At 33.5% G+C, this 72089-nt stretch overlaps 1 protein-coding gene and 1 long non-coding RNA gene across 2 annotated transcripts; one reads left to right on the top strand and one right to left on the bottom strand.

Annotated features, from left to right (window-relative positions):
• The first annotated feature begins 26093 nt into the window (after positions 1-26093).
• Positions 26094-29000, top strand: LOC132294981 (uncharacterized). The gene is made up of 3 exons (XR_009478253.1): positions 26094-26787; positions 28331-28384; positions 28802-29000. It is a non-coding gene; the product is annotated as an uncharacterized LOC132294981 (long non-coding RNA).
• Positions 29001-33443: 4443 nt separating this feature from the next.
• Positions 33444-35064, bottom strand: LOC132296240 (uncharacterized). The gene is made up of 3 exons (XM_059794453.1): positions 35029-35064; positions 34186-34515; positions 33444-33521 (listed from the first exon to the last, which is right to left on the bottom strand). Exons 1-3 carry the CDS (start codon positions 35062-35064, stop codon positions 33444-33446), a joined length of 444 nt encoding a protein of 147 aa, XP_059650436.1.
• Between the last annotated feature and the right edge of the window lie 37025 nt (positions 35065-72089).

The following is a 72089-nucleotide window of genomic DNA, read 5'->3' as shown; positions in this document are numbered from 1 at the left end:
AGGTGGGAAGTTTGATTGATCAAACTCATTTTGAGATCGATCGAACTTATGCAAAATGCTTAATTTCAATATAAAAGTGCATGCAATCCTAATCACAGTTCCTAGCAATACAAATGAACCAAAGCCAATATCTAGACTTCGCAAGAAATGAAATTAAAGATAGAAATGAGGGAGGAATAGGGTTTTGACACCTTACGAAATGTACTAGTCTTTAACGTCTCTAGCAAGACGTTAGGCTCTTTTAGCCCGGATCAAACATCTTGTAGTGCATCCCCTCCTTGATGGGGTGATAAGTGCTTTGAACTCCACCCAACAAATGGTTCTTTAAAGAACTTGTTGGATTAAGCTCAAAAGAAGTTTTCGGTCCTTGGTCAAAATAATCTTTGGGCTTCCATGCCCTTTCAAAGCAAGAATTTGAAACAATTTTCTTAGAATGTAGGGTTTAAAATGAACTCTTTGAAACTTCAGTCTCACACAAAAACTCAATTGCTTCACATTTAAGGTCATGACATTTCTCCACAACATTAATTTCTTCATGCTTGTCAAATGAATTGGGGGTCAAATTGAAGATATTCAACTTCACCTTCATATGGCCAAATGAAAACTTCATTATCCCCGTCCTACAATTAATGTTGGCATTCGCGGTTACCAAGAAAGGACGGCCAAGGATAACGGGAATTTGGCTCTTAGGATTCGGGACCGATTCCGTGTCAATGACAATGAAATCAATAGGGAAGAAGAATTTATCAATCTTAATCAATACATCCTCAATGATACCCTTAGACTTTTTGATGGATCGGTCGGCAAGTTGCAAAACCACCGACGTCGGTTTCAAGTCTCCTAAGCCTAATTTGACATATACCGAGTATGGAAGAAGATTAACACTTGCTCCTAAGTCAAGAAGAGCCCGATTAATGATATGATCTCCAATGATGCATGAAGTGGTAGGTGAACTGGGGTCCTTAAACTTCGGAAGAGTGTTATGCTGCAAAATTAAGCTTACTTGCTTGGTTAAGACCACTTTCCTAGGTGCTTGGCTTTTGTTCTTCCTCTTTTGGGTGCATAAGTCTTTCAGAAACTTGGCATAAGCCGAAATTTGCTTGATTGCATCCAAAAGTGGAAGATTGACTTTCACTTGCCTAAACGCATCCATAATTTTAGTTGTTTTGGCCTTTTGCTTGTCAATTAAAATGGATCCTTTTAAGGCATCCGGGAATGGAGCTCTTGGCTCAAAAACCTTTTCAGACATTTTGTTTGAAGTCTCTTCAACACAAGAAGTTTTGAAATCATGTTACAAATTTTCTTTTCAAAATCACTTTTCAAATCACTTTTCAAGATATTCTCATTTGAAAGATCATGCATATGCAATGAAGGAGGAATAGGATGTGAAACGGGACGGGTGTCAACTTGTGGTTGCACCGGTTCACTCTCTTCATTGGACATACCCACTTGGTTGTCCACAATCTTCCCACTTCTCAAGGTAGTCACCGTGTTGACATGCTCTATTGTATGACCTTCCGATGAGGAATGAGTGTCCACAACATAACAGCTTTTGTGGGGCATTCAAAGGCATTTTCCCTTTCACTCTAGCATTTAAAGTACTAGCTATTTGCCCTAATTGGGTTTCTAGCTTAGCAATGGATTGAGAATGAGAATGAAGCAATTGAGTGTTCGCCTCTAGAGTGCCTACAGCGGTCAAAACTTTCTCTTCAAAAATGGGACTCCTAGCATTTCCTTGAGAATATGATGGTTGATTAGGAAAATGAGAATTAGAAAATTGGTTTCCTTGTGATTGAAATGGTCTATATCCTTGAGAACCTTGGCTTTGCATTGGAGGTGGAATATATTTCCCTTATAAACCACCTTGGGAGGGTTTGATCCTTCCCCTTGGTTTCTCCAAGCGAAATACGGGTGATTCTTCCAACTAGGATTATAATGATTGCCATAAAGATTGTTCCATTGATTAACAAAAATTGCATTGACTTGTTCATGATACTCACTTTGCACATGTCTATGGGGACAATTGGAAGTAGAATGTAAAATACTTGAACAAGTCATACATGTCTCATTGGATGCATGATGGGAATGGTTAGGGATGGAAGATACTTGATTTGCCGAGTTTTGGTTGATCAAGAATTGATCAAACCTTTGATATAAGGATTTCATCTTGGCGGCTATTTCATTAGAATGGTCGACTTGATGTAAGACAACACTCTTCGTTCCACTTGAATTCTTACCATTCTTGGAAGATAAATTCGATGCAAAGAATTTTTACTCATGCTCTCATAAAGACGCCACACGTCATCCTCATGCCTATCAATGTAAGAGCCACCCATGGAAGCATCAACCATGCCCTTATAATTGTCCGATAAGCTCTCAAAGAAATATTGAACTAATTGCCATTTGGGTATGTCATGATGTGGACTCTTCCTAAGCAATTCATTGAATCTTTCCCATACCTCATGGAACGTTTCCCCATCCCCGTGTGAAAACTCTCGAATTGAAGTTCTCATGGCATTGGTCTTAGAAACCAGATAGTACTTTTTCAAGAACTCTTATTGCATTTCTGCCCAAGAAGTTATTGAAAAAGGCCTAAGATTGTTAAACCAATATTTTGCCTTGTCTTTAAGGGTGAATGGAAAAAGTTTAAGCCTTAAGACCTCTTCCGGCATGTCCGTGTATCTCACGGTGGAACATACTTCAAGAAACTCATCCAAATGCTTGTAAGGTTCTTCACTTGGAAATCCATGATAGTTAAGAAGCATTTGAATGGTTTGTGGTTTGATCTCATAGTGGTGTGCTCTAAATGGTGGCAATTAAATGCATGTGGGTGCATTATATTCATTAGGCACATAATGATTTCTTAAAGCAAGGGGAGGATTAGCAATTGGAGGTACAACATGGGCACCTTGATTGCCTTGAATGATGGGAGGTGGTGGAGCATAGATTGGCCTTGTCATTCCCAATGGAATTTGGCCTTCTTGTTGTGGTGGGTGAACGAATGGCCTCGGCATGCCTAATGGTACTTGCATGTTATCATGATGCACATTGGGGTGGAGGATACCTTGTTGGTCTATGTAACCAAAGTCCTCCACATGGTCCTCATTATGTCCTTCCATTGATGAAATGGATTGACTAAAACTTCCTCTTCCCCTAGGGTTTCGAACAACGGATTCAAGATGAAAATTTAGAGGGACAAGAGTAGGTTTCAATGATCTACGACCATGCATGCACAACAAAACACAACAAGCAACAAGTAATGAACAAACACTTCACCTTCGTAACAAATCAACAATCAACAAACTTCCGCCACATACAACGATCCCATACTCCCATGCTATCAACAATATGCAAAGAAAAGTAAATTGCCTCCACGTGGGCTCACAATTTATCTAAAATTGAAAAATAAGCCTCTACGCGGGTCGACGATTTAACTAGAGATTAAGTTAAGAAAAAGCTCACAAAGGGTCCTTTACCAGTTCAATTTATTTTTCAGCTTTTAGCCTTGCAAATTTTTAGAATTTTGCCTTTTTTCCTTTGCTTTGCTTAGCTCCTTGCTTGAAATACTCCTTTGCTCACCTTCTTTTCAATGCACCTAGTCAAATAAGAACCAACATAATAAGTAATCAAAAGAAAAAAATAAAAACAAAGTAAAGACATGATCAAAGAAGTACTAATTCCTAATTGATTCAACAAATATGACGTTGCCTTCAATCAATCTCCGACAATAGCGCCAAAAACTTGGTGTGGCTCGGGGCGTCAACCCAAACCCACAGTTTGTGCACTAAAAGATAGTGGTGTAGGGCTATGATGAATATGGCTAAGTTTTACATTTAGAAATTGCCATTACTACTGTGACAAACCTGGTTTTTAGGCCAGCGTGTCCTGTGATGAACCGTAAGGATGATCCGATAACGGATTCGAATGCGGAAGCGAAAATAGAAAACAAGACTTTAATAAGTCAAAGTAACCTTCCATGAGGTCGTGGAACTCAACAAGAACTGATGCGGAAGCAAAAGATCAAAAATATGACAAATAAGCCCCCAGGGGCAAAATAGTCATTTCTGAAAACTGTAGATTCGGGTGCTACCAAGCACACCGCTGGAAGGACAATGAAAAACTAATCAAGATGGACTCAAGAATCGCATGATTCAGAGTCCGGATGAAGGAGAAATGGCATGACGAAGAAAAACGAGCACTTAAGGCAAAAGGGTAAACTGGTAATTATCCAGGAAGAACCGGGAGCAACCGAGCACACCGTTGGAAAGACAGCAAAAAATTAGTCAAGTTTAAAAAAAACTTCACTTGAATTGGAGTCCGGACGAAGGAGAAAACCCCAAAAGAAGAGTTGACGTCGCGGCGGCCCAACGAAGGCCATGGCACACACGGAGCCCATACGTGAGCCCACCGGCGCGCATGCCGGCGCCCAAAGACATGGCTGGTGGCAGCCCTTGGCTGCTGCTACATTTTTTTTGATCTCCCCAGAACTGAGGCTTGAAACGGAGGTCAAGATGAGTTTTTATGGAAAAACACGAAGAAGAAACACCCTCTAAAATCGAGTTTTCTACCCGACTATGGGGACAGAATTGAAAAAACTCACTATGAAATCCCCAAAATGCCGTAAGATCAGAACTAAACAAGAGGGTCATAAAGCTGCTAAATGAAAGCTGGAAGCTGAAACTTCACGAGGGATTTCCTATACCAAGACAACATTTTCTGAAAAAACACGAAGAAGAAACCCCCCGTAAAATCATGTTTTCTATTCAACCATATCAAAAGAAGAAAATAAAACTGATGAGAAAGGTCCATCATGCCCCTAGATAAGAATATGCAAAAAAAATGCGAAATGAATTCACAAGAGGCTCAAAACACAAACGATAAGGTTTTGCCCGGAAACGACCATGCATGCAAACGTAACTTACCTATTTGGACGTACTACAATGGTCCACGACTTAAAAATACCACCGATACAAAATCCGACCCCCCAACGGGCAAAAAGGTAAAAATAGAACTTGGAATGAAAACTCGGAATCCAACAATACAAAACGGGATCAAATAACCATTTGGCCCTTGGCCACACTTCAAACATGATTTATAAGACCCTATAAAAGAATGAGAATGGAATTCCCACACCCGATGCAACCATGGTGAAGCAATGACTTGCGATTTTTCAAGATTTTCACAATATTTCATGAAGTTAAAAAGTTGCATAGAATACAATATACATGTCATTGGTCTCCGGCCTCATCTCATACATATCAAATACATTGAAAGGAGTGTACTTAAGTACACATTACATACATGGAATCAAATATACATATTTTGACATATAAGTCTACAAAATGACATTTCATGCTAACATTTGCATGAAATGGAAACTTGAAAGCTACACGACATCCAAGGAATGCTAGGCGTCACGAACCAAGTCTTCGTACCTGAAATATGCCCCAATATCGTAGGGCTGAGTAACATAAAGCTACTCGTAGGCGATGAGCATGCATCGACCTAGCATTTTACAAATTTATCACCTTAAGGTGAAACATGTTAAAGGGGTTTATGCCTCCTAACGTCTATATCGAAATGAAACTCAAGGAGCATCCTAAGCTACCTTAGAGTGTTTCTAGCATAGATCACATCATCTATGCCATTTAAACAATATGGAAGCACGTTATACAAAGCAACAAGATATAGGTTCTTAAAGGTATTAACTTACAATCTCGAATACAGAAACAACTAAAGTGATCACGTCACCTAACGTCTATGTTCTGAATAAGTCTAAGGAATCATCGTAGGCCATGCTGAACAATCAAACCGCAATTTACAACTTCAATGCAATCTAACCACATAAAAGCATATCATACAAGGCAACAAAATACAATTTCTTAAAGTTATCAGCTTGAAATCTAAAGCATGAAAACAACAGAAGTGGGTCATGCCACCTAACGTCTAAGTTATAAATGAATCAACAGGATCAATCCTAAGCTTTGTTAGAACGTCAAAACATAATTTTCAATATCGATGCAATTTAACCAACATTGGAACTTCCAATACAACGCATAAAGCACAATTACGCAAAGTTAACATCATGTAACTTAAAATGGAATGACAAATAAGAAATAACAAGTTACAACATTATCTAGTTATCAACTTGAAAATGAAATGCGAAATCAAACAAAGTGGATACTCGAACGTCACGCCGGATCAGACCAACAACATAGTTACTTTAGGGTTACTAGCCAATGGGTAACCTCTCTATGTGCGCACTAGACTATATATAGAGGGACTATCCCCCGTACTAAAACCACGTCCTAGCCATAGTCAAACAACGACATCCCCAAGTTTCCAAAATCAACAAGTTGTGCAACAACGCATATATCAACAGGAATATGCAAGATAATCAACTATCTACTAAGCATAACCAAATTTGGAAACCTATACAATACATGCTCTAAATCCACAACTAATATGATATGATGAATGTCGAATCTTCAGTGTGCGATTAGTTACACGCTATGCATGAAAGATGTTAAACACGAAATGTGTAAATCATTACAAAAGGTAACAATATATTCAATAAGGAAAACATATTATCAGGAATGCAAACATAGCAACTATGTTACCAATGTTCAAAACATAACCAAATGAATATACAACAAGTCCATGTCCAGGATTTTGATATAAAAACGACTTTCAAACACAATTAAATCCATGGCTAAATTCGATAGAATTTTATTAAATAAAAATAATTAAATTCCCTAGATTCTAATTCAATTCCAAATAACCTCAAATTAATACATATTAAAGAACATGGCATGGTCATCACCTATATCCATTCTAAAACTCAATTAGGTTATTGGAACAACAAAGTAGAACTTTAATAAAATCATGCTAATTTAATTACCAAGGTTCTAAAGCAACATCAAATGGTCCGCAATTAATATATACTAGTAAACAAGTCATAACCAATACAAATATCAAGTTAAAATCTTAATTAAGCTAATGGGACCACAAAATAGATTTTAATTAATTCTTTTAATTAAAATCTCTAGATTTTCAAACTTAACCAAATGCTCTCAGTTTAACATATCTTAGAGAACATGCCAAGTACTAATGTAATATCACATTACAAACTTATTTCATGCAAGTTACACCTATGTAAATTAAACTTTCACTAAAATTAAATATAAAATAAAGGTTGCAATTCTCATGCAATTAATCCCAATTTAATATATGTGAACGATCACACCAAAGCTTAATTTTCTAGCATGCCACAATACAATTCCAAGTTGTATATCACCGTAAGGATTAAATCTTAAACATGGAATTTAATTAAATAAAAGGTTTCAAAACCTAACCGAATATTCTAAATCAAATATATGTGAAGCTATATGGCATGTAAATCAAGAATATGAATTCGGAATTTAAATAGAGAGAATAGTGCACTCGGGGCAAATTAATTAATCAAATTAGTTAATAATTACTAATTTTCAAAACATCTCCAATTACTTTCAAATTCAACTATGTTGAAGAGCATGCTAAGGCCTAATTTAATATGCTAACACATATTGATTTTAAGCTAGTTAAGGCCATGTGAATTAATCTTTCACCTAAGATAAATATTAAATAAAATCTTTAATACTTATTCAAATGTTCCAATTTTAATACACAACAATGAGCATATCAAGGAGTAATATAAAATCATGCTACATGTTTAAACCAAGTCATGAGCCACCGGAAAAATTAGATCGCGTACAAGAAAAATAAATAATAAAATCTCTAGATTTTATATTTAATCATGCAAACAAGTATTATAAGCATCACAAGCATGCTATATAACAAGAATTTAAACCTAGAACATCTCCTACCTCAATTTGAGACGGAAATCCCAAAGGCCCACCAAAATGGAACGGCTCCGAATCCGATGAAACTGCTAGGTTTTGTCGGGAACAACGCCGTAAACATAACCCCCCTGAAAGCCCCATCAAAATCATAACTTGACCTCAAAACCACACTCAAGAAATGGTCAAAACTGAATTCTAATAAGGGGGAAAGGTACAGCACGGCGAGGGGAACAATAAACGTTAAGGCCAAAGACTTTCCATCAAGGAAAAGTGAACTAAAAGATGAAAGAGAAGATGGCAGCACCCCTTAGGCTGCCATGGGAGGTCTAGGTCGTGCATGAAGGGGGGAGAAGATGAAAAATGTAATATCTCATCCCCCTTTTATAGAAATCTCAAAAAGTGCCCCGAACGGGCCCCTCCGGGTCCGAAAAAGTAAAATTTGAGCAGACATGCTCAAATGACAAAACTTTGTGAACAAAAAAGATTCAAAATGATAAAATATGAACAACAGAAGAAACGGCGTCGAAAACTGAGTCTCAAGCAGAAAGTTATTCCCAAAACAAGTTTGGCGCAAACTAGGGCCAGAAACCCTGAAACTGGAAAATATCGACCAGGAGGAAATTCTAAGAGTACACAACTCAATGAAATGTGAAAATGAATCCTGTACGAGGATCCAGGCTCAAAATAAGACATTTTCCAATAACTTTCATTAATTGCACAATGGCCCCTCTAAAAAGTGAAAATTGCACTTATGGCCCAGAATAAAAATATCTTCTAAAAATATTTTCTTAAAAACCCCTAAAATAAAATATCTTCAAAAGATATTTAAAGAAAAACACCCCAAGAAAAGAAAATAATTTCAAAAAACTTTGCAACCATGCCCTTATGGACACTGGGAGCAACCAGAGTACTTTCTTGCAAAAGTAAAGATATGTATTTTGTGGAAGGCACTCAAGATGAAGGCATGTGAAGTCAAAAACCAACTCCAAGCATGAGAAGTGAGGTTGTGCCAAAAATTGACAAACGGAGATAAGACAGAATAGGGAAAAGGACGAAATAACACATAATGTCGAAAAACGAAAAATGTGAAAATGACTCGATCCTCAAGGGAAGTTGTCAATCCACGGAAAAGAGTCTCAGGAACCAATTCCGTGCACTCGAGATGACACTAAGCGACACGAAACAGAGCTCAGAAAAGAAAATTAAAGGAAAAAAATTCATTCGTAAAATTTCAGGAAAAAAGAAAGATAGGAAAATGACTGGGTCGTTACAACCTACCCTCCTTAAAGGAATTTCGTCCCCGAAATTAAGAACATACCAGAGAGAATAGAATAATGACCGAACAAAAGGTTAAATCAAATGACAGCTCACAACGCGCTGAAGGACAAATCCTGAAGTCTCAAAATCCACTAAAGGAACGCGAAACCATGAACTGAGACAATACCTCATATGAATCGGCACGTTAACTCAACGTTAACTACCAAGAGAATCCCAAGACAACAAAACGTTGAAACATGATAGAAGAAGAGAGTAACAAGGCAGTACGAACAGTGACCAGAACTCGCCCACACTTACTCGTCAGTAAGGTAGCATGACAGTATAAGGCACTAGTTCGTAACATGCTCCGAAAGGGAACTTTTCGATACAAATGACCTCAATGTCAAAAATGATCATTACCAAAAGCACCGCGGGAACCATGCATCTGCGAGAGTTGGGGTAGCTAATCCCAAAAATCTGACAACAATGACACTGGCACCATTATGCTTAAGGCCTTAAATCTAAAAGCCATGATGGAAAAGGAAATGAAACGGTGCCGCCCTGGCCCACGTCTCACTCCACCAGACAAGGAAAAGGAAATGAATCGGAGTCGTCTACGCTCACATGAGCCTCACTCGCATCAACCAACAGAACAGACAAGAAGGTTCCCTACATGGGTCCTCACAAAATGAATTTCACCTATCCAAGGAAGAAACTCGTGAAATAAGAACGCATCCAAGGGATACGACAGATCCTAAGAGACACTGTCAAAACCAGACATAAAAGTAAGCAGCTAGCATGCATCATAGCAATGGACTATCTACTCAAGGTGCCACATTAGCAAATAGGCGTGTTATCAAATCAAACATGTTATCAAGAAGCACGTAAGTATATGATACGACAAAACATGTGAATGGAAAACATAAGGTATGCCAACATACGTCGCATACGGTCATGCTAACATAAGCACGCAGACATGATAGAAACCCAGATCATGTTATCAAATGCATATATACACATAAAGCATGCTTAACAAATAATAGATGCCTCAAAACACCTAAGCATGTGAACATGTTATCATACTAGACATAATCAAGATACAAATAACATATCAAAGCAAAACAACATGAGCATGATATGCACCCAAAACCCGTCGTCCAATGTATTCGAACCCAGACGCTCTGATATCACCTGTGACGACCCTGGTTTTTAGCCCAGCGTGTCCTGTGATGAACCGTAAGGATGATCCGATAACGGATCTGAATGCGGAAGCGAAAACATAAAACAAGACTCTAAGAAGTCAGAGTGACCTTCCATGAGGTCGTGAAAGTCAACAAGAACTGATGCGGAAGCAAAAGATCAAAAATATGACAAATAAGCCACCAGGGGCAAAATAATCATTTCTGAAAATTGTAGATTCGGGTGCTATTGTGCACACCACTGGAAGGACAATGAAAAGCTAATTAAGATAGACTCAAGAATTGCATGATTCGGAGTCCGGACGAAGGAGAAACGGCATGATGAAGAAAAATGAGCACTTAAGGCAAAAAGGGTAAACTGGTAATTATCCAGGAAGAACCGGGTGCAACCGAGTACCCCATCGGAAAGACAGCGAAAAATTAGTCAAGTTTAAAAAAAAATTCACTTGAATCAGAGTCCGGACGAATGAGTAAAGCCCAAAAGAAGAGTTGATGTCGCGACGGCCTGACGAGGGCCATGGCACACATGGCGCCCATGCGTGAGCCCACCAGTGCGCATGCCGGTGCCCAAAGACATGGCTGGTGGCAGCCTTTGGTTGCTGCTACATTTTTTTTGATCTGCCGAGAACTGAGGCTTGAAACGGAGGTCAAGATGAGTTTTTATGGAAAAACAAGAAAAAGAAACCCCCCATAAAATCGAGTTTTCTACCCGACTGCGGGGACGGAATTAAAAAAAACTCACTGTGAAATCCCCAAAATGCCCCTAGATCAGAACTGAACAAGAGGGTCATAAAGCTGCTAAATGAAAGCTGGAAGCTGAAACTTCACGAGGGATTTCTGGTACCAAGACGACATTTTCTGGAAAAACACGAAGAAGAAACCCCCCCTAAAATCATGTCTTCTATTCAACCATATCAAAAGAAGAAAATAAAACTGATGAGAAAGGTCCATAATGCCCCTAGATCAGAATATGCAAAAAAAAATGTGAAATGAATTCACAAGAGGCTCAAAACACAAACGATAAGGTTTTGCCTAGAAACGACCATGCACGCAAACGTAACTTACCAATTTGGACGTGCTACAATGGTCCACGACTTAAAAATACCACCGATACAAAATCCGACCCCCCACGGGCAAAAAGGCAAAAATAGAACTTGGAATGAAAACTCGGAATCCAAAAATACAAAACAGGATCAAATAATCGTTTGGCCCTTGGCCACACTTCAAACATGATATATGAGACCCAATGAAAGAATGACAATGGAATTCCCACACCCAATGCAACCATGGTAAAGCAATGACTTGCGATTATTCAAGATTTTCACAATATTTCATGAAGTTAAAAAGTTGCATAGAATACAATATACATGTCATTGGCCTCCGGCCTCATCTCATACATATCAAATACATTGAAAGGAGTGTACTTAAGTACACATTACATACATGGAATCAAATATACATATTTTGACATATAAGTCTACAAAATGACATTTCATGCTAACATTTGCATGAAATGGAGACTTGAAAGCTACACGACATCCAAGGAATGCTAGGCGTCACGAACTAAGTCTTCGTACCTGAAATATGCCCCAGTATTGTAGGGGTGAGTAATATAAAGCTACTCGTAGGAGATAAGCATGCATCGACCTAGTATTTTACAAATTTATCACCTTAAGGTGAAACATGTTAAAGGGGTTCATGCCTCCTAACGTCAATATCGAAATGAAACCCAAGGAGCATCCTAAGCTACCTTAGAGTGTTTCTAGCATAAATCACATCATCTATGCCATTTAAACAGTATGGAAGTACGTTATACAAAGCAACAAGATATAGGTTCTTAAAGGTATTAACTTACAATCTCGAATACAGAAACAACTAAAGTGATCATGTCACCTAACGTCTATGTTCTAAATAAGTCTAAGGAATCATCCTAGGCCATGCTGAACAATCAAACCGCAATTTACAACTTCAATGCAATCTAACCACATAAAAGCATATTATACAAGGCAACAAAATACAATTTCTTAAAGCTATCAGCTTGAAATCTAAAGCATGAAAACAACAGAAGTGGGTCATGCCACCTAACGTCTAAGTTATAAATGAATCAACAGGATCAATCCTAAGCTTTGTTAGAACGTCAAAACATAATTTTCAATATCGATGCAATTTAACCAACATTGGAATTTCCAATACAACGCATAAAGCACAATTTCGCAAAGTTAACATCATGTAACTTAAAATGGAACGACAAATAAGAAATAACAAGTTGCAACATTATCTAGTTATCAACTTAAAAATGAAATGCGAAATCAAACAAAGTGGATACTCGAATGTCACGCCGGATCAGACCAACAACATAGTTACTTTAGGGTTACTAGCCAATGGGTAACCTCTCTATGTGCGCACTAGACTATATATAGAGGGACTATCCCCCGTACTAGAACCACGTCGTAGCCATAGTCAAACAACGACATCCCCAAGTTTCCAAAATCAACAAGTTATGCAACAACGCATATATCAACAGGAATATGCAAGATAATCAACTATCTACTAAGCACAACCAAATTTGGAAACCTATACAATACATGCTCTAAATCCACAACTAATATGATATGATGAATGTCGAATCTTCAGTGTGCGATTCATTACACGTTATGCATGAAAGATGTTAAACACGAAATGTGTAAATCATTACACAAGGTAACAATATATTCAATAAGGAAAACATATTATCAGGAATGCAAACATAGCAACTATGTTAACCAATGTTCAAAACATAACCAAATGAATATACAACAAGTCCATGTCCAGGATTTTGATATAAAAACAACTTTCAAACACAATTAAATCCATGGCTCAATTCGATAGAATTTTATTAAATAAAAATAATTAAATTCCCTAAATTCTAATTCAATTCCAAATAACCTAAAATTAATAGATATTAAAGAACATGGCATGGTCATCACCTATATCCATTCTAAAACTCAATTAGGTTATTGGAACAACAAAGTAGAACTCTAATAAAATCATGCTAATTTAATTACCAAGGTTCTAAAGCAACATCAAATGGTCCACAATTAATATATACTAGTAAACAAGTCATAACCAATACAAATATCAAGTTAAAATCTTAATTAAGCTAATGGGACCACAAAATAGATTTTAATTAATTCTTTTAATTAAAATCTCTAGATTTTCAAACTTAACCAAATGCTCTCAATTTAACATATCTTAGAGAACATGCCAAGTACTAATGTAATATCACATTACAAACTTATTTCATGCAAGTTACACCTATGTAAATTAAACTTTCACTAAAATTAAATATAAAATAAAGGTTGCAATTCTCATGCAATTAATCTCAATTTAATATATGTGAACAATCACACCAAAGCTTAATTTTCTAGCATGCCACAATACAATTCCAAGTTGTATATCACCGTAAGGATTAAATCTTAAACATGGAATTTAATTAAATAAAAGGTTTCAAAACCTAACCGAATATTCTAAATCAAATATATGTGAAGTTATATGGCATATAAATCAAGAATATGAATTCGGAATTTAAATAGAGTGAATTGTGCACTCGGGGCAAATTAATTAATCAAATTAGTTAATAATTACTAATTTTCAAAACACCTCCAATTACTTTCAAATTCAACTATGTTGAAGAGCATGCTAAGGCCTAATTTAATATGCTAACACATATTGATTTTAAGCTAGTTAAGGCCATGTGAATTAATCTTTCACCTAAGATAAATATTAAATAAAATCTTCAATACTTATTCAAATGTTCCAATTTTAATACACGACAATGAGCATATCAAGGAGTAATATAAAATCATGCTACATGTTTAAACCAAGTCATGAGCAACTGGAAAAATTAGATCCCGTATAAGAAAAATAAATAATAAAATCTCTAGATTTTATATTTAATCATGCAAACAAGTATTATAAGCATCACAAGCATGCTATATAACAAGAATTTAAACCTAGAACATCTCCTACCTCAATTTGAGATGAAAATCCCAAAGGCCCACCAAAATGGAACGGTTCCGAATCCGATGAAACTACTAGGTTTTGTCGGGGACAACGCCGTGAACATAACCCCCATGAAAGCCCCATCAAAATCATAACTTGACCTCAAAACCAAACTCAAGTAATAGTCAAAACTGAATTCTAATAAGGGGGAAAGGTAGAGCACGGCGAGGGGAACAACAAACGTTAAGGCCAAAGACTTTCCATCAAGGAAATGTGAACTAAAAGATGAGAGAGAAGATGGCAGCACCCCTTAGGCTGCCATGGGAGGTCCAGGTCGTGCATGAAGGGGGGAGAAGATGAAAAATGAAATATCTCACCCCCCTTTTATAGAAATCTCAAAAAGTGCCCCAAACGGGCCCCGCCGGGTCCGAAAAAGTAAAATTTGAGCAGTCGTGCTCAAATGGCAAAACTTTGTGAACAAAAAAGACTCAAAATGATAAAATATGAACAATAGAAGAAACGGCGTCGAATACTGAGTCTCGAGCAGAAAGTTATTCCCAAAACAAGTTTGGCGCAAACCGGGGCCAGAAACCCTGAAACTGAAAAACATCGACTAGGAGGAAATTCTAAGTGTACACAACTCCATGAAATGTGAAAATGAATCCTATACGAGGATCCAGGCTCAAAACAAGAAATTTTGCAATAACTTTCATTAATTGCACAATGACCCCTCTAAAAAGTGAAAATTACACTTATGGCCCAGAATAAAAATATCTTTTAAAAATATTTTCTAAAAAACCCCTAAAATAAAATATCTTCAAAAGATATTTATGAAAAACACCCCAAGAAAAGAAAATAATTTCAAAGAACTTTGCAACCATGCCCCTATGGACATTGGGAGCAACCAGAGTACTTTCTTGCAAAAATAAAGATATGTATTTCGTGGAAACCACTCAAGATGAAGGCATGTGAAGTCAAAAACTAACTCTGAGCATGGGAAGTGAGGTTGTGCCAAAAACTGACAAACGGAGATAAGACAGAATAGGGAAAAGGACGAAATAGCGCATAGTGTCGAAAAACGAAAAATGTGAAAATGACTCGGTCCTCAAGGGAAGTTGTCAATTCACGGAAAAGAGTCTCAGGAACCAATTCTGTGCACTCGAGATGACACTAAGCGACAGGAAACAGAGCTCAAAAAAGAAAATTAAACGAAAAAATTTCGTTCGTAAAATTTCTATAAAAAAGAAAGGAAGGCAAATGACTGGGTCGTTACAACGTACCCTCCTTAAAGGAATTTCGTCCCTGAAATTAAGAACATACCAGAGAGAACAGAATAATGACCGAACAAAAGGTCAGGGGGGGTTTCTTCACAAACTTTTTCCAAAAATCTTATCTTAGCCCTCAAAAACTCACTTTTTCCAGAAAAACTCTTACTAGCTGAATGGATTTTGAGTTACAAGTTCATCTGATCGGGTGGATGGATCTTCTAGCTGGTTAGATGGCCTTCGGCAGCCTTGTTTCCATTCTGTTTTTCCATCTACTCTGTTAGATAAATCATCTAACCGGTTAGATGGTCTTGTGTTGCCTTCTTTTGACCATTTTCTGTAGTTAGCCATATCTTCTTCGTCCGGACTCTGAATCAAGTGATTATTCAGTCTAAATTTATTAATTTTTTGTTGTCTATCCAATGGTATGCGTGGTAGCATCCATTTTAGTGTGAAAAGGCCATTTTAACCCTTTTGGTTCATTTTGTCCATTTTAAAACCTAGATTCCGTATTTGTTTTCCTTCGAGTTCCGGGATTTCTAGGAAGTCACTTTAGCATCTTAGAGATGATATCCATCTCTAGAGACCTCATTTCTTTCATTATTTTCACATTTGGGATCCGTTATCAGATCACTCGCTAACGCATCGGGTTTTGTAAAATTTAGGTCGTCACAATAATGGTTAATTAACCATAATCAATAAATCATTAGTATATTGGAATATTTTCTCCAAATTACAATTAGAATATCTTGGCAACTTTACCATGCCTCCAAGAGTATGTTTATATCCATACAATTCAAATAAAAATTTATTTATGCCATGGCAACTCATCCATGCCTCGACAAGTATGTTTTGTCCATACTATAGAATAACAAATTCTCCATGTATTAATATATGTATTTGTTCATACAATTCAATGACAATCTATTTATGCCATGGTAATTTGTCCATGCCTCTGAATAAACTTCATTCAACATTATAATTAAATACATAACATCCATACAATAGACAACACATGTTTTTCATATGCATAAATAAAACTTTACTCTCACATTATACATACAAATGTACTAATTCATCATTACCATTTATACCCATGGTACATTATGCAATTATTGCCATAGGTCATGTTTACAGATCATAAACATACTAACAAATATGATTATAATCATAAATCAAATTATGCATTTATTTGCACATTTTAATTTCCATAATAGAGTAATTCACAAATTAAAATTTTCAAGAGACTCGGTTAATAATCATCCCCATGATTCCATCACATACCATCATCATACTCATCAATTTCATATCTATAAATGATTCAACATCTAAGCACAGCCATATATCATGTTTTAGATCAACTATAATCATAAATAATACTTATACATTTAATTACACAATAAAAGATTAATTAAAACTTATTAGTTAATTTAATATTCTCCCTCAAACCCCGAATCACAAGTGGATAATGCAATTTCATATAATTACAACTTATGACACTGTTTCCAAGCATAAGGACATATTTGGGACCTTCTAGAACTAATTCGGCGTCACTCGAAATCGTTTCGGCAAAGCTCTGGTCCCAGAGCTCGAGCATAACCCACCTGTGCTCAAGCACAACCCAGTGCTCAAGCACTGGTTTGCGACATAGCCCAGTGCTTAAGCACAAACCCCAATGCTCAAGCACTGGTTCACGATAATAGTTTGGCAGCACTGTTTTATGCTTATAAATCCGCCATCTTGACTCCAAATCGTGTATTAACAATCCCGAATAAATTCGAAGATGTTTCTTATATAAATATACATCCTTATATGTCAAAATCAGTAAGTAGAAACACAAAATAGATTTAAATAAATCATATTATTCATTAACACACACACACACACACACATACATATATATATATATATATATATATATATATATATATATATCAATATATACACATCAATACACATCAGTTTAATCCATTATTTTTTAATCCCATGCCTAGGTCATTTAGCATGCAATTTAGTCTAAGATCTTGATATCCAAGATGTAAAACTTATGGGTACTAAGAGGAGAAGTAGAGAAGAACTCGCCTAAAGTTTCCAGAACGAAAACTAACGTCGTCTAAGCAATGCTTCTCCGGTCGTCTACAACTACGGTAATCTCCATTCGCCGCTGTCCTCCTCTATGGTCCGGTCCCCCTTGCTCGGCCTCTCATTCTTCTCCTTCCCTCTTTTTTCCTCTCGGTTTTCTTTTCTTTCTCTGGCTGCCTCTCTTTTCTTTTCTAACGTGAAAAACCTTTTTTTTCTAACAATAATACAATATGTATATATATATATATATATATAGACACATATATACATATATACCCTAATCTTAAACATAGCCTGACTACCCAATATAAGTATATACATAATATACTTAATATACACACACACACACACACACACACACACACACACACACACATATATATATATCATGTAATATATATATTTCCTTCCATAATAACAATTAATTACGTATATACAATTATATATATAAATATATATAATTATTCAAAGATAATCATATATATCTTCATAACCATGGGCCTTAATTACTTAACCATTCAAGGCTTCATCAAAGCCCAATACCATCCTTTGGTCCAAATTCCCTTAAACCCAAACTATTAAAATTAAATTTAAAAAATAATTAAAATAACTCATTATTTACAAATAATTAACAATTAAATACATACAGACCAAAACACAAGCATAGTCAATTAAAGCACCCAATCAATGCATCAAAATAACATTCCAAATTATCAAGTAAATAAAATAGAATAAATAATCAAAACACCCAATTAAACTCGAATAAATCTACTCAATCAAATAAAAAGCAATTAAATTAAATAAATAAATTCTTTAAAATATATGAACCAATTAAATTAAATAAATAAATCCTTTAAAATATAGGGTTATTACATCACCCCACTATGATTTCCCTTTAAGATTAAGGCATTTCTATTGAGGATGTTTCTCTTACTTGTCTTAGAGGATATAAATCAATGCTTATGGATACGTATTTGTTAGGAATTTAGCAATTCCAATATTGAAATTGGATAATTTCGTATTACAAAACTCACTCTTGTACTTCAATGATTATATGATTAGTGAGTGATACAGAAATAGGATAAATTAGATTATTTAAGTGTGAAGATAAAGTGCTTGAAAAAAGCTACATAATAAGGTCCAAGATCTTATACAAATAGTAAATCAGTCAAAGAACTATTATAATGGACAATTCAGTTCAAGTTCTTCTTCAAGTGCAAAATGGTCAAAGAATTATTACAAGGGCAACATAGTCAAAGTTCTACCTCAAAGGGCATAATAGTATCAAAAGGGTGAAATAGTCAAGAGTTCTACTACGAGGGACATAATAGTCCAAAGATCAACTTCAAAGGGTAATGATGTAATTTTTCCAAGTAAGGGCTTTAAAGGTAAGAATCATACTTGAATTTCCTCTATCACCATTTAGGTTCATGCATACATATTATTCATGTTCATATAATGTTAGGTGCATGGTAATTCCTATGGTATTTATTTAATTATATTTATCTAAATATTTTGAAATATATATTTTTATATATAATATTATATTTAGATTAAGTTTCTAAAGGTTTATACTATATATATTTCTGATATATATTTTTTCTTTAAAATATATAGAAGGTAAATATTGCTTAAGATTAGTTTTGTTAAGAATGTTAATACCTTCCATATTGATATTTTAACATATTTTTAAGCATCAAGGAAATATTTTCTGAAAGCTTTTTTATACATTATTTTGTTAAGTTCTAAGTTACCTTAGATACTATACATGAGTATGCATCAAGAAAATGTATTTCGAGATGTTTCTTGCACGTTTTACAATGATTAAAACACGTGCATAATGATTTTAAGTCGATTACTATACAAAGAAGTCAAAAACATATAGTTGTAGTTGTCTTAATCGAACCTAGCACTTCGATCGAACCTACTTCTCGATCGATTGACACCTTCACAACTTCTATCGACAGAGCAAACCGATGATATCGATCAAACTAATGTATACCTCAATTAATCGAAGGCTTAATTAGTAAGATCAACAAAAACATTTTAAGTATGAAACTTAATTTCCATAATGAGTTTACTTGATTTTTTTTTATATAATATTTTAATAGGTCAAGATTAAAATATTTTTCAAAAGAGAAGATAAATATACATATATTCTAGAATTATCTTTTCTTATATATTATATTATATATTCATTCGGTACCTAGTAAATGGCTTGGAAAACAAGTCTACTTATAAACCAAGATATTTGAGTGGGGAACAAGTATTGTTCTTTATATATACAAAATCTGAAAAGATAGACTGTGTGCCTAGAAAATATTATACAGCCCCAGAGTGCTTATCATCGCTAAAAGCATTTGTTTATTTATTTATTTATCAACGAGTTTTTTGTGTGAGAGTTATACTTGTGTGTATCCATCAGAGAGTCTGTGTGAGAGATATTTCTTATGTGAGTTGAGGGCACCACACTTGGTATATAAACTACACCATATTTCTTGTGTTATTTTGTTTTTGCATCATTCATACATATCATCATACACTCTGCATTAGATCTGGTGATTATGATATATTTATTGTGTTGAAAATATTATTATGGTATGAGCTAAAAGTTTAACATCAACACAAGGTCAATGAGTGCTAATTCACAAAGCCAAATCAAACCAAACAAGTGGTGGACATATTGGTTGACGGAATGTGTCCGGGGTAAAGAAATTGTACACTGTGGGATTGATGTGGATCAATGAAATTATGTAGCGGCTAAATGGATCGGCTGGAGTGTTGTTCAAAATTATTTAAGTGTATGATATATAATAGTATTACTATTTAAATATTATGTAAAAAAATAATATATATATATATATAATTATTATTATAAAACAATAATAATATATATAATTTTCTAATAAAATATAATTATATATATATATATAGAATAAAATAAAACTATATAAAAGAACCTGTTAATTTGTCGAGTCTAGAATTGGATTCTATCTCTATAAAACAGATTCGGCCCGCTATGGTGCTGACAAACTTAGTGGCGTCTATCTCCCATGATACAACGACCTTTCTTTTTTTGGCAGCAGCACTGCAAACCAAAGAAATAGACTCACACTATTGCTATATGTATGTAAGAAGGGAGAAGATGGAAAAAATTCAGAATTAGAGAGAAGAATTCTGAATTTGGAAGTGATTTGTAAATGACCCCAAAGGGGGTATTTATAGGCAGCAAGGTGCTTTTTCGGGTATGTGCATCCATGGGATATGATGGTTCATTAGCACTGGTTTGTAACAGTTGTAATGGTTTACACCAGTTGTAACCCTTGGATGCACTGGTTTGGAATAAACACAACCATTCATGAAGCCCCCTAGATTAATTCCAGCCCTAAAATCCAATGCCTAGTTCGTGAAGCCCACTAGAGTAATTCTAGTCCAAAATAAAATTAAACCAAATGCAAGGCCCTATCCAAAAATTCCGTTTAATAAAAAAGTAATCAAATTTTACAATTAAGCCCAAGTCCAATCCCAAGCCCGGACCGGGTCGGGTCAGGTCGGGCGCGCGTGTGTGGTAAATGGTTTGGACCCAAACTTGTTTAGTTCCTCTCCTTCTTAAAAATTTGGGTGCCCTTGGGCATAAACCCAAATCCCAAACTTGGTTTATTTAGATTTCAATTGGTTTCATCATATTTTCAATATGGGACAAGCACTTCCTATATTTTGCATACCCATTTAAGCTTATCAAATACCTTACTTTGGAGCTAATTTCTCATTCACCCAGAAATGGATTTGAGAAAGTAAATATACCACATTCATTTCCTTATGGAGAGGAACGCCTTCATCTATAGATCTGCATAAAATTCTTAGCGGGACCTACTCCAAATATCATCCAAAGTTTCTGTTTTGTATACTCAATTTCCAACAATCCCCCATGTGAATTGAAATTGGCATCAATTGTAAATGATGAAAATAGAGACACTAGAGAGAGTACTATTGGAAAGTTACTGCATCAGGATATGTAGCTTTTGGCCTTGAACCTTTCCTAGTGTATTATTATCGAATTTACTGGCTAACTAGTGAACATGATGTCTTGAACTGTTCAGTCATTGATGTGAACCAAGACAAAAACAAACAAATAGTTCCTTCCCGTACAAAGTCAGTTCTCATGGTTATGTTCATATGGCCCTGAACAACTCCTGGTATTTCATGAGTACTCTAGAAAACTTAGCCTTCGAAGTTCTCATAGAAGCGGCCCCACTTCACACTCATATAGGTGACCTATTATTAAGAGTATTATACCATACCCCACTTGAATTTTCAAGATATAAGAGTCATTAAAAGTATAGCTTATCCTAATCCTCGTTATAGGTAGCACCGTCTCATCATAAAAATGGGTAGAAGATTTATATTTTCCCAGTGCTTCTGGTAAGTCATTCAGAATTTTTGTTGTCCCTTTGAACCTAAATCTTAGGATCTCCAATCAGCTAGGTTGGGTTTCCATTAAGATGACTCGTTAGCTTTCGGCTTTAATCCTATTCCCCTCGATGAACTATACACTTGCTCTCTTGTCAAACTTTTTGTAAACGGATCCATTAAGTTATCTTTAGCTAGACTTGATATAATCTATTGAAATTATCACACTTGAAAGCAACTGTTTAACGGTGTTATTTTTTCAACGTATATGTCGAGACTTACCGTTATACATATTACTTTGTGCCCTTTTAATTGCTGATGAGTATCATAATGTATACATAAAACGGGCACATATTTAGACCAATGTGGAATATCTTCTAAAAAATTACGAAGCCACTCGGCTTCTTCACCAACTTTATCCAAAACAATAAATTCATATTCCATAGTGGATCTGGCAATACAAGTTTGTTTTGAAGATTTCCAAGATATGACACCTCATCCAATAGTAAAGACATAGTCACTTGTGGATTTAGAATCCTTTGTATCTGCTATCCAATTAACATCGCTGTATCCTTCAAGTACTGCTGGATTTCTTGAATAATGCAATCCATAACTTATGGTATATCTCAAATACCTCAGAACCCTATCTATCGCAGTCCAATGGTTCTTTTCTGGATTGCTAGTATATCTACTCAATTTATTAACTAAGTATGCTATGTCTGGTCGTGTACAATTCATCAAATACATTAAGCTTCTTATAATGCGAGAATACTCAAGTTATGATATGCAAGGACTAGTATTTTCGATAAATGAAGATTCACATAAATAGGAGTCTTTACAAGACTGCTATCTTCTTTATTAAAATTTTCTAGTATTTTCTCAATATAGTGTGATTGAGATAATACTAAACTATCGATGTTCTAGAAATCTTGATTCCTAGTATGACATCAGCTATGCCTAAATCTTTTATATCAAAATTTTTTGTCAACATCTTTTTAGTAGTTTTGATTATATCATCATTACTACCCATTATTAACATATCATCTACATATAGGCATACAATGACATATCAATTTTAATTGAGTATGTGTTTTTTTTATATAAATACATTTATCACACTCATTGATTTTAAAACCATTTGACAACATCACTTTGTCAAATTTTTTATGCTATTGTTTAGGTGCTTGTTTTAATCTATATAAGGATTTTACAAGTTTACACACTTTCTTTTCTTTCCCTGGAACTATAAAACCTTCAGGTTGTTCCATATAAATTTTCTCCTCTAATTCACCATTCAAGAATGCAGTTTTAACATCCATTTGATGTATTTATAAATTTTGCAATGCTGCAATAACAAGTAACAATCTAATCGGTGTTATTTTTGTTACTGGTGAATATGTATCAAAAGAATCTAAGTCTTCCTTTTTCCTGTATCCCTTAGCAACAAGTCTGGCTTTATATTTATTAATTGAACCATCAGGCTTAATCTTTCTCTTGAAAATCCACTTATACCCTAAAGGTTTAGTACAAGGAGGAAGATCTACCAGCTCCCAAGTATGATTTTGCATGATGGATTCAATTTCACTATTAATGGCCTCTTTCTATAAAGGAGTTTCAGAAGAAGACATAACTTCCTTATAGCTTTGTGGCTCATTCTCCAATATATATGTTAGAAAATCAGGAACAAATGACTTAGACATTCTATCTCTCTTACTCGTCTAAGTTCATCCTTATTTTCATCATATATAGACTCTTGGTCTATATTTTCTTCTATAATGCTTTTAACAATACGTTTAAAAAGATTTTTCTCTTATACATTTTTACAAGGAAATATATCTTCAAAGAAATAAGTATTCCTAGACTCAATAATAATATTGATATGAATGTCAAGAATGTCTGATTTATGCACAAGGAAATAATATGCAGTACTATTATGTGCATAACCTATGAAAATACCATCAAAGGTTTTAGGTCCTATCTTGACTTTCTAAGGAGTAGGAATCGCAAACTTAGCTAGCGGTTAAATGGATCGACTGGAGTGTTGCTCAAAATTATTTAAGTGTACAATATACTATAGTATTACTATTTAAATATTATGTAAAAAGAATTATATATATATATATATATATATATATATATATATATAATTATTATATTACAATAATAATATATATAATTTTCTAAAAAATTATATTTATATATATATATATATATAATAAAATAAAACTATATAAAATAACTTACTAATCAGGTCTTTCTCCTTAAGACAGATTTGCCATGCTATGGTGCTGACGGATTCAGTAGCATTTATCTCCCAGGATACAACGACCTTTCTCTCTTCGGTAGCAGCATTGCAAACCAAAGAAATGGGAGAATTGGCTTGGTGTAGTACTCTCTCCTACAGACCGAACTCAAACTCACACTATTGTTAAATGTATGCAAAAAAAGAGAAAAGGAGAAAAATTCAGACTTAGATAAGAAGAATTCTGAATTTGGAAGTGATTTGCAAATGACCCCAAAGGGGGGTATTTATAGGCAGCAAGGTGTCTTTTCGGGTAGGTGCAACCATGGGACATGATGGTTCATTGGCACTGGTTCGCAATAGTTGCAATGGTTCACACCAGTTGCAACTCTTGGATGCATTCGTTCAGAATAGACACAACCATTCATGAAGCCCACGAGATTAATTCTAGCCCAAAAATTCAAGGCCCAGTTCGTGAAGCCCATTAAAGCAATTTTAGCCCAAAATAAAATTAAACCAAACACAAAGCCTTATCTAAAAAATCCGTTTAATAAAAAATTAATCAGATTTTACAATTAACCCCAAGCCCAATCCTAGGCTCGGACCGGCCCGGTCGGGTTGGGCGCGCGCGTGTGGTAAATGGTTTTAATCCAAGCTTGCCTAGGTCCTTCCCCTCTTAAAAACTTGGGTGCCCTTGGGCACAAACCCAAATCCTAAACTTGGCTTATTTAGACTCCAATTGGTTTCATTATATTTTCAATGTGGGACAAATACTTTCCACATTTTACATACATATTTAAGCTTATCAAACACCTTACTTTGGAGCTAATTTCTCATTCACCCGGAAACGGATTTGAGAAAATAAATATACCACATTCATCTCTTTGCGGGTGATGATGGGTGTCGGTCGGTTGAAATAGCACTTTCGACCGACTGATGGATAAATGCCGGCCGACCAAACCTCCTTAATTCAACGAGGACAGTTTTGACAAGTCAACTTTGAACGGCCATATGTATCTCACTCGTTTTAAATTCAAATTATGTCATTCTTATGCTCAATTTTGAGCGTATTGAAGTCAGCTTTCCAATGAAGAGAGATGCATAACCATTTTAGTGAGGCATAGTCATTATATTTCCTAGTTTTAGAATGCCTATAAGTGAGGAAACTTTTCCTCTAATGTCTAGGACCTTGTAGGATGTTTTTAAATATTTAGTAGGACTCAAATGAACTTCATTGACTCACCATTCATAGCAAGGGCGAATTTAAGAATTGTTAATGGGGGGACTAATATTAAACAAGGGAGAATTGGGGATAAAAAGATTAAAGAGTTGGAAAATTTTAGAGGAAATAGGGTTAGAGTTTAGAGAAAGAGAATGAGTAAGCTCTCTGATTTGTGCAAGATTAAAAATTTAGGAATTCTTTGTACTTTGGCTTAGTGATTATTTAGGGCTTGTTTGGCTTTGGCCTATTTGGTTGGGTTATTATTTTAAAATTGTGGCTTAGATATTAGACTTGTTTGGATGGGTTAAAATTGAGAGGGCTAATACTACTACTAATTTTTTCTTTTTAAAACATTGAACTAAATATATCTATACTATAAAAAATAAAAAAATCTGGGGGGTGCCCAAACCCACTCCCTCGCCACCCCCCCTCCCTAGATCCACCACTGATTTACAGTGACATTAGCTATGTGGGCTAATGTGGGTCTTAGCTTCCGCATTTGGACTCAGAATTTGGGTCGGGTTTACGGTTATTCGTTCATACACGAGGTGAATTCGGGGCGTGACAAGTATTGTCTATACCAGATTGGTGGGAGGAAGAAATACCCAAAGGGGTCTGGGTATTTTGAGAAACTTCCTTAGCCATGGAACGGAATTGGGTTTCTTGCTCGTTTGAACTTCTTGGCTTTGATACCATAGAGGGAATAGAGTTGTATTGAAAGGGTAAAAAACACACATTGTATTAAAAACACACACATTGTATTGAGTCTCTCTCGCCTATGACAAATCGCCCTAAGCCCTAATTTCCTCTCTCTCTCCTTGACGCTCTTTCAGTTCGCCATCAAAGTATGCCCTCTCGTTCGCCGTTTGTCTGATCGGTAAGCAAACCTTAAATTCTCTCTTGCTATCAAAATATTCCTAAGCCCTAATTACTTTTCTCTTTCAATTCGCCCTAAGAACAGCCATAGCCTGCTCTCAATACCCTGAACATCCATATATATCGGCGTTTGGACGTTCTTTGGAGAGTTCTCATCACCTGTGTCTTCGATGCTCTTTGCGTAGCAGGAGTGAGTAGTTCTCCACTACTTGGGCAAGAATATTTTTAATAGAACCCTAACCTTTCTTACCCAAATTCTCTGAATCCATCATAGAAACCCTAACCCCCTCCTACCCAAATTATCTGAATCCCTTTGTCTCTCTGAATCCCAAACACTGTAAATCCTCCTTCACGAGTTTCATCTCTTAATTGCTCGGAGCTTCGTTTTCCATCACAGAGGATAATTGCCCAGGTACCCTTCTTATTTGTCGTCTTTTCTTAACTCCCATTTCTCTTCTTCAACCATAGAGGCAGTTGCTGTTTCTCAAATTCCTCATTCATCTCTATATTCCTCTAGCTTTTTGTGTAGCCTCTCTCTATATAAATGCATATATAGATATATTTGTGCTTTAATTTACCTTTTTTCTGCTTATATTTTCTGTCCTGATGAGTGCATCCCAACAAGAAGTATGTATTGACAAAAGAAGAAAAGATTACATTCTCCACACTATCAGCAATCAATGAAAGAAAGGGGATTGCTGCTTAATTTTACAATCCAACAGCAAAACCCCCTACTCAGTTTCATTTTTCTAGATTTGGTTACGGACTACTAATTTGTATTGCCTTGTTTTTGCTTCATATTGGCATGAAATTAGTTGAAGAATTGTTAGAATTTAAATGAAGAGTTGTGTTGGAAAATGAAACCAAACATGCTGATTTTAGAATTGAAATCTCTATACTTAGAACTGTTATCTTTTAAATTATATTTTGGATATGAAAGTACAATTGTTAATGAGTTTACAAGCTTTCGTTTGGCTCAAATTGATTGAATTTTGAAATTACTGTGGATTTTCGAAGTTGATGTTAACATGCTGTCAAAACTGTTTTGTGAGCAGAATATTTCCTATATTTTCCTTCAAACCTAATTTAATCGGTAAGAAAATATATTGATTTAAATTGATAGAAGGAAAATTTAGTCTTTAAGCTTCCAATGGGCTTTGGTTTCATGCAAATTGGTTGAGAATTTATTTTTTTATGAATTTTCAAAGGGAAGTACATTTTGCTGGGAAAAACTGTTTCAAACAGATTTTTGGGCTTCCTTCTGATTTATTTGTTTATTGTAGGAAGTTCATGCTTATGGTTGTTGTGCCTCATTAGAAAACTTGAAGTTCATGCTTACGGTTCTAGGTTTGGTCCAAGTAGGCAAGAAGTTTATTAAAGGAATTTTAACGTGTAAGTATGTTGAACATTAGACAGTAACATGCTTAGGAAATTCAAACAACTGCATTTCGTGCCCTGGTTCAGTGACGACACCAGGTTCTTTTTTCCATCTGTCTAACGAATTGAGATTACACAATATGTCTACTTACTAAGCACTTTTTGTTTGCCAGTCTTAGTGTAACATATGTTCTATGAAATTGTTCAACTGTAAAATTAACAAGATACCTTTCAAGATGTGGTTCACTCCTGTAATTTGTTGGAATCAATCTATTGAGGAGATAACTATGACGTTTTTCATCCTTTTGGTTCACTGAATTTAATGCACATGCCGACTATCTGCTTCAAGAGCATCACCTATTTATCAGCAAAATGCATTCTAGTAAGTTAAACTCTGAAAGTCTTACTAATTCTAGTTGGGGTATATTTTGTCTAGGGCATTAGAGTTATATAATTGTTCCCCTTTCCAAAGGGAATGGCATTTGGCAGGTACTTCAGGTTTCATAAATGTACTAGTCGCTCTGAAATGCAAGTTTCAAACCTATGACCCTGAGATATCTGTTACATGCTTACTGCAGGATCTTCAATATAGTTTGGTAAAGCATTATACAGAGATAAGGTAGAGTTGTCAGGTAAGTATGATTTTTAAACCTATTTTTTCTATTTTCTTTTCTTTCTGTTGTGTTCTTTACCTTTAAGCTTAGTTTTTTGTCCTACCTTGTGCTTGTGTGTCCTTTTTCTCATGTTATCTCTGCCCTTTGTACCATTTTATTTCTTCAGTTCCTCTTCAAAGTGACCATTTTTTTTATTTTAATTATTGTGCATAAATGGAGGTGGGGAAATTGTTGTGGTTTGGAGTGGGATTAATGGAATGCTCTGCCTGCGTTCACTTGTCTACATAGGCTGCATGTTGTGTAAATGACATTAATTTTTAGAACTACCATATATATTCAAGCGGACTTTGCTTAGGCTTCCTAACTTGGTTTAATTTTGGCAACTTTACAACTTACTTTATATTCTCTCGTATTTTAACTATTATATCTTTGTAGGTCATAACTAGGATTGCATTTGCTGTTACTCTTTTTGTTGCCACTATACTTTTTGTATGGCTCATGAAGAAGTTGCATGGAAGAGAGAGACTCAAACAGAGCAAAAGTTTTTGTTTTATTTTGGTTAAGTAAAAATATAAGGTGTGGATCATGTACTTCTTTGAATTTGTATATGGTTAATTTTTGTGTAAAACCATAATTTGGAATTGGTTATATATATATATATATATATATATATGATGTTATTGGCCGGTTGTAAGTTATTTTGGTTATGATTTTTTTTTATTAATTTAGGGTTTGCTTCTGGTAGGTCCTTGCAAGGCTACAGTGTAGTAGGAGTAGGGAAAAAAAAGAAAAATGAAGGGGGGGGGGCGGGGGGGGGGGGGTCTCCTTAATTAGATAGTTTTTAATATACCACTAAAAAGTTTTTTTCTACCACGGTTTAGAATGGTGGTAGAAAGTTGTTTATTTATTACCATGGTTGTTATCACCATGGTTCAAAGTTCAAAATCGTGATAGAAAGTTTTTTTCACTGTAATAAAAAATTATTTATCTAGTTATTTATAAAAAGTTTACAATAAATTTTGAATTTGATAAAAATAACATAAACTCTAAGAGTGATAAATAGCTTAATTAATTCTATAAAATATTAACATATCCCTAAAAATCATGATGGAAATGAAAAATGTGCTGGACTATTTTTGCTTAATTGGAGGAAGTCGCATCATCATCTATAATTGGAATCCCAAAGTAGAGGGCACATATCCTAGACAGCCTTTGGTGAGAGGTGTTATGTTTAATTTTTAGAGCTTTATCGGTAATCATTATCCTATACATGTCTTGATATTAATAGTTGTAGGGTGATTGTGAAATTAAAAACCAAACATAGTATGGAATTAAGACAGAAAAATATAATGATTTGTTAGTGTTTTAAAATGATATAAAAAACAAAAAAAACTTACAAATAATTTCCAAAGCAAAATTTTTGGTCAATAAATCTTCTGTTTTTTTCTTTCATTGTAGGCTTTTGGGGGAACAAAGTCAAGCATTGAAAGACTCTGAAAAAGGAGCACCTAGTCATTTAATTCCAATATTGCCCTTCAAATATCACTGCAACAATTATGATCTCTACCATTTATTTGCTGTTTAACATTTGTATTTGTATTTGCTGTCATAACTTATTAACTTGTGTCCAACGATAACTGTCATATATAAAAAAATCTATGGTAGCCCGAAAAATGACACTTTTAAATGAAGTAATTTTTTAAAAAAAAATTAAATTTTTATAATCAACATCAATCCATTCATAAATCAAATTTACTAACCAAATAAACTCAATTCACAATAAAGACACTTATTTTTAAAGGTTATAACAACATATTTAAATGAAACAATTTTTTTTTTTTAAAAAAATTAAAACTTTATAATCATCATCAAGTCACATTCATAAACCAAATAAATCCAATTCACAATAATATGAACCCAAAAAAAAAATAATAATAATAATAATTACAATGCATTTATGAGTGTGCATTATCCTCCAGGTACGTGTAATCCTTATGCAACTAATTTAACTTCTGACAAGTGTGCAGATCCGGAGTTGCAAATGGCAGTACTGTCCATGTGTGACATGTTCTTAATCTCCCAGCAGGTTCATGAATCTTTGACTATGTCCTTATGATCACTTGAATTTGGTACAATAAGTACAATGCTTCTAATTTGTCTCGGGTTTATAGTATCCTATTACATTCACACTTCAAGTCTTCGACAGAAACTCAGTGGTCCAAACTATTTGGGTCTGAATGTAATGCAGCCAATGGAATGAAAGAGAAAAATCAAACTTGTATACACAAAATTGCCACTATTTTTTGTATGACTCACGAAGAAGTTGCATGGAAGAGAGAAACTAAAACAGAGTAAGAATTTTTGTTTTATTTTGGTCAAGTAAAAATATAAGGTGTGAATTATTTACTTCTTCGAAATTTGTATATGCTTAATTTTTGTGTAAAATCATGATTTGTAATTGGTTTTATATATATATATATATATATATGATATTGGCCAGTTGTAAGTTATTTTGGTTATGATGCTGTTTTTTTTATTAATTTAGGGTTTGCTTCTGTTAGGTCCTTGTAAGGCTACAGTGTAGTAGGAGTAGAAAAAAAAATAAAAAAAAAAAGGCCCTCCTTAATTAGATAGTTTTTAATATACCACTAAAAAGTTTTTTCTACCACGGCTTAGAGCGGTGGTAGAAAGATGTCTATTTACTACCATGACTATTATCACCATGGTTCAAAATCGTGGTAGAAATTATTTTTAACTGTAATAAAAAATTATTTTTCTAGTTATTTATAAAAAGTTTACAATAAATTTTGAATTTGATAAAAATAACATAAACTCTAAGAGTGATAAATAGCTTAATTAATTCTAGAAAATATTTCACATAGCCCTAAAAATCATGATGGAAATGAAAAATGTGCTGGACTATTTTTGCTTAATTGGAGGAAGTCGCATCATCATCTATAATTGGAATCCCAAAGTAGAGGGCACATATCCTAGACAGCCTTTGGTAAGAGGTGTTATGTTTAATTTTTAGAGCTTTATCGGTAATCATTATCCTATACATGTCTTGATATTAATAGTTGAAGGGTGGTTGTGAAATTAAAAACCAAACATAGTATGGAATTAAGACATAAAAATATAATGATTTGTTAGTGTCAAAAAAATAAAAATAAAAATAAAAATAAAAATAAAAACTTACAAATAATTTCCAAAGCAAACTTTTTGGTCAATAAATCTTCTGTATTTCTTTCATTGTAGGTTTTTGGAGGAACAAAGTCAAGCATTGAAAGACTCTGAAAAAGGAACACCTAGTCAGTTAATTCCAATATTGCCCATCGCTGCTGCCATATATAAAATATATATTTCTTTTAAATGAAGCAATTTAAAAAAAAAAAAAAATCAAATTTTTATAATCAACAACAATCTATTCATAAGCCAAATTTACTAACCAAATAAAGTCAATTCATAATAAAGACACTTATTTTTAAAGGTTATAACAACATATTTAAATGAAACAATTTTTTTTAAAAAAAAAATCAAAACTTTATTATCATCATCAATTCATTCATAAACCAAATTTACTAACCAAATAAATCCTATTCACAAAATAATAATAATAATAATAATAATAATAATTTCAATGCATTTATGAGTGTGCATTATCCTCCAAGTAGGCCTAATCCTTATGCAACTAATTTAACTTCTGACATGTGTGCAGATCGAGAGCTGCAAATGGCAGTACTGTCCATGTGTGAATTGTTCTTTATCTCCCAGCAGTTTCATGAATCTTTGACTATGTCAATAAGTACAACACTTCTAATTTGTCTCGGGCTTATTGTATCGTTTTACTCTGCATTCACACCTCAAGTCTTCAACAGAAACTCGGTGGTCCAAACTATTTGGGTCTGAATGTTAATAATGCAGCCAACGGAATGAAAGAAAAAATCAAACTGTGATTAATTACAAAGGTGGCTTGACCACTAACTTGTATACACAAAATTGCTTAGTATCCCTTTTATACTTTGTTGTTCGACTTTTTCTTGGGTTTACAAGAAAAGTACATGGTACTAAAGTGGTTGAATTTTTAATAAAATTAAGTAAAAGATTCAAAATTTAAAATTTTTCTCTGTGTGAAGATAAGACTGTATACATCTTATCTTTCAATTTTTTTTTTAATATTCTCGTTGACATTTTAAAAATTTGCTGAACTTTCAACAAAATTTTCCGTGACAAAATTCAAGATTCCAATGAAGAAGATTCAGAGATACGAATTAAAATTCTAACCAACTTTCATGAATGAAATTATAGAAATATATTGTAATAATTCATTTTGATAATATTATCAAATTCTACACTCACCGTATTAATTAATATATGCCTTTAAATTTAGGATATAATTTTTCAAAAATAACTTTTTATATTTTGGATTTATGATTGGACAGAGATGATTACATGGTTGGTTGAGGATGTTACTTTATGGACAAACAATTGTTATATATAACTTTCAATACTTTGATGTCGTGAAACATGATTCCTATGAGTTTGATTGCCCATCTATCAATGCTCAAAGTGAATTTTTGAGTTGTATTTTGCAATATTAATAATTCACCACCATGCGGGAAAAAATAAATAAATAAATAAAATCATCACCTAAGGAGACTACCAAAATTTAATGACAATAAATGTAATTTGAGCAAATCTCAAACAAAGTGAGTGCAATTAACCCATATTTGATGGCTAGTGAACAATAACTAAATATATAAAAATGATACATAAAATAGACAAACATTTACACATCACATATCTTATTCTGGCTTATGAGATATATAGGTATTGGTAGGGATCTGGAGAGTAAGTTTTTGAGGTTTCGCTTTCGAACTGCAATCCTGACTTATATGAGTAATGCGTAATTGATATTTAAAAAAAAAATTGTGAACGAACAAAAATATTACATTGGGTTATTATTATTATTTTATTTTTAACCTAAGAAACTCACACACTGATTTATTTTTTTACTTAAATTTTTGACTTTTTACATAGAAGAGATATATGGGGATTACAACTTTTGATGGTAAAAACATTACATAATTGAGAAGACAAGATTCTGTAGTCTTTCTTGCACTCGTGAAATTTCTATGCCAATTCTTGGCCAAATAGCCTGCAAAAGTATATATAGATCAACTGTTAATAATCTTGTCAATGAGAAATACATGATAATTTGCGAGAATTTTGTTATGACTTTGATAAGAGGTAGTAGTGTACTCCAACAAATAATAAAATAAATAATAACAATATTAGTAAAATAAATAAATTTTGAATTTTTTTAGTGGTTATAGTATTGAAAAAGTTACATTTTAAACTTCAAGATTTGTTTAAAATGTATTTTAAAGTATCTTAAAAGCATTAGATACATAGTTGAAGTACATAAGAAATATCAAATACCTCTTAAAAATAAAAATATATATATATTTGTAAAAATTATGAAAAAAATTAGAAAGTATAGATATAATACTGGGGGACAAGACACTCTACTCACTGTTGACAGGAAAGTGATAAATAAGTATAATAATTTTGTTTTTAAAAAAATTCAATCACCCTATCTGATTTTCTTATTTATTACATAGTAGATGATTAGGAAAGTCTTGTCCAAAAAAAAAAAAGAAAAAAAAAGAGGAAAACCCACTAGGGATGTGGGTCCTCGTATCCCAAGTTCTAGTACTCCGTATTCCATGAGAATAGGTTCATTAAATACGTGGGATTCAAAAAGTGATTATGGTATTATGCATGTTTGTGTGTGTATATGTCTATATATATTAATATACCTGTGCATGGATTGTATACAAGATCCTGTCACCCATAGTAGAGGAGTTGACACTCGCAACTTCAACATTCTCTTCCTCGAGAACAGTTAGAACTTGATGCAACATGAAGTTTCTATTGAAACCAGTAATCAATTTCACCTCCAAAGATGAGCCCATTTCTTCAACTTCAAGTACCGGTGACGCCAACCCTTCCATGCTATGCTTATTCCCACTAGTCTGACCAGTACCCATGAGTTGTTCCTTCCTTCTCTGCAATTCTTTTATGTTTTTCTTCCGTCCTTCTATATAGTTAATCGCTTGCTCCAACAAAACAGGTGATGCTATTCTTTCCTGATCAAAAAAACAAAAGCAATATTCATCATTCACTTCTTTTGTTTGTGTTTTCATGTGTGTGTGTGTGAGAGAGAGAGAGAGACCTTGAATCTTTGGGTAAAGATGAGAGAGGAAAGGATGGAAAAAAGATGATTCATTTGCATTCTTCGCTTTTTCTCCATGGCATTTCTACCTATTTTAAGCGAGCTGCTGCCGGGTTTCATTTTCTTTTGTCCCTCCTGCCACTCAAGAATTAATACCCAATGCTTCAACGACAGTTATATATATATATATGTGTGTGTGTGTGTGTGTATATGTATGTATGTATGTATATCCGTGTGTGTGCTCTTACGAACATATATGACTTGGAATTATTCAATTTAGGCCCAGGTAGGATAAGCTTGAAGAAACGATAGTGTGGACTGGGGTCGCAATTAAATTGATTGATCAAGACAGCACCAGCTACACAAGTCAAATTTTAATACGCGTCTTTAAAAGCTAAACACAATTAAACTCTAAACTTAATTTTGCCAGTATCCCATCTTCCTTTGCAATTAGGATAACCATGTCGCGACTACTTCTGTCCCATTTGTCTTTTTATATTATGTATTTCTTTTCTATCTCTGCAACTGAAAACTTATATTTATTTTTCCAAGGACCTATTTGCCTTTTCTCTCTCTCCAATCGGACCAAGTGACTTATTTACCAGAGCTAACTCCTTCAGTTCATTATACATATATATTATTTTTAAATGTACATAGTGTTTCAGTATTTCAATATTTTAGTATTTATTTATTAATTGATATAAATTTTATAAAATTCAAAATTATCTAATAAAAATTTAAAATTAATTAATAAAATTTAAATTAACACAATATCAAAATCTAATAATTAAAATTCACAATTTCAATAGGAATCCTCCTCATAAAAGAAGAATTTATTTATAAAAACATTCCTCCTGCTGTACTACTACACTGATTATTATATCATACTATTACTAAATCTAACACGATAATTCAAAAATAAGAAATATCAAAATCTAATAATTAAATTTCACAATTGCAATCCGAATCCTCCTCATAAAAGAAGTATTTATTTATAAAAACAGTCTACCAGTAAACCTAACACGATAATTCAAAAATATATTTATTAATTAATTATTATTTATTTATATATGCAATCCTCCTACGCAAGAATCCTCCTCATAAAAGAAGTATTTATTTATAAAAACAGTCTATTACTAAACCTAACATGATAATTCAAAAATAAGAAATATCAAAATCTAATAATTAAAATTCACAATTACAACAGGAATCCTCCTCATAAAAGAAGTATTTATTTATAAAAACAGTCCTCCTACTATACTACTACTCTGATAATATAAGTATTTATTTATATATACAGTCCTCCTACTATACTACTACTCTAATTATTATATCATACTACTACGGAAGAATCCTCCTCATAAAAGAAGTATTTATTTATAAAAACAGTCCTCCTACTATACTACTACTCTGATTATTATATCATACTACTATTAAACCTAACAGGATAATTCAAAAATAAGAAATAAAAAACCTAATAGCGAGGGAGAAAAAAAGTCCATTTTGGATATTAATTAAATCTATACTTTCTCTATATATAAGTCTTTTTTTGCCTTGATCTAATCACGTCAATTTTCTGTTTGTCGCAAGGTACGTGTCACCCCCATCCCCTATTGTAGAGTAACTCATTTGCTATGTCTTCATCATGCATTGTTTTATTATTAATATTATGTTTTGATCCTGCATTGTTTTATTATATATATTGCTACATTTAATGTATACAAAAATAAAAAAAGCCTAATCAGTTGTCTTTTTCTTCTTCTTATTGTTATTAATCTTATGTTTTGATTATGCATTGTTTTATTATATATATTGCTACATTTACTGTATACAAAAATAAAAAAATCTAATCAATTGTCTTTTTCTTCTTCTTATTAGTCCAAGTTTTGCCAAGATCGAAGCCTTTTTTTTTTGCAAGGTACGTGTTATCCCACCCCCTATCGGTAAAGTAATTCATTAATTTATTATTATTATTATTATTATATATCTGGGTTGTAATTATAATTTTTTCTTGATTAAATTTGAATATTGTTATTGTTCTCTTAATATAATAAATTTAATTACGAGGAGGACTGTTTTTATATTTTGTGTCTTGTTTCAATCTTGAATTTTAATTATTAAGACTGTTTTTATATTTTGTGTGTTGCTGATAGAATCAAAGCAAAAGCAAGCCAAATATCAGACAATTATTCTTTCGAAGTGTTTCTAACTCCACCACAGGGAATCAACTGCGGACAGATCATTCGACACAATGCATCAGTCACCGATGATCACGCGTGACCATAGAAATGCAGGTAAAATGCAGGTTGAACAGAAAGTGCTTCCAGAAGATGCAAAAACAAGAATCCTATTTTGGAGGCTTTCTGGGAAGGAATTGATACCAATGGGGAAAGGAAATCGAAGTATATAACTATAATAAGCAATATAAATGTGTGATGTGATCAATGCCAACCAATTGCAGCTTTGTTCTCCATTCCTTCTCAATGTTGTATAACATTGAACATTTCGCAAACTTGAACTTTCAGGGTTGAAAGTTAACTAAATCACTGCACACGCTCCAAATCCAAGGATGTTTTCCATGCCGATTTTAACTTTATTTGACGGAGCAAAAGATCCAGGATATATTTAAAGAGTTTCTATAAACTCTAACACAAATTACACAAATTACTTATTTATTTATTTATTATGAGTTTTTTTTTAAATAAAAAGAAATCTAATTATACGAGTATTATTAATATAAAAAAAAAATTTATTAATTGATATAAAAAAGAGGTTTTAAAAGAGTTTATATAAAACTCTTACACAATTTACCAATTTATCTATTTATTATGAGTATTTTGATAGAAGAAGATCTAATTAGACAAGAATTATTAATATAAAAAAATATTTATTAAATGATTTTAAAAGATTTGTATATAAAACTTGAACACAAATTACCTATTTATTTATTTATTATGAGTTTTTAATAAAAAAAATCTAATTAGACAAGAATTATTAATATAAAAACTATTTATTAATTAATATAAAAAATAAAATTATTTTTCTAAAACTCTACTACAAACTATCTTTTATTTTGAGTTTTTTTAATAAAAGGTAATCTAATAAAAGATAATCTAATTAGACAAGAATTATTAATATAAAAAATTATTTATTAATTGATATAAAAAGAGTTTTAAAAAGATTTACTCCAATACATATTACCAATTTATCTATTTATTATGAATTTTTTAATAAAAAAATATAATTAAAAACTAATATATTTAAAGAAAATAAAATGATAGCTATAAAATCTACCACAAATTAGCGGTTTTATTTTCTATAAAACTCTATCACATTATATATTTATTATGAGTTTTTTAATAAAGTAAAATCTAATTGGACAAGAATATATTTTAAAAAAAAATAATAATTTCTATAAAAATCTATCACAAATTAGCTATTTTATTTTCAATAAAACGCTATCACAAATAACTTGTATTTATCTCTTTATTATGAATATATTTACAGAAAATAAAATAACTTCTATAAAACTCTACCACAAATTACTTATTTTATTTTCTTTACAACTCTATCACATATAACCTGTATTTATATATTTATTATGAATTTTTTAATTAAAGGAAATTTAATTAGGCAAGGATATATTTAAAGAAAAGAAAATAAATTTTTAAAAAAATTTATATAAAACTCTAACACAAATTACCGATTTATCAATTTATGAGTTTTTTAATTAAAGAAAATCTAATTAGACAAGAATTGTTAGTATAAAAACATTTATTAATTAATATAAAAAATAAAATAATTTTTCAAAAACTTTAACACAAATTACAGTTTTTTAAGAAAAGAAAATCTAATTAGACAAGGATATATATATTTAAAGAAAATAAATAATTTTTATAAAATTATATCACAAATTACCTATTTTATTTTCAATAAAACTTTATCACATTAAATAAGGATATATTAAAAGAGTTTTTATAAAACACTACCCCAAATTACCTAAACTCTACCACAAATTAATTATTTTATTTTCTTTAAAACTCTATCACATATAACCTGTAGTTATCTATTTATTATGAGTTTTTTAATAAAAGAAAATCTAATTAGACAAGGATACATTTAAAAAAAAATAAAATAATTTCTATAAAACTTTACCACAAATGGCAAATTATTTTATAAAACTCTACCACAAATTACCTATTTTATTTTCTATAAAACTCTATCACATTAGACAATGATATATTTAAAGAAAAGATATAATAATATAATAATACATATAAATAAAATATAAAAGTGTAACGAGTTTTAGCATTTCAGTATTTATTTTTTAATATAAAAAAATATTTATTAATTAATTTTAAAATAAAACTTTATCACATATAACATCAGTATTTACCGATTTATTATGAGTTTTTTAATAAAAGAAAATCTAATTAGACAAGGATATATATAAATAAAACAAAATAATTTCTATAAAATAATTGAAAAATATATGAAAAAAATTTCAATAAGTTATAAAACATTCATCTTGTGCATCGCACGTGCCTTTTACTAATATATATATATATATATATATATATATATATATATAGTTGGGATGACGACATGCACTATATACATGATCTTTGATTGTTAATTAAAAAATAAAGATAAAAAGAAATGGAATGGGCCTATTTCTTTGGATGGTATTTATTCAATTTTGATATGTCATAATAAAATTGTGTCACATATATGATGAGAAGGTCTTTGGATCGGGATCCCTTTGATTGTGTGGTGGAAATCAAGTTGACGTTTGGAGGCATAATTGGCAGTCACTTAAAACTAATTAAAGCGGTTTTTGTTCATTCTTTTAAATAGTCTGTTTTGTTTTTAGAATATTAATCCGCCCTCAAAATAAATCAACGTGATGAAAATTAATTGAAAAAAATTAAAGAATTTTCAACAGAGAAGAACAATGTGTGATTTTATATATATGTTTTGATTCACGGCTGTATTTGCATGGATATATCAGTTCTTTTTCAAATTATATTTATACATATGGGTTTATGTGCACAGCCTTACCAAGATATACGCATCTATAAATATGGTGATTGGTGGAGGGGGGTGATGGTAGGAGGCTGAGAGGGGAGGGTGATGGCTATCGTTAGAGGGTGGAGGTGTAAGAGGTGAATATGACCATGATTAGAGGGTGGGGGTGTAAGAGGTGGAGAAAATAGAGTGATAGAGATATGGAAGGAGAAAGAGGAAAAAGAGAATAAATATAAAAATTATAGATAGAGATATGGAAGGAGAAAGAGGAAAAAGAGAATAAATATAAAAATTATAATTTTTATTTTTTATTTTTGAAAGGTTATAATAATGATGAGTTGTTGTGCCTCAAAACGCTATAGTTTTGAAACACATGATAAGACCACAATAATTTCTCAACAGGAGAAGATCTAAGTCCGTAAGTCTTTTGTGGTGGGACTCAAATATTGCTCATTGTTCTTATATATATATGTGTGTGTGTGTGTGTGTTTTTGTTGCCATTAAAGATGATTTACCCATTTGTCATTGGGTCACATAAGTGGCGAGGACCTAGCACATAGTCAATTGTGGCCCTTGTGGGTACATGTACTAAGTATTGTCCTTAAGTTTCCATTCGACTGGACTCGACTCAACTAAGAAGGAAGAAGCTGTCTAGCTTTACCCAATTTAGTCTCTTAGATGAACTATAATATTTTTCTATATATTATACTATTATTAAGAATAAAAAAGATGAACAGTCCAAGAATATAATTTGGGCACACAAAGCCTAAAAAAAGCTACATCTCTTTTATTATACTGTCTATTAATTTTGTGTATAATGATAATTTTTATTAATAGGTGAATAAAGAAAATTTTGTGCTTAGAGAAAATAAGATACTTTAGTTTACAAGTATTTTTACAATAAGGGAAAGGGAGGTGATTCGCACTCCCTTTTTTCTCCACTTGCTCTTTACTTGACTTTTTTTTTTTTTTTTTTGTAAAGAAAATGACAAGAAGGTCCATAAATATATTAATGCATAATCTTTTATTTTATAATAGTACTCTTTTGGTGGTGTGGTGTGATCATGGAACCAAAGCATGCAATGAAGCGTGTAGTATGGCCAAGTTTGAATTTATAGAATGCCACTACCACTACTAACTAAAATATAACAAGAGTGAGTAGGGATCGTCTCAAGGGAAATGAGTCGTGCTTTGGAATCAATTGTTGGATTAGTAGATAGAATGATCAAAAAAGGGGTTTGATTTAATTAAACTAAGTCCAATTAAAAACAATGCAATTATCAATCTATAAATTAGAGGAAAAATAAATGAGAGAGGGGTCTTGGGGCTTAGAGTTCACCACTAAGCTTCACTTCACTAAACACTAACAATTGTAAATTAATGGAGACATTTCAGTTGTAAATATATATGTGTGTATGTCACTAATTGTAAACTAAGCATGGAAGGCAAATAAACATAGATTGTCTAGTCAATCTAGTGAATAACACAACCTATCAAATGAGACCATAACCCATTCAATTAAACCACAATTAGAACACACACAATAGTCTAGAGAAATGTACTATTTGCATTCATAAGTATGGAACATCAAGAAACAAGAATGGATTGTCCACCTATCTAAGAAATTAAAACAATTACACTACATCTGAACTAGAGACTTGCAAATTAAACTAATTAAACTAAAGGTGTGGTACAATCCATCAAGAAACAAGTATGAACCATCAAATAAATCACAAGAGCATTCAATTAAGTACTATGTTTTGACCATCACTAGATTAATAACATCAATACACATAGACATGCATTAAATCTAGAGAAAAACACATGAACATCCATTCTAACATACATAGACATATGAATATAAATAAATGATCAATTGAAAGCATTAATCTATACAAATCAAGTAGAAATCACAAGCTAGATCTATATTTATTCATGATCAAAACATCCATTATAACTAAAATTCCCAAAAATATACAAAAGATAGGTTTAGGAAGCAAGCCTAGGGGCTATCTCTACCCCTAAGTGAATGATTTAGCCATTCATTGTAGTGGTCATGTGTAATACTCCTAATTTTAAAAAGATAGTCCTGGTATTTTAATTAATTATTTAGTTACATTTTTGTTGGTTTAATTGTTTGAATTATTTGAATTAATTGTTATTATTTGAATTATTTAAATTAATTGAATTAATTGATTTAATTTTTTTTATTTATTATTTGTATTTAATTGAATTATTGTAATTGTTTAATTCTTTAAATAAGTTAATTGGATTAATTAGGGTTTTATGATTCACGGTGTTGCCGATTTGTGTGTGTTTTTCTTTCCCTACGTAATTAGAATTAGGTTAACCTAAGTGTCTATAAATATAACAGTTTAATAGTTTGCAAGGGGTTTTAGAACTCTACTTGCGAATAGTGGAGGCTGAGAGAAAGAGCAGGGGGTTTGAGAGAGAACAGAGAGAGAAAAGTTAGGGTTTTGGCTAGGGTCAAGGGCTGAATCAAGGAGGAATCGTTGACGCATGCTTGTGGGTTGAACTAAGAGCAGCATAGGTCAGTAAAAGTAATTAAGGCCGCCGTAGTTGCTAGAGATGACGGTTTAAGATTTCTAAACTGAAATCAGAGGCAAGTCTCTATTCTAACTCCTTCCCTAAAACCTGTGTTCTGTGCATGCCTAGGTAGACTCCAGGGGTTTAATTAATGCTTAAATAAATCTTTTTATGCATGTTTAAACTATATTTAATCTCGTTGAATTAAACTGGTTTGCAAATTTTTAAAGTTCTGTTAACTGGTTCCTACTGTCTTTGCGTTTAAGCTTTGTTTAATTGAGATCGTTAATGCATAATGATGTCTTATAAATAATCTGGGACATTAATTGAACACTAGAACAAGTATTTAAAATATTATAGAGGCCCTAGGAATCGCCGGAGGCGAGGAAGACGATGCAGAAAAGCAGAACGGCTTCAGGGATTGAGAGAGTAAGCTTCCAAAAGGAGGGAGCCAGCTCCCTCATCAATGGAGCCGGCTCCAAGGAGTGTGGAGCTGGCTCCTAGCTCCACAGAGCCTGCTTCCAAAGTTAGGGAGCCGGCTCCCATGTTAATGGAGCAGGCTCTCAATTTGTGAGAGCCTGCTTTCGCCCCGAATTATGTTTTAACTGTTTTTAGGGCGTTGTTTGGATTGTACAGGGTATTTCTACTTTGTTTAAACTGCTTTAAATGATGTATATGATTGTCATAGACCTATAAAAATATAGGGAAACAATAATTCATAAATGGATTAAGGAATGGACAGTGTGAACTTAGGGAAAAATACTACATGTTGCACTTTGGTTGTTAATCAACTTACATACTAGAACTTGGAGATTCTTGTAAATATGATTTAATACTATTTAAACATATAAATAGAGTTATAAGTGTAGTGAATTACTTGCAATTAACTATACTTAGTTTGAATTAAATTGATATTTAACTTGCTCTTAATTGTATCAATTTATGGACGATTTGAAGGATTAAAATGCTATGATTTATTTTAGCAATTTAAATAGCTGGGACATGATTTTTAGGTTCTGTAATGAATGCCTAATATCGATATTTATGTATTAATTTATATTGATGCATACTTTGGAGAATGGTTGATGATTACCTAGTGCTATTTAATCAATTATGCTAATTGGAGGAGTGTATGCACCGGTATGGGACGGTGGCATACTAGGGATGGATTAGTTCAAATACTAAGCTCTACCTAATCTGGATTGAGGTATGGATTAACCATAAAGGTTTAGTCCTACTCATATTTGTGTCATGTCAATAAAATAATTGAATGACCTACTTTGGTTTCTGGATGGATTATTATACATATATCAGACCACTATACCAGATGGATGATATTTTGTATTAGGAGTATACAGACTTTATATATTAATGTTATGGTGCCATGGTATGAGCTTGAGTCTCAGGACCATGGTTAGGGTGCGTATATCGCCTAGGATGGATAACTGGATAGTAGTTGCTATTCCCTGGCAGGTCTAGGTACACATGACCACGTTATATGCGATTTGCATGTTATCTCTACTCAGGCTGAGACAGATCTATTAGACTAGTGAGCGTCCTATAGTGTATACTTATACATATATGGACTACTCTAGTTATTGTTGAGCTATCTAGGATGTATCTGCGTATTAGGTTTCTGTATGGATCGTAGTAGGATAGGACTTGCATGTGGGCCTGACCCACTCTCTTATTTTTCAGGTGTTCGTTAGTTCTAGGGTTAGAGCTTGATCGTGCAGAGCAGATACAATCACTCTTTCCTCCGACTACGTAGGACTGCTTTTTATATCTATATTTAGCGTTGAATCTTTCTTCAATTATTTACTTTCTAGTTTGGGATTTTATTAGGGGTTCACTTGATGGATTCCCAAGTTGTTAAATTAATGGAGTTATTTTGGATTAGTGGATTTTAACTTTAATATTTTGAGGATTTTTAATTTAGAATTCTTTCAGCCTTTATCATTTTATTCTTATTTCATTTTGTTTTCTGTATTCGTTTATATATTAATTGTTTGATATTCCCTCAGGTTGGGACTTGGACCTGATCAACCCATGTCTCGGATTCAAGGGGTATCACATTATGGAACCCTCAAGGGCTAGTTTGGAGGTTGGCATCATCATCTTCATCCTTCCTTTCTTCCCAAAACCCTAGTTCTAGAGAGGAAACTCTATCAATATTACACGATAAGATTGAAAGATGTTAAATTTATTCATTACATTGCCCATTGAGTAGGCACCAAGTCATAAATAAAGCCTATGATTGGAGGAAATTCGCAACTATTCAAGTTAGGTAGAAATCGGGGCGCTCGAAAATTAGATAGCTCACTGCCAACAGGTACTTCAATCGATCAAAGGTTCTCGTTTAATCAAACACTTAGCTTCGACCGATCGAAGCTGACGTGGCATTAAAATATCTTCTAGGCCTTATCCACTTTGCTGAGCTGGCACCGCCTCATTTCGATCGATTGTAGAACTCTTCGATCGATCGAGATTCCCTTCGATCAATCGAAGCTCCTCTGGTGCATTTTCTTGGCTTCTTTTCAACTTTGCTCCTTAGCTCCAAAATTGGGCTAAATGGCTCTTGTTAGCCTGTTTGAACTTTATTGACCTGAAATAGGCAAAAACAAAAATAAGTATCTAAGACATGAACATAAGATAGATGAATGGACTAAAATACCTTAGCTTAGGTGATAAAATGCGTCACATTTGAGCACTTATCACACCCCCAAACTTAGATATTGCTAGTACTTAGCAATGAACTACAAGGAAAAGAAAGAAATAAACATCTAAGTAACTATGAACTAGAAAGCAATAAAAGGATAACGCCACTTTTGTAGAGAACACGATTGCATTTAGCATATGCAACAAGCCTTTTAAACCCCTGGGTTACCCCTAGTGGACGAGTGAAGTCTCATGAGGATTTCTAGAAATGATACTCACAAACATTGAGCTCTTTCTCACAAGAGAGGAACCAATATACAAAACAAGTATTGGAAGAAAACTACCTCAAGTATGTAATTTTTCAACCTTGTCCAAGCAATCTCCCAAAATCTCAACATCAAACAAGCAAATATGGTCCTCCACACATCAATACAATGATCATGCAAATCAAAACAACTCTAGAATCCTTTTTAAGTGAACTAGCATCAAATATGTTGATCTAAGCCAACTAAAGAAATAATCACATCCTTACCCTCAAACTAGCACATAAATCTAGTACCGATCATCAAGACAAATAGTGAACCTTTTATTAAACCTTTATTCATTTAGGTGCACTTATTCTTTCCACTCAATTTTCTTTTTCTTTTTTTTTTTTTTAATTTTTTATCAAATTATTAACCTAGAGTTTGGGCCTTCCATCTTTCGGCGTGAGAAATTCAGTGCTTGATGAGGTTAGAATCCCGGCTACTCAATGAAAAGGGATTGTTATCTACTTTTGTCAAGATGAAAGCTTTTAATGCACTACTACCTCAATTGGGATATAACCAAATCAATAATCAATAAAGCATGTACCTCACAAATGAATGCTAGTGTGCTCTTGTGCTAGTATAGAATCCTAGGGTGAATCTCAAAATAATCACAAGATTAAGATGATGTGGACCACAAATTAAGCAAGCTATCAATCTTTTGAAAAATTTACTCCTAAATGGCATCCACAAAGCATACAAGGAGTATTGGACTCTCAAGTCAAGCAATTTTTAAATTCTAAGTATCATGGTCTTCAAAAGATCAAAATCATAGCCCAGGACTCTTAAATCATATCACATGCATAAAAATCAAGTGCAATATGTAAAATATGCTAACACACCCCGAAACTTAATCTGTGCATTGTCCTTAATGTGCAAAGAAGTAACAGATAATGGAAAGAGTATACCAAATGGGTGAAGCAAAAGGGACCCGGTAATATAAACTTAGCTTTGGAAGGCGCACCCCCAAACTTGATTCCGAAAACTTATCTGAAAATGGTTACAATAACAACTGTCAAAGCATATGCATCAATGATATAAATGAGAGGTGAAACTGAGAACTGGGTAAAAAGCATGGCATCTAGCAATGTAAAACTCAAAATATCCAAAACTGATATCAAAGATCCAAAATCCATATATAGAAAATAAATGCAAGATCAGATATCGATAAATCAATGTATCAATGCAATGCAAAAGAAATATCCAAAATATCCCAAAAGAATATCCAAAACCAGTGCAAGTGGCAAGATAGTGCAAAAATATCACAGCAATAACAATGCAAATATCAGATAATGAGGATGAGAGAAAATGGTGGAATCAGGTAGTAGGATCGGGGGTCATCATGTCAGCAATGTGCTGGAGCATAGCAGACATCTCGGTGCTATGGCGAGTGAGAGGATCTGTAAAGTCAGTCCACAATGCGCCAAGCTCACCTCTCACTACAGCTACATCTACTCGCAACTCATCATGCCTCCTCAGTAACTCATCATGTCGCCTCACTAGATCGTTGTGCCGCCTTGTGACATCCTCACGCTGCCCGGTCATATCAACTCTGAAAGAAATAAAGTCCGTGTGTAGCTGAGTAACCTCCAATCTGTAGGTAGAATCCGTGCTGGCATATCGGGAACGAGTGTCGGTTTGCTCTATCGGCTCTATGAGAGGGACATGAGATGGATCGGTCTGCTGAGATGAAGAAGGACATCTGGCTGAGTGCTAGAGGCTGCAGTGGTAATGCGACGCCTCCGCCTTGGAGGAGATCTGTCTACTGTATCATCCTCTAGAGCATCATCTGCTGTGGCTGCCTGTGCTGCTGCTGTGCTTATAGTCTCTTCATATCCTTGTTTACCCTATTTTTATGGCATGAATTGAAAGTCTTATTCCACCGAGTCAGATCATAAGCTCTCCTCGCTCTCTCTACATCAGGCTCTAGAATCTCCTCGGGGTCAAACTGATACCCCTGGTCTAGAAGCAGCTGAGTAATCAAATGGCCAAAAGGTAAGGGCAAAGTCTCTACTCTAGTACTGTGTGTGTGATGCAAGTTCTTCCAGAATTTGTGTATGAGCTCCCATATAAGTGCAGGAATATAAATCCAGTACCCCTAATCTAGACAATATAGGGCCTGAAAGATCCCCTCTCGCCACTGAATGCCATGGCCTATCGGGAATGCATTGAGGTACAGCACTGAATCAAAGAACCAATACTGGGGATCAATCTTGACCCGGTCTGCAAAGGTATGCCCTTCAAATGCAACATATGGAAATAATGTAGCCATCATGGTCAGCTCAATGGGAAAAGGTGGATGTGTAGGGTACAGAGGGTCTTGAGAATTATCAACCAATGGAGAAGTGTGGGGGCAGCGACTGGTAGCAGCTATGGCCAGAAGAGAAATATCGATCTCCTGGCCGTCAATGGTGGTATGGAGAAGAAGTTGGTCATCTTCATCCACTCGGAGGTACTGGTAGAATAGAGCAACCAACAGAGGATAGACGACTGTGTCTGCTGGAGTCATAATGGCATCACTGCCCTACCGCACAAGCTAATCACGGGACTACTTGGTCTGGTCTAAGGTGGAGAATAGATCTCTATCAAATCTATACTCGGTCTCTCGCGTCTTAATGACGTAAGACTCAGCAGGGTCCTCTCAGATAATAGCATGCTTAGCGTCCATAGAAGATGGCTTAGACTGGACTGATGCAGACGATGAACAAGAAGAAGAAGAAGAAGACTCTGTCACTGGAGATGGAAGCTGTGGAGCTCTCTGTACTCGCTTTCTAGCAAGAGTTTTTCGTCTGCGCTGCATCTGCAAAAACAAAAGTATAAATCAGTGCACAGGTATAGGATAATGTAAGCTACTGATAAGGAAATACAAAGCATGCCTGAATCAAGTAGAAGTAGAGAGAATATATAAATAGGATTATGCTTGTGCAAGAAATGAATAAGAAAACTTCAAGATCATCATTCTACATGCCTCAGCTAAACAAAACAGATCAGATATGCAATGATGGCATAAAGGGAAGAAAAGTCACATATAGAACCTTTTGAGCAAAAATATGATCAATAGGATAAATATAGGTTGTGATGTGCATAAATGATACAACGTGCATTCACAAACCTAAAACTCAAGTAGATGCTATAATAACTTGACAAGTAGACCCTAGGATGACATCGTATCAATTCCTAAGCAAGAATGTTTACAAGTGCAACAGTGAAGATCAAATAGAGTAAATAGGATAACATGGAGCATATAGTCATGGCAACTGTCAACCTAGAACTCAAGAAGCAGGCATGTCATGTAATAAAGACTAAGTGGAGTGCGCGGTTGCAAAACACTACAATCCAAGGCATGTTATGATAGCAAGTTCAAGAATGAATCCTAGACATGGTATGCAACTAGATGACATATATCTGAATGATGCATAAAGAACAACAACTCCAGACAAAGAAATATATGTACTGCAATGCAACAAAATCAACATCTATGATTACTCATGGCTCGTGACCCCCTCTATAGCTTAAATGAAACAGAGAATGGTCAAATACTGAGAATACAAGAAGCTTACCATCTGGAAGTCAAAAATCTGGACCGGAAAGAACCTCGGTCATCAAGAATGGATCACAAGTGGATAAGATCAACAAATGGTATTCAACAGATAAATATTAAGATTAAGCAAATATAATCCTAAACTTGGTTCAAATTGCATTTCGGAATTCAAGTTAAACTCAAAGAGTGAGTCTAAGGCCAAAGAACATAAATCATATCCAAATCATGCCTTAAAATCATCACATACCCCCCAAACTTAGTTAGAAATTAATTCCAAGAAGTCAAGTCCAAAATATGCACTGAAACTCTCAAAACTGTTAATGTGATATAAGTGTGTGCAAAATGATGTATATACAAGCAACAAGTTGCAATTATTCCAAAAGGCACACAATTATTCAAAAGAGATCACATTTGACAAGTTTCAAAGTCATTAAGCAACAATGGAATCATTTGATTTCAAACAGTTGGGTTGGAATGGCAATTTAACTCATTTTTGCAAGAGAATATCAAAATGCATGATAAAGAAGGTCGTAAGACATCAAACTAGTGCCCTAACATGGCAAAAATCAAGAATTAAATCACAAACAAGAGCATTTTGGTCAACTTTGGAATTTCTCAATACTTTTGGGGCAAAATTGGAATTTTTGAAAACTTTTTGAGTCAAACATTCAACTGCATTGTAGAAAAACTTTATGACAAGAATCATGCAATGAATGAACATCAAAAAAAGGAATTATGCAACTCAACTTCTCATTTTGAAAATAAAGTTAAAAAATTTCATTTTTTAATCATTTGAAACCCAACAAGTATAATCACAAAGCATTTTAACATTCAAAGATCATTTTACCAAAACAATGCACTTGAATCATGAGCAAGAGTTAATTAAAGATTAAAACTTTTCAAAGAAGTTCATTTGAAGTACTTTTGAGCATTTAAGACAAGACTTTGCAAATTTAATTTCAAAAACAAAAATTTCAAGTCAAATCATGCTTTTAAGCAATTAAGACAATTTAAATCATATCCATGCATTTCATATTCAAGACAAACAAATGAGACAAGTCGGGACTATGCTCACAACAATTTAACTTTTCAATGCCATATCAACAAATATCTTTCCAAATATATTTCATTTTCAACTTTAGATTTCAAAACTATTTTTCAAAGACGTGAAAGTTTTCCTTTTAAAATTCAATTCATTTTTTAACTTTGAAAATTCATTTCAAGTTTCATCTCAAGTCCCAAAAACAAACAACATGCTTCATTGGTTTTTAAAATCAAAGTTCAAGAACTTTATGAAAATCCGGCATGGTTTCTCTTTAAAAATGAACTTCCCAAAATTTTTCAACACAACAAATTCATGCATTTCATTCATTCAACCATCAATTTCAAGAATATATGGCATTTAATTCAATGAGTTCAACAAACAACAAGGGACACCGCCCACAACAATTCACAAATCCAATTAATGTTTGCCCATTCTCCTTCTAACTACAACAAACTCCATAATCTCTACATCACAGTATTACAAATAGGTTCTAAGGTCCATTTTTCAACTTTACAGTTCCAAGCAATTTTTTTTATTTTTTGCTTTTTCAATCTTTTTTATTATTTATTATTTTTTATTATTATTTTTTTAGTTTAAATTTTGATTTTTCAATTTTGTATTTCAATTTCAATGATTTAATACCAAAAATATATACAAACAGAAATATAAAAGCAAAAATAATAAAAATAAAAATGAAAAATGCAAAAATTAAAAGAAAAATAAAAGAAGTGACAATGCACATACCTAATCCAAGAAAATGAAAGAGACAATAGAAATGGAAAGATTCGGGAATGAAATCAAGATTTTGGCCTCACCGTGGCCAGAGATGGTGACCGGAGACTTGCCGGAATTTGCAGAGCTCGCCCGAAAAGAATCCGAGGTCTCTTTGACCTAAATCAACCGGAGATAATGCGTTTGATGGTACCCGAGAGAGATTGAGAGTGAGATTTGGCCTTGGGGCCAAAAATCTCGCCGGCTTCAATGGAAAAACGGCGGCGGGAAGCTCAGCCGTTTTGGTTGTTCGCCGGACGGGAAGAAGGAGGTGGTGGTGGGTTGGTTGTGGTGAAAGAATGAGAGAGGGATTGAGAAGGTGAAAGAAGGGTGAAGGAATCGGGAGAGATGGGGAGCGTGAGAACTGAGAAGGAGAAGCGAAATGGAGGAAGAGAGAGAAAAGAAAGAAAGAAAAAGAAAAATAAGAAAGATTAAAAAAAAAAAATTTAAAAAAAAGTTAGGTTTTAGGAAGTTGAACGGCCAAAGGGATTTCCGAAAAATTCAAATGGCGCCTTTTCGATTGATCGAATGATTTCGATCGATTGAACACTTAACTTTGATCGATCCAAAATGAACTTCGATCGATTGAGTTGGACTTTGATCGATCGAAATGGAATTGAAAGGTCCTCAACCTAGGTGGTTCGATCGATTGAAGTGGGGTTTCGATCAATTGAACTGAAGTTCAATCGATCGAAACCTCTCTAGCAGTGCACAAAATGCAGGAAATGGCCCGTAAGTCGGATTTTTCAATTCAACTCATATCTAGACGACGTGGAAAACATAAAAACCAGAAATAAGGGAGAAATATGGTTGGTAAATTCTACGAAATGCACTAGTCTTTAACGTCTCTAGTAAGACGTTGGACTCTTTTTACCAAATCAAAAATCTTATTGTGTATCTCCTCCTTGGTGGGGTGCATGGAACTTTGAATCCCACCCAACAAATTGTTCCCTAAGGAACTTGTTGAATTTGATTCAAATGAGATTGATGGTCCTTTGTTAACAAAACTCTTGAGCTTCCATGCCCTTTCAACACTTGGTTTTGAAACACAATTTTATTTTTTATTTTATTTTTTATTTTTTTAAATCTCTTTAGAAAACAACTCATTTGAAATTTCATTGCTAAGCAAAGACTCATTTTTCTCAAATTCATTTGTAATGCATTTTTCAACAACACAAGCATCTTCATGCTTATCCATTGAACTCGGGATTGGATTAAAAATGTTTAACTTCACTTTCATGTGGCCAAATGAAATTTTCATTATCCACGTCCTACAATTAATGTTGGCATCAGCGGTTGCTAAGAAAGGATGGCCAAGGATAACGGGAATTTGGCTCTTAGGATTTAGGACCGGTTCCGTGTCAATGATAACGAAATCAACCGGGAAGAAAAACTTGTCAATTTTAATTAAAACATCCTCAATGATACCCCGGGGCTTTTTGATGGATCGGTCGGCTAGTTGCAAAACCACCGACGTCGGTTTTAAATCACCTAAGCCTAATTGAACATAAACTAAATATGGAAGAAGGTTCACACTTGCTCCTAAATCAAGAAGAGCCCAGTTAATCATATGATTACCAATAATGCAAGAGGTAGTGGGTGAACCGGGGTCTTTGAATTTCGAGAGGGTGTTGTGTTGCAATATTGAGCTCACTTGCTCGGTCAAAACAACTTTCTTTGGTACTTGACTTTTGTTCTTCCTCTTAAGGGTGCAAAGATCTTTTAAAAATTTGGCAGAAACCGAAATTTGTCTAATTGCATCTAAGAGAGGAAGATTGATTTTCACTTGCCTAGACACATCAATTATTTCATTTGCTTTGATTTTTTTTCTTTTCAAGAGAATTAGATCATTTTAAGGCATCCGGAAATGGAGTCTTGGGCTCAAAAATTTTTTCAAAGTCATTTTTAGAAACATTTTCAACACAAGAGTTTTTCAAATCAATTTCCAAATCTTTCTCAACAAAAAGGGCTTTCTCATGTAATGAATGAGGAATAGGATGTGAAACGGGAAGCGTGTCAACTTTTGATTGCACCAGTTCACTCTCTTCATTATGAACACCAACTTGATTATCAACAATTTTTTCACTTCTCAAGGTGGTCACCGCATTCACATGTTCAAGAATAGGACCTTCCGAAGAGGAGTTGGTCTCCACTACAAATTGTTGCTTTGGCGATGGATTTAAAGGCATTTTCCTTTTCTTTCTAGCATTCAAGGTGCTAGCTGTTTGCCCGACTTGGGTTTCTAACTTTACAATTGATTGAGAATGAGAATGAAGCAATTGAGTATTTGCCTCCAAAGTATCCAAAGCGATTAAAACTTTCTTTTCAAATGCAGGACTCCTTGAATTTCCTTGAGAAATTAATTTGATATATCTAATATATGTAAAGTTAAAAATAAATGAGTTTGGTACAATTCAGTAGTTGAGTCCTAAAGTCAAGAGAAGTCTATGTATAAAAATATATATATATATGAATTAAATTATAATTTAAAAACTTATATATGTAAAGACACTAACCTAGTTTTTTACCCAACACTTTGTTTCTAAATACTCAGATTTATATATATATATATCACTCTCGATCATGATTAATTGTGGAAGGAAAAAAAATAAATAAATAAAATTTTAATTTTGATATAAAACTATATACAATTAAATTAGTATTTACATGATCTTATAAGCAATTTACAAAAGAATGAAACTCACTTGTTATAGAAGTTTGTGGAAGAAGTGAGGAGGGTGACATGGGTATAATAGGAAACTAAGATGTGAAGGCACCACTTTCACGGGAAAGTAAAATTTCCCTGTGTTTGTGTCAGAAAAATTTTAAGGAAAATTAAGCAGTTGCAAGAAAATTACTTTCTTGAAAATTTTCTCTTTCACGCTAACCAAACTCCTAAAAAAGTTAAAAAAATTAAAATTTTGATTTTTAATTAATATAAAAATATATATATCTACATGCATAAATGAATCATAGTAAAATGACATATAAATCCTGCAAAGTTGGTCTAAGTGAGTGAGAATTCAGACTCTGATGTTCCATAAAGTAACAGGTTTTAGGTTCGAGCCTTTGAGTAAACAATTTTCGTATAAATATTCGCACGAATTAAGTTATAATCAGGCTGAACTCTATACTTGTCAAGTCTTATTCGGTGCACTCGACTTATGAGAAGTTGTTTGCATTCTTCCTGTAAAATAATAATAATCATAATAAATAATGGACAATATTGCCCGCAACAAAGCAACCAAAAGTGGTCCACAGAGGTATTAATACTACTACATATAAGTATATATATCCATATTAGTATTGATCTTGTTTTCGCTTAAAGTACATTGACTGGAAAGTCTAGTTTGAAAATGGAAATTACTTGTACGTTTGTAAAGATCTGAATTTTGTAATGAGAATACGAGCGCCGATATATGTGTGATATGTTACAGTATGTGATATGACACCTGGAGAGGTTCATGTATCCTTAGACCTCAGCAGTCTTGTAACAATCCAGCATTAAATAATGTTCATGCATCTCTTCAAAAAAACAAGAATGTTCTTTTGTACACCATATATGGTCAAATTTTCATATTTGTTCTACTTGTAGTGTTTGTTTATGATTGGATTTGATTGTTTTGTCGTGTAATACAAAGCAACCAAATCCATTTTTATCACGAGTGTTTGGGCAAGAGTCTGGTTATTTCAATTTTTTTATTTCAACCCTTTGTTAGAGGTTTTTGTCTCATATTTGATTTCAACTAAGAAAGTCTTTAACTTATACGGATGGATATGCGGTTTCACTTAACGACTTTAAAATTTTAAATTAGATCCACATGTTACAAGTTAAATTAGTCCAAACCCAACGATGGGAAGGGATGAGCTTGTAATAACCAAATCCATTGAAGAGATTATTATTTTTGAATAACCAAACTATTTCTAAAAGCGAAAATGCAAAATTATATATATTGAAAGCACTAGTGTAAAATAAAAGGAGTATATCCTTAAATTTACTCAGTATATCCTTCAATTTACTCTATATATATATATATATATATATATATAACCTTAAAGGGCCACTGCGAATCATTTTATAATTTAAATTTTCAAATAAACAAACTATATCTTGAAAGGGCCGGTGGAATGGGCCCACACGAGTGCAAAATCATACATTCGATTGCGAAATCATTTAAATAATTCAAAACTTCAAATAAAACAAATTATATCTTGAAAATTTTCAAATAAACAGACTATATCCTAAAAGTCCCATTGCAATATCACATGTCTTCAAATGCCAGTGCGAAATCATTTAACAGTTTAGAATTTCAAATAAACAAACTATATCACGAAAATTTTCAAATAAACATATTATATCCTAAAGGACTAGTGCGAAATCATTAAGGGTTTAGACATAAATTTGTGGTGGAAAGTGAAAGTAAAGTGAAAGAAACGAAAATTAAGTTTTCATCGCACATTTTATTAATAAAAAATTCTTTTAAAAAAAATTGTGAGAAAATATTATTTTGTTAGTTTGGATAATATGAAAAGAAAAAGAAAATAATATTGCATACCAAAATATCCTTATAATTTTAAATATTAAAAAAATAAATAAATTTGTATTAGATGAAAACTTTTTATACTCAATTGTTTATTTTAGGAAAAGATATAGTAAAATATGGATTACTAAAAAAAAAATTGTTGTCAAAGATTATTAAAAATAATAATATAATTATTTAATTTATATATAAATTATTTATACTTCGGTATATATCCGGTTTGTGAAAAGAGGAGCGATGGTGGAGAAACAGTCTTGGGTCAAAATTGAAAGTTGACATAAAAGGACAGTTGTTGCAAGAAAGTGAAACTTCTCTGTGTTTTATGCGGGAATTATTTTGGCAAAAATTTATTGTTTGAGAATTCTTACTTTCTTCAAAAAAAATTTGTTTCCTGCTAATCAAACTCCTAAAAAAAAATTTCGTTTATTTTTTTTTTTGTTAGTTCACGCTAACCAAACAAGCCATAAATAATTTGAAATTTTAAATAAACAAAAATTATTCAACAAATCAAATTTTCATATAAATAGACTACATATATTCTAAAAGGGCCAGTAAGAAATCATTAAATAATTCAAAATTTCAAATAAACATACTGTATCCTAAAAGGGCACTAGATCATGAAAGAGCCAGTTGTTTGTACTCAAAATAATCTCGGCCACATTCGAGACCCACATCTAGTCTACTATGCCACGTATCCTTCGAGTCTTAGTATGCTTAGACCGATCAGCCGCACTCTGCTTCGTCTAGATCAGTTTCGTGCATAGTTTAGTAAAATCGAGAGCCTTTAAGACACTCCAACAATCTACCAAGGACTAAACCGAGATTTAGGTCTATCGCTTCAATCAGAAGTCCAGCAGCACATCCTCGCTGAGAAGATGTCAAGTCCGCCAGCTCGTCACTCGTCTAGAAGGACCCTCGTTCAATCGAAAAGAGCCAAGTGAAGCACACATGTCCACTTAGCGCAGAAGCATTGAATGTCCAATCACTTCAAAGGGGACCATTTACTATTAGCATTTAATGAAATCCCATGCGTGAGGCTACTCTTAGGGCCTGTTTGGTGTTTGTTCTACCATGTTCTACCTTGTTCCCTATAGTGCTACAATATCCTATTTCAGAACACATGTTGTTTGGCCCATCTTGTTGTGTTCTCAACAGTAGTGGAACACTTTCAGAACACATCCACTATTTGGCCCAAAAGGTGGAACAACAATTTAGTGTTCTTTGTTGTTCCAGACTCATCTTTTTTACTGTAGCGGAGATAATTTTTATTAGGGCAAATCATTTCAGCCTCCCAATTGCCTCCATCTCTATTATCGTTATCAACTCTGGAACTTGCTCCCTCTCTCTCTCTGCAACTGCAAACACAAAATCTACAAGGATCAGAAGTTCAAAACCCGCCTCAATCTGTATCTCGTTCTTAACTCTGGAACTTGCCCCCCCCCCTCTCTCTCTGCAACTGCGAACTACAAAATCTACAAGAATCAGAAGTTCAAAATCTACAATTTTTTTGAACTCTGCAATTTAGATTGTGAGTATGGGTTTTGTTTCAATTTTTTTTTTTTTTTTTTTTTTTTTTTTTTTTTTTTTTTTTTCAGATTGTGAGTGTGGGTTTTGTTTTAATTTTTTTTAGGGCAAATCATTTCAGCCTCCCAAACGCCTCCATCTCTATTCTCGATCTCTCTCTCTGCAACTGCAAACAGTTATGGGTTTTGTTTTAATTTTTTTTAGGGCAAATCATTTTAGCCTCCCAAACGCCTCCATCTCTGTTCTCGCTCTCTCTATCTCTGCAATGACAAACTTGTATGGGAAATTTTTTTTTTTTTAGGGCAAATCATTTCAGCCTAAAAAATGCCTCCGTCTCTATTCTCGCTCTCTCTCTGCAACTGCAAACTTGTATGGGTTTTGTTTTAATTTTTTTTAGGGCAAATCATTTCAGCCTCCCAAACGCCTCCATCTCTATTCTCGATCTCTTTATCTGCAACTGCAAACTGTTATGGGTTTTGTTTTAATTTTTTTTAGGGCAAATCATTTCAGCCTCCCAAACGCCTCTATCTCTATTCTCGCTCTCTCTCTCTAACGGCAAACTTGTATGGGATTTGTTTTAATTTTTTTAGGGCAAATCATTTCAGCCTCCCAAACGCCTCCATCTATACTCTCGTTCTCAACTCTACAATATTTTTTTTAGGGCAAATCATTTCAGCCTCCCAATTGCCCTAGTCTCTCTCTCTTTACAACTGCAATTCTGTGTGTATGGGTTTTGTTTTAATTTTTTTTTTCTAAATCAACTAATCAAGCTCTGTAATTCTTATTTTTCAAACTAATCAAGCTTTGTAATTAATTTATTTTAATCATCAAAAAAATAATAATAATAATTTCTATTCCAAAATTCTCACTCCAAATTTTCATCCCAAACATGTTTTGTTCCCATTTTAGAACACTACATCACAAAACACTTGTTCTGTTCTAGGCTAGAGCATTACACTACACTACACAACACTTCCCAAATGGGCCCTTAGCAATCTATTAACTTAAGCCTAGAGCTATTTTGTCTTTGCGCCAATCCAAGTTGCTTGTCCATAAGTTATCCAAACTGTCCATCATCAAGTCATCCAAGCCATCCACGAGGCACTCATCCAATGGTCCTCCTGCTTAACGTCGCCTATATATAAGACCCTTCGGTGTTCGTTCTAAGAGTTTCTGACCAAACACATGACATTTATTTCATCACTTCAACCCAAAGTGATTTTAACACTACTTTCAATTATGTTTTAAAGTATCTTTCAATATGGCAACACTTGTAATAGAACGAATCCTTGTAGGATAGTGCTATGTTGAGGGTCTCGAATCTCAAGAACTGTGGTGAATTGTTAAGTGTAAAATTAATCGCTAATTTAATTTAGTGAAAAAATTTGTTTGTTTTGATTATATCTAAAGAATATGAAAAGTAAAAAAAAAAACAATTAGAACAAAGATTGAGATCAGAGGAAGAAATACTTAGGGCTTGGCTTCACCACGAGCCTCGTAATATGGTCAATTGCTTTAACCTTAGGGATTTCAATATTTTATGCACAATTGGGAATTAAATGAATTCACATCCAATTTAATTCAATTTTAATAAGATAAATTATGAATTTGCGTTAAGCAATAATCGATCTTCGATTGACACGAATTGTCTACCTAACTACTCTAATTTAGGGTGCAGTATAACTCGTCTTCCCTAGGCATAAATTATCAAAACATTCATTCATAATATAATTTAAGCACTATTACATTATCACTATTCAGATTGTTATGAGAAGCCCTTAGTCGCTACTCTCAAACAATAAGAATAGTTTGAATTTGATTAAAGTAAAATCATTTCTAAGACAATATATTAATTTTTATCAAAAACCAAGTTTATTTCATTAAAACTCCAATTGCGTAGAAGACCTAAGTCAATTGCTTATAATCATGCAATTAAAATACATAAATAATGAAAATCCCCAAAGTTGGAGAACAATCAAACCATATTATTCAGATTCGGGTTACATCAATGCCCTAAGATATAGTTTAGCTACTCATGGAGAGAGAGAATGTCTTCATTGATGCTGTAGAAGCCATCTCTATGGATCACCAAATACTCCTTTGGATTTTCTTCTTTAATCTTCAAAATCCTAAAAGCCGCCGCTAGATCTGAAAGTTACAAGAGTTAGCGAAAGACTTTCTTTTGACCTTTTACCTTCTTTTATAGAAGAAACTGACTTATATTCCCTCTTGAATGGGATTTAGGACTTTTGGGATCATCTGGCTTGTCTGAAGTCAAAAAGGCCTGTTTTAATTGAATTTTCGCATTTAAAATACTCCCAGGTACAAGGGCGCTTGAGCCCTATTACACTTAGCCACATTTTTTCCAAAAGGGTGCTCGAGCGCCCTAGGATAGTGCTTGAGCGTTCTTTAGTGCTCGAGCCCTGTCTCTACAGGGCTCTAGCCCTATTTCTTCAATTAGTTCAAATGTCACCTTGTTGACCTCTGGAGCTCCCCAGAAAGTTCAAAATACTTCCAAAAGCCTCGGGAACATTGCTTTAAGCTTTAAAATCACGATATGATCATTTTGTTTAGGAAATCACCTATAAGAGCAAATAATAAAAAATTAGTATAAAAACTAGATAGAAGTATCACTTAAGACATTAACATACGCACGTTTAAGGTCTTAAATATGCAATATTCAGCGCTTATCACACTCCCAAACTTATATATTGCTATTCCCTTAGCAGTATAGAATCAAAAAACAAATTTTAAAATTAAAATTAAAAAGCAAACAAGTCGCTTTCGTGGGAATCACGATTGCATTTAGCCTATGCAACAAGCCTTTAAACCCTTAAGTTACCCTTAGGGGACGAGTAATAGTTTCGTGAGGGTTTTCAGAGATGGTATCCACAAACATCCAAACTTTAGCACAATTATCAACTGTGTAGCAAACAAAGATATCCCAACAATTAATAAACATGAAACTACATCAAGTATGTGGATTATGTACAATAAAAAATAACTTCGAACCTTCAACATCATGCATAATAATTATGATCCCCACATAAAGTTCAAATCCACATGTCAATTAATCTCAGACTCTAACATCCTTTTAAAAGTGAACTCACATCTATCTATATTACTTACTATCCATACTCATACATATTTCATAGTCTTCCTCAACTTGCTAACAAATTATATAAATTTTGATTCCCAAGGCATAAATAACAATTTTAACACAAGTATGCATTTTTTTTTTTCAATATTTGCATTTTTTTTTAATAAGAGTCGTGTACAATGTTTGGATCCCTTAAACTCTCTAGAAAATCCATATAGCAAGCTTTTGGTACTCCCAAATTGGCCAATTTTATGGCATTAGGTGTCAAGACACCCCGAAGGACTTAATCAATCGAATTGACCGTGCTATGAATCTAAACGAACTTTTCAACTTTATTTTTTTGTAAGTTCTCCATCTTTTGAGATATCGATTTTATACTCCCACAGTATAAATGCAAGTAGGCTCATGTGTAAAGTGAAGCACTCTAGAAGTCAGAAATTATGAGAGTAGAAAAAGGACAATAATGTGGACCACTATATGCAAACACAATGTCAAAAATTTTAAATTTATCCCCAAAATAGCATTAATACCACATACATGATGTATTAATCCATTAAAAACTGATTTGGGACACCAAACTAACTTCACAGACATAAAGTCATCGCTAAAACCACATCCTCTCAACTCTACCATACAAAAATTACAAATTAAATTTTTTTTTCAGAAAGTGTGGAATTTATCAACAAATTTGCAATTATATTGTCTTACCACCAAACTTGAACAAAAATAAAAGAAGGGTTAGAACAATATTACCATAGAAGTGATGAATGTCAAAAGCAAACCGTCCAAAGCATATGCAATTGTCAAGCAAGGTGGTACCCCCAAACTCAAATGCATAAAACTGTCAATGAAAGCAACTAGACACACCACGTGAGAGTGAACAAATAATGAAAGAATAAATAATCACCTCACAATATCAAACATGTAGAGCGAAGAGTCATTAATGATTTTCTTTTTTGGAAGCAAAATGAAAACAAAATTTAAAATAAGTAAAAAAAACATAAAACCTAAATCCTACAAATACAAAGGAGACATGGTGCCCCATTGAGATGCTAAGTTTAACGTCTCTAGCTAAATGGAATGCCACTCTCTACCTCGCATCTAACAAGTTAACTACTTCCCTCATCACAAATTTAGTCCTGTGGGCACTTGTGAAATTTGAAGCAATGGATGTGACGGCCCAAGTCTTTACGACCCGGTGCGTCAGTGATAACCCAGAAGTTGACCCGGTAACGAATCTGAAATGCGGAAGTAAAAGAAGTGAAACTATAATGACCCTATGGGCGGGTTTGTCGTGGGCGGGTGCGGTGCGAGACACTGATAGGCTACCACACTGGCGAGCTACGGGTGCACAATCCCACATTGCCTGGGAAAGGAAAAGGTGAAGTGCTTGTATATAGGTGTGTCACTCCAATTGGTATGAGGCCTTTTGGGGTAAAGTTCAAGAGCAAATCCGTGCGGGCTCAGGCCTAAAGTGGAAAATATCATACCATGTGGTGGAGTGGGTCGTTACAGAAACAATCACTAAGGTAGGTGCAAATCCTAACTCTCAGTGTGGACTTCGACAAGCCACGAAACTGAAAAAATTAACCAAAAGCGGAAATAAAATGAAGGAATCAATTAGCACCTTATGGTATCAATGACAACCAATGAACAAGATCTATTTCAAACTAGACCACATCCGCTATTAGATGGCTAAAACAAGGTCAACGAAGTCGAGTGGGAACGAACCAATTGGTATAAGCTTGAAGAAGCAACAACCAAACAAACACTGACAAGGCAGCTCCATTTCGCTCTGCCGAAATGAGCCTTCACTTCGGTTGGCCGAAATGAAAAATCGATCTACCGGTTGTGACTCAAAATGGATATTGGCTATTGGAATTCGGTTTTCACTGTTCAAATAGCCATCGGTCGGCCTAAATGATGCTTCGATTGACCAAAACAGCTCAAATTTCTACAGAACCTGAAAATGAAAAAAGGTTTCAAAAGCCTCATTTGAATCCCCATGGCATGATTAATTTGAATTTCATGTTATTGTGAGACGAAGTGAATATGCACGCAAGTGTAATATGATATTTTAAACATGTTACTATAGCCTACGGCCTTACTAAGATTCATTTACAAGATTTTACATACTAAACCTCCAAAGTTGGTTAAATTGAAATATTAATGCAAAACATGGTACTAAATAGATACAAGTGTTAATGCGAACATACTTGACCATTGGCCTCATTACATAAACGATAAAAGTATCAAAATAAGTACTTAAGTACACATTACACATCAATGAAGGCACATTAGCTTCTAAAATACCATACATCCATGGTATACAAATATATCATCAAATTAAAGTAAGCATGCTAAACATTTGCAAAGTAATATACAAAAATGTTCCAAATTGTCTCCTTAAGGATGATGAACATCCAAGAACATAGTCTCTTTACTTGTAAAATAACCCAAACAATTAGGGTGAGTAATCAAGTTACTTGTAGGAATAAGCATATGCGTATATACTAAAGTTTCAATATCATTGCAAGATTAATATAGATGAATACAAGGGATCATTCCACTCAATGTCTATCTTCAAGGTGTTTTAACGGATCATCTTAAGCTAACATAAATTATTCTATAACATCACAATGTATATATATCAATGTACTTAACAACATCAAATTGCCAATAACTAAAATTACAAGTCACAATTAAGTATTGGTTGTCATCTTGGAATTGAATGCGAAATCAAATAGTGGAAAACTTGGACATCAAATCCCGAAGTAAACCAAGACCTAAACGGTTATTCTGGGCACTAATCCACTGGGAATACCACCCTAGTGCGCACTATAAAATGGGGAGAACTCGTACCTTGTAATACCCTTAATTTTAAAAGGATAGTCTCGGTATTATTTTAAATATTTTAGTTGTATTTTATTTATTTATTTGTTTATGTGATTATTTGATTATATGGTTATTTGCTTACGTGTTTAATTACATATTTTATTTGCTTAAATGTGTTATTCAACTTAACTGATTATGTGCTTAAATGTTATTTGAATTAGTTGGTTTAATTACACATTAGCTTCTAAAATACCATACATCCATGGTATACAAATATATCATCAAATTAAAGTAAGCATGCTAAACATTTGCAAAGTAATATACAAAAATGTTCCAAATTGTCTCCTTAAGGATGATGAACATTCAAGAACATAGTCTCTTTACTTGTAAAATAACCCAAACAATTAGGGTGAGTAATCAAGTTACTTGTAGGAATAAGCATATGCGTATATACTAAAGTTTCAATATCATTGCAAGATTAATATAGATGAATACAAGGGATCATTCCACTCAATGTCTATCTTCAAGGTGTTTTAACGGATCATCTTAAGCTAACATAAATTATTCTATAACATCACAATGTATATATATCAATGTACTTAACAACATCAAATTGCCAATAACTAAAATTACAAGTCACAATTAAGTATTGGTTATCATCTTGGAATTGAATGCGAAATCAAATAGTGGAAAACTTGGACATCAAATCCCGAAGTAAACCAAGACCTAAACGGTTATTCTGGGCACTAATCCACTGGGAATACCACCCTAGTGCGCACTATAAAATGGAGAGAACTCGTACCTTGTAATACCCCTAATTTTAAAAGGATAGTCTCGGTATTATTTTAAATATTTTAGTTGTATTTTATTTATTTATTTGTTTATGTGATTATTTGATTATATGGTTATTTGCTTATGTGTTTAATTACATATTTTATTTGCTTAAATGTGTTATTCAACTTAACTGATTATGTGCTTAAATGTTATTTGAATTAGTTGGTTTAATTAAATTGTAGGTGTTGTTATTTGTAATAACTTCTTTTGTTTTATTTTATTTTTATTTTATGGTTAGTAGTAATTGGCCAACTAATTGGGTTCCATAGACTATTTAGATAAGAGGTTTAATAGGTACGGATAATTACCCATGGATAGTTATATATGTGTATATATATATATATATATATATATATATATATATATATATAAGGAAAGTCTTTTAGTAATAATCTGATGTATATTTATATATTTTATATAAAAAGAATATGCATAGATTATACGTAACATATTATTTAGTTACCTTTTTAGTATTTTAATTTTATTATTTTTCTTATTAATTTGATTTGGATTGGGAAAAGAAATAGGGTTATTATTTAGCCTATAAATATATAACTATATGGTTGAAGAAGAGGACTAGAATTATATCACATAATATATTTTAGAGAGAGAGAGAAAGAAGGAAGAAGAATGAAGAGAAAGAGGAAGAAGGAGGCTGGGGTTTTTATTAAATCCTTAAAGTCAAGTTCTTGTTCTACACTTCTCCTTTGATCTGTGGAATATATATCTCTAGTATAATCTTAGGGTTGTTTAAAGAACTGTAATGACCCGGTCATTTTCCTTCCTTCATTTTTTCGGTGATTTTTCTTTTTTCGTCCTTTTTCCTATTTTATCTTTTTCCTATTTATCATTTTTCCTTACATAACCTTATTTTTTGTGCTAGGATTTGATTCCGGTTTTGCATGCATCCACGATATTTGTTTTCCATAACATTTGTATTTTTACTTTTGTAGAAAATACATTTTAGTTGCTTATTTTTTCGTAAAGGGCATGGATGCATACTTTCTTATAAATATTCTTAATTTTTGGGGTTTTAGTGTAATTATGCAAAATAATTAATTTTCATTTTAGGGACCATTTTGCAATTTAATTTGGAAGATATTTTGAAAAAGGACCTTTTTGCAATTTTTAAAAAATGTGACAAGTGTCACATTCTCATGGTGCCACTTGTTGGCATTGGGGTGGAGTGACTTGGAAGCATGATCTCTTGACATTTGGAGGGTGGAGATTCACCCACTTGTTGGCCTAGGATTGGTGCACTTGTTGGCTTAGATGGTTGACAAGTGTAGGCTTGAGATTAAGCTTAGGAAGGAGCCTTGGATTTGTGACAAGTGTAGGCTCACAAATTAGTCTTGCATTGTGTGTGTGAGAAAGGTAATGTAAGAGCACATAGTGAGTGGAGGAATACTAGATCCTCCACTCACCATTTTTTCATTTCATCTTTTTCATTCACTTGTTCTCAAAACCCTAACCTAGCCACCATTGAAGGAAAAGCTTGGTTTAGAGCTTTAACTTTATTTTTGGCCTCCTTCCATTCACCTTAGACCAAACCTTGGAAGACAAAAGTTTCTTCTCACTCTCCTCTTCATTAACCCTAAACTTTTTATCCATTTTATGCTTGGTTGCTTTGGATTATAGAGATTCAATTCTCTATTGAGGTAGGGGTGGTAGTATGTTTATATTTTGAGTGTTTTAAAATCCTTTGGGGTTTAATATATATTGTGTACATGCTTTTAATATGAGTCTTGCATATTATAGGAAACCCTCACTTTGACTTAGGGTTTATTGATATAAGCATGTATGACATGTATATACCTTGTGTAGAAGAATTACATGATTTTGTAGTGTGTTAAATTCTAGTAATTTCACATGTGGTAGTAATATAGAACTCTTGTAGAACTATTAATGCTATAGACAATTTCTATTGATTTGAATTGTTATAATTATGGTGGTGATAATTTTATGATTAATTGTAATTATTTTAGAAGCTGAATACTATAATGTTGTAATCTAGTATATAAAGCTTATTGTTGAGGCATGGCTTAAACTGATAAGTTGGTGATATTGTTTTGCACATTATATCATGATGAGTACTTGTCATTTATTATGCCATTTTAGATTTGGAACCCTAAGATATGGTTTGTATAGTTTCAAAAATACTTGTGCATGGAAGGTGGTTTACTTGCCTTAGATTATGGTATATAAGTTTTGAACTTGATATTTTTTGGATCCTCTTGGGACATTTTTACAAATGACATGGCTAGAGTTTGACTCTAGTATGGGAGATAGAGAGCTCCCTACATTAATACGCATGGGGTGGTATTCCCAGCGGGTTAATGTCCGGAATAACCGTTTAGGTCTTGGCTCTATCTGAGATTTGATGTCCAAGTTTTCCACTAATTGATTTCGCATTCAATTCCAAGTTGACAACCAATGCTTAATTGTGACTTGCAATTTTTGTAATTTGCGAATTGATGTTGTTAAGTTTATAAATGTTATTATTGTGTTGTTATAGAATCATTTAAGTTAGCTTAAGATGATCCCTTAGAACACCTTGAACATAGACGTTAAGTGGAATACTCTATTGTATTCGTCTATATTGATCTTGTAATGATATTGAAACTTTAGGGTATACGCATATGCTTCTTCCTATGAGTAACTTGATTACTCACCCTAATGGTTTTGGTTGTTTTACACGTAAGGAGACAATGTTTTTGGATACTCATCATCCTTAGAGGCTCATGAGCCACTTGAAGCATTTTTGTATATGGACATGCACTTGTTTAGCATGCTTCACTTTTGGATGATATATTTTGTATACCATGGATGTATGGTAATTTTAGAAGCAAAGATGGCTTTCTTCTTGTAATGTGTATCTAAGTACATTTGGAATTGTTTATTTTGCATGTATGACATGAGGTTAAGAGCCATTAACTTGAGAGGTTACAAGTATGTTTTCTTTAAAACTAAAGTATTGCCATTATAGCTTATTTGTGAGAATTTGAGACTTAGTATGCCAAAACTTGTAAATGGATTGTAATGAGGTCGTAGGCCATATGTTTTCTATTTTATTATGTTACATATACTTGCATGTTCACTTTGGCACATAATGCCATTATTGATGAAACAAAAACTTAAAGTTGCATTTTTTTTTTTTTTTTAGTTTTACCCTATTCTATTCCAGGGGCATTTCGGGTATTTCACAATGTATTTTTTTTTTTATTTATGTCCGCTTTGCTGGGTAGAAAACTCGATTTCAGGGGGGGGGGGGGGTTCTTCTTTGTATTTTTCTAGAAAATGTCATCTTAGCCCTCAAAAACCCAATTTTTGCCGAAAAACCCCTGCTGCCAAGTTTTTGTTGAGCTGTGTACAAGTGTGCGAGTAGTGAGGGTCTCATAACCGGTTACATGAGCATGGACAGAATACCAAACTTTCTGTTTTTGCTTCCTAACCGGTTAGAAAGGTCTCCTAACCGGTTAGATGACCTAAGGTTGACCATTTTGACTTTTTTGCCCTTTTTTCTTCCATTAGTCATGTCTTCTTCATCCGGATTCCGAATCAAGTGATTCTTGAGTCTAAGTTCATTGATTTTTTGTTTTCTTTCCAATGGTATGCTCGGTAGCACCCACTTTTACCTTGGAAATGACCATTTTTTCCCTAGGTTCATTTTTGTCCGTTTTTAAAACGTCACTTCCGCATTTGTTCCCTTTGGGTTCTGTGACCTCATTGAAGGTCACATTGGTGTCTTAGAGACGTGTTGTATCTCTAAAGACTATTACTTCACCTTTTGCTTTCGCATTTCGGATCCGTTCTCGGGTTATCTTTTGGTCATCACTGACGCACCGGGTTTACAAAACTCGAGCCGTCACAAGAACAATTAAAACTGGAATTTATAATTTAATTTATCTAGAACATAGGTTTTATAAATTATATTTCATGGTTGTTCTTGTTATATGAATTGATAAATTCATGGATTTGATCTAATTTCTTATTGAATTTTTACACGTTTTAAATGATGTATTTCCATATATGTGTATTGATGGAACCTAGAAACATGCCTTAGAATCCTTAAACAATAAAGATTGAGTTCACAGTAGAAATTTTTGGTTGAATTGCGTAAACAGTGTTCGATTCGTTGTTATAGTGCTCGAGCCTTGGAGGCAAAGCGTGAGCCATGGAGGTAAAGCTCGAGCCTTGAAAGAAAAGCTCGAGCCTTAGATGCAAAGCTTGAGCTATTGATGTAAAGCTCGAGCCATGGACAGGAAGGTCAAGCCATGGATGGAAAGCTCAAGCAGTTAATTGTTTTTTGTTGGTTCTGAGGGGTCCTGAACATTAAATAAGGACTAGGTATGAGTTTAAATAAATTTTAAACAGACTAAATTGTAACAATGCATGCTATTTGAATTCTTTAAGGAATAAATAGATTTAATTTTTTTAGATTATTCGAGCAATTGAGATTAAATGTGTAGCATGAATTGTACTTGGAAATTGCTTACTTGACTGTTTAATAAAATATCAGCATGTTTAAGATTCAGTTTGTATATGATATATATGATGTAGGAAGCTTAAATAAATTATAAGTCATTCCTATTTTGTGATAGCATGATATTTTGTTATTATGTTTATTTCTAAATTATTTGATGAACTTCTTAAATTTTTACTTCAATTATTGGATTGTGTGGATGTAGTACACCAGTATAGGATGGTGGCACCCTTGGGAAAGATTAACTTATCAGTTAAGTCCTACCTATTTTGTATAAGGAAATGGATTAACTAAAATGTTAAGTCCTACTTATATTCGTATCAGGTCAACTAAACAAGTTGGATGATACATAATGGATTACTTTATACTGGATAGGATGGATGATATATATTTATAGATATGTACCATGATATGAGCTTGAGCCTCAGGATCAGTGGTTAGGGTGCGTATATTGCCAGGAATGTATAGCTAGATATAGTGTAGTTGTGTGCCTTGGTAGGTCTGGGTACTCATGCCCACTATATGTGCATTTTGCATGTTGCCTACTATTCAGGTTGAGACAACTCTATAGTTTAGTGAGGTTCCTTTAGTTTGTATATGTATATATGAACTATGTAGTTATTGCATGGGTTAGCTATAGATATATAGTTTCTTCGATTTTTGTTTGGGTTGTTGTAAAAAGAACTTGTTCATATGTCTAATCCACTATTATTTTTCAAGTGTTTGTCAGTTTCAGACATAGAGCTTGTTCGTACTGAGCAAAGACAATCCACATCACTCTTTTGATTCTATGTAGGATTCTCTTTATGTTTTAGTTTCGGATTATATTTCTTTTCAGTTATTTCAGTTGGGATTATTATTAGGGGTCCACTAGATGGATTCCCGAGTTGTAATAATATTGGAGGCTTTGGATATTTCATTTTGGGGGATTAATTATTCATTAATTTAAGGATTTATTATTTAGTTTTATTTTCTACTATTTTATTTATTCTTAGTTATTTCTTTTGTAATCAAATGCTTGTTTATATACTTAATTGTCTAGTATCTCTCGGATTTGTACTCGGATTTGATCACCCGTGGCTCTAGAATCGAGGCGTATCACATACCTCCCACACTAGAGCCAAACTCTAGCCATGTTTTTGTAACAATGTCCCAAGAGAATCCAAAATCATAATTAAGTTTAGAACTTATACACAACAATTAAGGCATGTAAACCACCTTCCATGCACAAGTAATTTGAAACCACACAAAACATGTCTTAGAGTTCTAAGTCTAAAATGGCATACCAAATGATAAGTCCTCATCATGATATAATGTACAATACAATACCATTAACTTATCTATTTAATCATACCTCAACAATAAGCTTTATATACTAGATCATAACATTGTAATAATAGGTTTCTAAAATAATTACCAATAGTAGTAATTAACAAGAATATAGAATTATCACTACAATAAATAAAGCAATTCAAGTCAATAAGAATTATATACAACATTAATAATTCTACACAAGATTAATACATATCATACATGCCTAAAACAACAAACCTTAAGTTAAATGTGAGGGTTTCATATAATATGCAAGACTACAATACTAAAAGCATGTACACAAAATATATTAAACCCCAAAGGGACATAAAAGACTTAAAGTATAAACATACTACCACCCCAACCTTAATAGAGAATTGAATCTCTATAATCCAAAGACACCAAGCTTAAAATGGAAAACTAAACTAGGGTTTGTAGAGGAGAGTAAGGGAAAGCTAAAGTATTCCAAGCTTTAGGTTTAAAGGTGAGTGGAAGGGGGACCAAAATAAAGTATAAAACTCTAAGCCAAGCTTTTCTTCAATGGTGGATAGGTTAGGGTTTTGAGAGTAAAGGGATGAGAAAGATATAATGTAACTCACTATGTGTTCTTACACCATAGTCTTCAAACATGATGAGCGCTGAAAAGTATGCATTTAAACCCCCTAAGCTTAGGTATTTTAGGGCATTTATCTATCTTATTTTCCCGCCTTAGATTAATTTCGTGTTATTTCCATTTTCAGGTACTTATCCCCTAAATAAGCTAACTCAGCCAAATAAGAGCAGAAATGAAGCAATTCTGAGATGAATCAAAGAAAGGAGCAAAGTAGAGCAAAAGGAAGCTCAAAGGTGGAATTTCAGCATCTTCGATCGATCCAACATCAGTCTTCGATCGATCGAACTTTCATCGATCTCAGCACTTCAAAATAGATCCAAGCCATGATGTCATTTTCAGCGATCCCAAAAGTTCAATCGATCCAACATCATTCTTCGATCGATCGAACTTTCTTGTCCTTATCCAGATGCCAGATCTTATCCAGCTGTACCACCCTACCAACCGCTTTTGTCCTTTTCCCAAAAATATCTTCAAAATATCTCAAATTTGTTTTTATCCAAAAAGGCGCCGCCATTGAGGATCGATCCAGCCTAAGTTCGATAGATCTCAGCCATGTTCGATTGATCCAAGTCCAAGGTTCGATCGATTGAACTTCCTCCGGTGCAAAAAAGTTAAATTTTCAGCTCACAAAAAGTTGTCCTTTATCCAATCATTGGGGAATATTTGCTATACGACCCCAGCTTATTTTGGGTGTCATTTGACCTACCTATATAAGGATAAGGATTACTTTTTACATCATATCACATCATATCATATCATACCTTGTAGAACTCTTAGAGAGGAAGCTTAGAGGAGGAGGAGGCTAGAGACACCATTGGAGACTCTTCATCAACCAAGGAGCAAATCTCTACCATAGAGTTAGCATTTAAGGGTTGGAGGATACCATTCATGAGTGGCTAGACATCCACTTGGGGCTAGAGTTAGCCCTAAGCATGCTTCCTACATATTGATTTATGTATTTTTGAGGGGATTTGTATTGTGATACTTGTTTTGACATATTTATATACAGATCTTATTTATTCAATGATTTGTATGGTTTAATGCTTCCAATTGATCATTCATTCTATCCATATATCTATGTATGCTAGAATAGATGTTCATGTATTTGCTTCTATTTCTTGTGTTGTTGATGCATGTCTATGGTGTTAATGCTATAGATCTAGAGATTGTCAAGACATAGTGCTTAATGGAATGTCTTTGTGGTTTATTTGATGGTTCATGCTTATTTCTTGATGGATTGTGCCTCTCCCTTAGTTTAAATAGCTTAATTTCATGTCATTAGCTTAGTTGTAGTGTAGTGGTAGCTAGATGTTAAATGGGAGGACAATCCATGCTTGTTGTTTGATGTTTCATCCTCATGAAAGCAAGTGGCATATTTCTCTAATTTTGTTTTGTGTTTGGTTATGAGCTTAAAGAAAGGATTAATGGCTTAATTTGATATGTTGTGCTATCCACTATGTTGCTTAGACAATATATGCTTAATTTGTCATCCATGCTTGTTGAAACAACCACACATACACACCATTGTCATAATACATGCCTTTCCCCTCATTAATCATTCATTAAAGGTGTAGAGGAGTTGTGCTTAGTGGTGATCTCTAAACCCCAAGATCTCTCTCTCTCTCATTTTACCTCTATTGCATTATTGTTTAGTTTAAAGTACATCTTAGCTTAATTCAACCACCAACCAATCTTTTGATCACTCGACCTACTAACCCTAATTTTGATTCCATAACCTCTTGTGACCCTCACAATCCCTTGGGACGATCCCTACTCACCCTAACTATATTTTTAGTGAAAGGTAGTAGTGGTAAATTATAAATTTAAAACTTGGCCCTCACCTTAATGCACACTCTCTAAGCTTGTGGTATAGCGACGACGGAAAACACCACCAAGTTTTTAGCGCCGTTGTCGGGGATTGATTGATTGGCAACGTCGTATTTGTGAAATCAATTAGGAATTAGTACTCTTTTGATCGTGTTTTTACTTTATTTTTATTTTTATTACTTATTGTGTTGGTTCTTGTTTAACTAGGAGCATTGAGCAAGAAGGTGAGCAAAGAAGCATCCAAGCAAAGAAGCTAAGCAAAAGCATGGAAAAAGGCTAAATTTTTTAAAAAATTGCTAAGCTAAGCTAAGCTTAAAATTTTTGGAGTTGAAGTGCTATAGGACGTTTGTGAGATCTTTCTAACTTAATCTCTAGTTAAATCATCGGATCGCGTGAAGGCTTGTATTTCAATTCTTAGATAAATCGTGAGCCCTCGTGGAGGCAAAATTTACTGTTCTTTGCATGTTGTTCAAGTATGGGAGTATGGGAACAATGTATGTGGAGGAAGTTTGTTGATAGTTGATT

The sequence above is a fragment of the Cornus florida genome, unplaced genomic scaffold (assembly GCF_030987335.1).
Source record: "Cornus florida cultivar Cherokee Brave unplaced genomic scaffold, ASM3098733v1 CherokeeBrave_3.0.0_Hap2_Chr02, whole genome shotgun sequence".
Taxonomy (NCBI): Eukaryota; Viridiplantae; Streptophyta; class Magnoliopsida; order Cornales; family Cornaceae; genus Cornus; species Cornus florida.
Note: the sequence above shows the minus strand (reverse complement) of the source record. Positions and strands in the feature narration are given on the sequence as shown.

Excerpts from the sequence above, each read along its gene's own strand:
- LOC132296240 (XM_059794453.1), bottom strand. The coding sequence starts at position 35,064 with ATGGTTATCCTAATTGCAAAGGAAGATGGGATACTG. Across the intron at positions 34,516-35,028 it reads CAAAGGAAGATGGGATACTG|GAAAGAATAGCATCACCTGT; the intron begins GCAAAATTAAGT and ends TTTTTTGATCAG. Across the intron at positions 33,522-34,185 it reads TGTATACAATCCATGCACAG|GCTATTTGGCCAAGAATTGG; the intron begins GTATATTAATAT and ends ATACTTTTGCAG.